The sequence below is a fragment of the Silurus meridionalis genome, chromosome 2 (assembly GCF_014805685.1).
Source record: "Silurus meridionalis isolate SWU-2019-XX chromosome 2, ASM1480568v1, whole genome shotgun sequence".
Taxonomy (NCBI): domain Eukaryota; kingdom Metazoa; phylum Chordata; class Actinopteri; order Siluriformes; family Siluridae; genus Silurus; species Silurus meridionalis.
In genome coordinates this window covers 11,835,115-11,896,062 of record NC_060885.1, presented here as the reverse complement: position 1 = coordinate 11,896,062, position 60,948 = coordinate 11,835,115, and the positions used below count along the sequence as shown (strand labels likewise).

At 36.4% G+C, this 60,948-nt stretch overlaps 6 protein-coding genes across 9 annotated transcripts; 4 read left to right on the top strand and 2 right to left on the bottom strand.

The window, feature by feature from the left end:
- Positions 1 to 1,962: 1,962 nt before the first annotated feature.
- On the top strand, positions 1,963 to 8,609 carry opn3 (opsin 3). The gene is made up of 4 exons (XM_046837474.1): positions 1,963 to 2,537; positions 5,438 to 5,757; positions 6,942 to 7,193; positions 7,351 to 8,609. The coding sequence occupies exons 1-4, from the start codon at positions 2,237 to 2,239 to the stop codon at positions 7,612 to 7,614; spliced, it is 1,137 nt and encodes a 378-aa protein (XP_046693430.1). The 5' UTR covers positions 1,963 to 2,236; the 3' UTR covers positions 7,615 to 8,609.
- Positions 8,610 to 9,139: 530 nt separating this feature from the next.
- On the bottom strand, positions 9,140 to 19,860 carry LOC124378013 (kynurenine 3-monooxygenase). Its single transcript, XM_046837462.1, has 15 exons — positions 19,644 to 19,860; positions 19,120 to 19,189; positions 18,778 to 18,875; positions 17,840 to 17,929; positions 17,052 to 17,100; positions 16,765 to 16,852; positions 16,389 to 16,554; positions 15,185 to 15,256; positions 14,345 to 14,466; positions 13,376 to 13,523; positions 13,065 to 13,122; positions 12,756 to 12,838; positions 11,928 to 12,029; positions 10,451 to 10,510; positions 9,140 to 9,899 (listed from the first exon to the last, which is right to left on the bottom strand). The coding sequence occupies exons 1-15, from the start codon at positions 19,710 to 19,712 to the stop codon at positions 9,753 to 9,755; spliced, it is 1,422 nt and encodes a 473-aa protein (XP_046693418.1). The 5' UTR covers positions 19,713 to 19,860; the 3' UTR covers positions 9,140 to 9,752.
- A 1,915-nt stretch (positions 19,861 to 21,775) lies between these two features.
- pbld (phenazine biosynthesis like protein domain containing) lies at positions 21,776 to 24,730 on the top strand. The gene is made up of 9 exons (XM_046868271.1): positions 21,776 to 21,937; positions 22,033 to 22,132; positions 22,619 to 22,717; positions 22,807 to 22,916; positions 23,194 to 23,223; positions 23,327 to 23,415; positions 23,527 to 23,702; positions 23,897 to 23,959; positions 24,170 to 24,730. Exons 1-9 carry the CDS (start codon positions 21,854 to 21,856, stop codon positions 24,280 to 24,282), a joined length of 864 nt encoding a protein of 287 aa, XP_046724227.1. The 5' UTR covers positions 21,776 to 21,853; the 3' UTR covers positions 24,283 to 24,730.
- On the bottom strand, positions 24,489 to 48,245 carry dna2 (DNA replication helicase/nuclease 2). Of its 2 annotated transcripts, none has more exons than XM_046868218.1 (23): positions 47,595 to 48,245; positions 40,731 to 40,775; positions 39,115 to 40,075; positions 38,416 to 38,589; positions 38,137 to 38,320; positions 37,814 to 37,962; positions 37,573 to 37,704; positions 37,136 to 37,364; positions 36,657 to 36,774; positions 36,203 to 36,359; positions 35,324 to 35,515; positions 31,879 to 32,109; positions 31,537 to 31,653; positions 30,695 to 30,804; positions 30,407 to 30,516; positions 29,778 to 29,999; positions 29,230 to 29,423; positions 28,708 to 28,797; positions 28,294 to 28,495; positions 28,032 to 28,121; positions 27,019 to 27,201; positions 25,221 to 25,367; positions 24,489 to 24,824 (listed from the first exon to the last, which is right to left on the bottom strand). In XM_046868218.1, the coding sequence occupies exons 3-23, from the start codon at positions 40,011 to 40,013 to the stop codon at positions 24,771 to 24,773; spliced, it is 3,984 nt and encodes a 1,327-aa protein (XP_046724174.1). In that variant the 5' UTR covers positions 40,014 to 40,075; positions 40,731 to 40,775; positions 47,595 to 48,245; the 3' UTR covers positions 24,489 to 24,770. The 2 variants fall into 2 exon arrangements, with proteins under 2 accessions (XP_046724174.1, XP_046724164.1); XM_046868208.1 differs by lacking the exon at positions 47,595 to 48,245 and adding an exon at positions 40,898 to 41,254.
- LOC124398180 (E3 ubiquitin/ISG15 ligase TRIM25-like) lies at positions 41,546 to 44,968 on the top strand. Its single transcript, XM_046868258.1, has 3 exons — positions 41,546 to 43,680; positions 44,012 to 44,107; positions 44,290 to 44,968. The coding sequence occupies exons 1-3, from the start codon at positions 43,108 to 43,110 to the stop codon at positions 44,530 to 44,532; spliced, it is 912 nt and encodes a 303-aa protein (XP_046724214.1). The 5' UTR covers positions 41,546 to 43,107; the 3' UTR covers positions 44,533 to 44,968.
- Positions 48,246 to 51,653: 3,408 nt separating the features above from the next.
- Positions 51,654 to 56,461, top strand: mtg1 (mitochondrial ribosome-associated GTPase 1). 3 transcript variants are annotated; one of them, XM_046868231.1, is made up of 11 exons: positions 51,654 to 51,990; positions 52,902 to 52,966; positions 53,112 to 53,216; positions 53,298 to 53,384; positions 53,455 to 53,511; positions 54,084 to 54,174; positions 54,271 to 54,332; positions 54,573 to 54,669; positions 55,384 to 55,465; positions 55,650 to 55,762; positions 55,884 to 56,461. In XM_046868231.1, exons 1-11 carry the CDS (start codon positions 51,888 to 51,890, stop codon positions 55,982 to 55,984), a joined length of 963 nt encoding a protein of 320 aa, XP_046724187.1. In that variant the 5' UTR covers positions 51,654 to 51,887; the 3' UTR covers positions 55,985 to 56,461. The 3 variants fall into 3 exon arrangements, with proteins under 3 accessions (XP_046724187.1, XP_046724195.1, XP_046724201.1); XM_046868239.1 differs by lacking the exon at positions 51,654 to 51,990 and adding an exon at positions 52,517 to 52,537; XM_046868245.1 differs by lacking the exon at positions 51,654 to 51,990 and having other exon boundaries at positions 52,928 to 52,966; positions 53,116 to 53,216.
- The last annotated feature ends 4,487 nt before the right edge of the window (positions 56,462 to 60,948 follow it).

Sequence of the window (60,948 nt, the reverse complement as noted above, 5' to 3'; positions counted from 1 at the left end):
TGGTGGGGAGGTGGAGGGTGACAAAGAAATACACCAAGAGAGGGCACCCAGCTAGTCTAGTCAGAATATGAAGAGTGGACACAGAACCCTGAAAGTTTACACTGCTGGTATTACGGGAATCATTAAAGTAGAAATTCATTTACTTTAATTGCTTGTAGATGTAAAATATTTTTGCCCAATTTAGATATGGCAAAGCATTACTGTATTTGTGATTATTTAGGATAATTTATTTTATTTGTGTAAATAGAAAAATGTGAAATAGTGAGTGAATGTGTGGCTGGTGCCCTGTCATGGAAAGATTTCTCACTCATGGTGTAGCTGCACCTTAATTAGTCTTTAAGGACGCTGACAAATTGCAGTAGTCAAAATTTATTTTTGCATATTTCCATCTTAAGGCAAAGAAATACATGTGTATATTCATTGTGGAATTGTGTGAATTGTGGAAATGCTCTTTAAATACTGTCTCTTGTGCCCCTGACATCCTGAATGCTAAGTGTATTAATTGCATTATAGATAGAAAATGTCAGAATTAGCTATATTTAGGCATGATATGTTTTGCTGCTATGGTAAATCTGCTTAGTTTTATTTTCAAAGCAACAAGAAATAAATGCAATTGGAGGCAATTAACAAAGACAGCAAAGTTGCCTGACAGGTCGAAAGTGAGTGATTACAGTTAACCTAAACCAATATATCCACATGACACCATACAGTGAATTTACACGTTTCAGTTTGTTTCCACATTCTGTGACTTCACTGACTATATTGGTCTTAGTAAATTACATAAACATTCATTTTAATATGTTAATGCCCAAATATTATTAAAAACAAACAACCATGTACAATAGAACCTCCAACAAAATTGAACTAAGGAACATCTGAGCAGCATGTAGAAGCTGTATTAAAACTTTAAAATGCTAATTACACCGTTCTTTTTTTCCACGCAATATATTTTTTAGCTCTGTGATCTAAAAATCAGATGCATGCATAGACTTTTGTTATATATATATTATTTAGAATAAATAATTGAATATGCTAGGGAGTTAGGGTCAACTGCAATAATTATGCCATTTAAAATATTTTACAAAGAATCAGTTATAAACACCTAAATCCATCATAAATCTTATTCCTATCACCATTTTATGACTCTCCAATCTATTTTAAACGAAGAGTAAAAATTTCCTATAGAGAAAATAGAAAGCTATTTTGCAGCCACAGAAAGTGTCAGTGTTTCAATAAAGCATTCTAAAATGCATTTCTATATTTTATCACAGCCATCAAATGGCCTCAGAAACATTTTAACAAGATGTTACTTGGGTGCCAGAACATTACTTATTCAGGTGGTAAATTGACATTGTAGTGGTATGATGGTGATGTTGGGATCTTTAAACAGCTTACTGACACTTCTAGGTTAAACATAATTTGAGAATCAAAATGTTCATGCTTAAAACGATAAATAATACATTTTTGAGAAATATTAACACAAATTGTATAGAATGTATAGCACCCAATGAGATGCAATTAAGTGGCACAGCTAAGATTTATCCACACATCATATAATTTTAAATGTTCCTCCACGTTAATGGGTTAGGTGGTCGATCTTAAAAAAAAGGATGACTGTAGGAGGGATGGAGGTCAGCGTGCCATAAAAAGTAATTTAATTCCACTGCTGTTCTCTCACACCTGACTCAAATAATCAACTAGTTATTGATCCCTGAGCTGGGTGTGTTAGAGCACGTAGCTGAAACACTACAATAAATAATCATTACTTTTTTAACTATATAACTTAGTGGTTTAGACAGTTGAGGGGCCAGCCACTTTAAAGTTCAGAACCTGTTCAATGGAGTGATAATAATAATAATAATAATAATAATAATAATAATAATAATAATAATAATAATAATGCATTAATTTATATTTGTATTTCATTAGATCATGTGTGAAGCTAAATATAAATATAAACTGCATCATTGTACAATAGTGGTGTAAATAGTGATATTGTGGTCAGTGCCATTCATTATGGAGACCCTGTAACTGGAGAGCGCGCGCGCGTCCGCACATCAGCTCGTGCACATGCTGAGTAGAGTGAGTTCTCCAGCCAGAGGATGTCGATGATGAAGGACACCCGAGCTAGGACTTTGACGCTTAGTCTATGCTACAGTAGGTTTCTCCGAGCGACCACCAATCCAGCCATCAGTGGCGCATCAGACGTTATGGCAGACTCCAGATTGCTCCTGCGATGACTCCTGTGAACGGCACTGGGACTCGGATGTTCCACGTCGGAACGTACAAACTTCTCGCGTTTACTATCGGAACCATCGGCGTGCTGGGTTTCTGCAACAATCTGCTCGTCCTCGCACTTTACTTCAAGTTTAAGAGGCTACGGACGCCCACCAACTTACTGCTAGTGAACATCAGTGTGAGCGACCTGCTGGTGTCGATGTTCGGGACTAATTTCACCTTGGTCTCGTGTTTGGAGCGAGGATGGGTGTGGGACACCAGGACGTGTGTGTGGGACGGATTCAGCAACAATCTGTTCGGTTAGTTCTTCTTTTTGGCGGATACAGAAAGATCTGTTTAGAATATACGCTGTTTCCAATATGCCAGTATGCTAAAATATATTATATATCTTTAATCTGAGCTTTAAATGAGATATACAACAAAGGTACACAAAGTATACGTTTGATGTTATCACCTACAATTAATGACTTTAGTATATGGTCAGCTTTAGTATTTCAGTCTAGTATGTGTCAGCTTTTTTGACTCATCATCAATCCAAGAGAGCATGCATGCAATGTTCAGTATTATATCACCCAGACATGGCAGTGTATCTTTATATCTTTGTGAGTATTTGATTTGATCCAGTGCTTGAGTTACTGTCTGTTCCATTGTCTTGTACTGTCGTATCACTGTTCACATCACTTCACTGTTCATATAAAACACCAGAACCAGAATCCAACCAGATCAGTTCCCACTCCTGACTCACCAAATAAGTTGGACAGTTGAAGATTGCAAAAATGCAAACATTTTACAGAATCGACTTTTTTAATGAGTCTGTGCTCACTTGTGCCTCAAATTCCTGTTCTTGACACGACAAAAGTGAAACCCAATGACTGTTGTAGACCATCCTCCAAGGTTTAATATGTTTTGTCTACTGACACGCTTTTTACTTTTATTACTGAAATTACACATACAAAAGTTATACACTGCCTGTCCAAATAAAAGTCACCACCTGGATTTAACTAAGCAAATAAGTAAGAGCCTCCCATTGAATAATTACTACATGGATGATTATGTTTCAGCTGGCAACAAGTTATTTAACCCCAACTACTGCAGTGAGTAGCTTCTCATTTCTTAAACAACCATGTTGGAAGAAAGATCCTGCGGTTGTGGAAAATATGTGAATCTGCTTCAGAACATTCAAATTATTGGCATGCATCAAGCAAAGAAAACATCTAAGGAGATTGCTGAAACTACTAAAATTGGGTTAAGAACTGTCCAACGCATTATAAAAAACTGGAAGGATGGTGGGGAGCCATCATCTTCGAGGAAGAAATGTGGTCGTAAATAAATCTTGAATGATCATATTCGGTGATCTCTTAAATGTTTGGTGGAATCAAATTGTAAAAAAACAACAGTAGAACTCACGGCTATGTTTAATAGTGAAAATTAAGAGCATTTTCACACGTACAATGCGTAGGAAACTCAAGGGATTGTGTAGGAAAGCCACTTATGAGTGAGGCTAATCGGAAAAAAGGCTTCAATTTGCTAGGGAGTATAAAGATTGGACTCTGGAGCAATGGAAGGCAGTCATGTGGTCTAATGAGTACAGATTTACCCTGTTCCAGATTGATGGGTGCTTCAGGGTAAGAAGAGAGGCAGATGAACTGATGCACCCATCATGCCTAGTGCCTACAGTACAAGCCTGTGGGGGCAGTGCTATGATCTGGGGTTGCTGCAGTTGGTCAGGTCTAGGTTCAGCAACATTATGTGCCCAAAGAATGAGGTCAGCTGACTACCTGAATATACTGAATGACCAGATCATTCAATCAATGTATTTTTTCTTCCCTGATGGAACGAGCATATTCCAACATGACAAAGCCAGGATTCTTCAGGCTTAAATTGTGAAAGAGTGGGTTAGGGAGCATGAGACATAATTTTCACACACGGATTGGTCACCACAGAGTCCATTGAGAATCCTTGTGATGTGCTGGAGAAGACTGCAACTCTCCCATCATCAAGACAAGACCCCCCCAATTAAAAGACTTATATCATTATAAGACTTATATAAAATAGAGATCACTCATGTACAACATGGACTGCACAACACACGTTTCATCATAGTCGCTTCATTTATACATATCTGGGTGGTTAGGTCAATGTAACTATGATGTGTTTAGTAAAACATCCTACAATTTTAACTGCACTGCCTCTCAGATGAGTTCGACAAAGAGCAGCTGCGTAGGTGACAGACAGACACCAGCATTTCATTCTAATAACTGTGGAAGGAGGTAGGGAGAAAATGTGTGTGTATGACCTAGATTTTGGTCACCACTATGTTAAAGGAAAACAGGGATTTGCACTTAGTCTACTAGCAGCAGCACTTGTAAACATTGCACTGCCAGATCTCTAGAAGCTTTCAAGGTTACATAAAGGAGTTTGGCTTTGAACTGTATCAGCTTTGCACATGCCCTTACACCAATCGCTTAGAGAATGTTAATAATAGAAATCTCACAGATCAACCGGTAGCTTTCCACAAAAAAAATCCATTCAATGCACTGGTTTAAACAGAAAAGCAAACTTAACCCAGTGTCAACCATAAGCTTTTTGTAGAAAGCTTAGTTTATTTGAGCTCAGTTTCATTTGTATATAGGTTTTAACAATTCATGTTGTTACAAAGCAGGTACGTATTTGGATGTACATTTAGATCGTAATTATGAAGTCAGAGGCAATGAGAGGGTATGTGTCTACATTAGAATACAGTGGTTTAAAATTATACATATTTTATTTTATTTTTTATAAAAAGGCAAGATTAGTCTAGCTTTGATTAAAAGGGAAAGTCAGAAACTAGGCTTTTGTACCAGAATGTCCTCATCCTAGTACATAAATCATCTATCAAATTTAACATGAATCTGAGAGATTTTTGGGCTGGTTGTTTTCCATATCTCTCAATGCAAAAATATATGCCTTTACCTTTTATTGAACTTTTAAAATGCTTCCTTCCAAAAACCCTACAATAATAGGAATAGTTTGCAATGGTTTTCCAAAATACATTATATCAAGCGGTCATAATCAAATGAATCCTGAAGCTATAAACCATGAATCCTAAAAACAACAGCTTTAACATAACAGGTAGCAAAAAACTGTAAATCCACTTAAGTGTCTGATATCCATCAGATTTTGTGCTAAATAAATTGTTTCTTCTCTCTGCCACACTCAGGTATTGTGTCCATCATGACTCTATGTTCCCTTGCATATGAACGGTACATTCGAGTGGTACATGCCAAGGTCATTGACTTTCCCTGGGCCTGGCGAGCCATCACCCACATCTGGCTCTACTCACTTGCATGGACCGGAGCGCCTCTTCTCGGCTGGAACAGGTACACCCTGGAGATCCACCAGCTGGGCTGTTCTTTGGACTGGGCCTCTAAAGACCCCAATGATGCCTCTTTCATACTTCTCTTCCTCCTTGCCTGTTTCTTCGTTCCTGTGGGGATCATGGCCTACTGCTATGGAAATATTTTGTACGCTGTCCACATGGTAAGGATAAAAAGCTCTTGAATGATTATATATCTAATTATATTCTTTGACACATAATGGGCACATACTGTTAAATGCATGTCAATTATGTTTGTTCTGAAAAACAACTCAAAAATGTCAAATGTCTTTATGTCTCTACTGTCTCTACCAAACAGGAAGAGATAGACCATTTAGAAAATATAATCTGTGTCTGCTATTCTAATGAAAATGAAAAAAAAAAAATTCTGCCTATTGAAAGAATGCCCCTTTTTGCATTCTATGTATTTTAGAGGCAGAATATTTTGTTCAGATCTGAATCTACTCACTCGGACATATCTTAAAGCTTAGAGACTGGGAAATTTTTCATTTAGTCTAAGCCCTTTTGCAGTTGTATTTAGGTCACTGCAGACATTGCACCAGCACAGAGGAATATTTTATACACATGCTGTTATGTACACATGAAAATGCAATAGCACTCAGCAGGGTTTGTTCTTCACGCCATTCATTGTTTCAGTAACTCTGATGCACTTTCCAGAGAATTAAATATATATTCAAAATTATTCCAACTGTGCTGAAGAGTTTATCTGCCATGATGTCTTCATGGCATATTGAAAAGGTCAGGAGGCAAATCTCTGTCTCTGTAATTAAATCAGGCCCAAGGAAAGAAGGACGTTTGTGAATAGAAATTACCATTAAACTTGAATGAACAGAAGCAGCCTCCACCAGTTAATGACACCTGTGCACAGAAAAAAAGCCTCTTGCTGTACACTAACAAACACACATTTACTCTGCAGAAAGAAATAAAAAAGAAAAGTATCAAAGCATTAACTTGCCACACTTTGACCGAATCTTCTTAATAGTGCTACTATGCCACCTAGGGGTGACCTAGTTTTTATCCGTTTTGGTTTTTGCCAGTGAATGAAATTTCACTGGTCATTGGCAAATGTAGTTATAGCAAATATGTGAAGAAATATGTTATTAGTAATTCACGTGGAGACACCATTTTCTTGTCATTTTACTTAATTCACATCTAATTCACCATTTCTGTCATGTGCTGTTACTATGAGTTGTGTTGGGAACATAGTTTGTATTATCCAAGTGATCAAGTGGTATGTGAGGGAAAAATAGTATAAAAAAAAGTAACTTTTTTAATTTTAATTTTAACATTGAATCTTTTTTACACTCCTCTCCATTTCTTATTGTAGTTGCGCTCCATTGAGGATCTGCAGACCGTGCAAATCATTAAGGTTCTACGTTATGAGAAGAAGTTGGCTGCCATGTTCCTGCTGATGATTTTCTGTTATCTGCTGTGCTGGACACCCTATGCTGTGGTCTCCATGCTGGTAGCTTTTGGCAAGCAGAATGTCATCTCTCCCACTGTTGCCATCATTCCCTCATTCTTCGCCAAATCCAGCACAGTTTATAACCCAATTATATATGGCTTTATGAGCAGGAAGGTAAAGAAAGTACACTCTAAAATTGTAGCAAGTAATCATGGCATAGGATATGCAGGAAAACACAATACATATTGTATATCAAGTACGACACAAGGCATGCTTTCCATGAGTCATATCTCTTTATCTCTTTCCGTGTGTGTGTATTCTATTTCACTAGTTCCGGCGTTGCATGCTGCAATTGTGCTCCCGTCTGGGATGCCTGCAGTGCTGTATTAAGGACCACCCCCTGACCTGCTCCAGACAACCAGTACGACCCATTGTGATGTCTCAGAGCCGTAAAGACAAACCTAAAAAAAGGGTGACTTTCAACCCCTCTTCCATTGTTTTCATTATTGCCAGCAATGATACAGACCCACTGGATGTCAGCTACAAATGTAAAGAGTCATCAGAGATCAACATGATTCAAGTCCGACCCCTTTGACCTTACTGTAAGGACTTTTGAAGCATTGGAACTACAAGCTAATTCTTTTGTTTTTGCTAAACACTGAGGAGATTTGGGTTTGGGATTGAAAAAAAAAAGACATTTCGAGATTGTTACATCTAGATGTGTTAAACAACACAGAATTTGGCACCTTTGGAAGTAGACCAACCGATGTTTAGGTTGGAAAAATTATTGGAACAGATATCTTTCTTTAGAATCAATAACTGGTTGGATATAAGCAGTTTTTTTGCTTTTGAATAACTGCATTGAGCTACCCAGTGACCATGAAATTGTTGCATTGTATTTTTTGGTATAGATTTACAAGCTTGTACAGCAGTTACCACAATCTCAGGTTTGGTTAGTTTGGGGTGGTTCTGCCTCTTGTCTCCTCTTCAGGAGTTGAAATGCTGCTCAAGTTCTGGTCATTCACAGTCACTGGTCTTTATAGTGATGTTTGTTTTTTGTTTTTTTTTAACATTTATAGATGAGAATATTAGTAAATCAGTGCTGAAATTCTGATTTATTTATGATCTCAAAATGAAATGTCTTTAGTGTATGGCACAAACAAAAATAATAAAATATTGCTGCTCTTAAGAAGTAAATTCAGATTTCTACTGTACCATATTGTTTTCTTATTTTGCTTAATGTTCACAGTAAAGACTTTTGCCACTGGTACAAAGGGCCACTTTCATGTAAGCAATATGGTCAAAAGAGTTTACATTTAACATAATTACAGCATCACTATTTATGCAACTTTTGAGTATTGTATTAAGAAGGTTGTTCTTATATGTCTATATCTGGCTATATCGACCATGGATCAGGTTCTTCACTGTGAACTGTAAAAAAGATTCTGAAAGAGGGAGTATCTTTGACAGACTCTGTACAAGTTATTAAAAAAAAAGAAAAATGATTCAATGAGGTCAAAGGCTTCTTCACCAGCACAATACATCAGCAGAATATATTTGATGTAAAAATGGTAAGAATGACTTTCCAAAGGAAAAATTCTATTCACAAAATAATAAAAAGCTTATAAACAATTTTTCACTTCCAGTCTTGGTTTACTGAGCTCTTGTGATGTACAAGCACCATAAAATGACCTTCCAGTTGCCTATCCCTAGATATTTTCTACATTCAGATGCAAGTACATTTTATATCAAATAGGCCAATCTCACCTATGGCCATGCTCACCAGTGCAGCTTTACATTGAAAAGGAATGATAGTTTTATAGGGCAGCATCTTAAATAGCAGACTGCATACACACCGTTGACACAAAGGCTCACATTCATGGTGCAATTAACCAAGATGATTATGGAAAACTATATTAAAAATTAGTCTAATGACTTAACTGTTAACAAATATTAAGCTCAGTTTGCTGGGGATTTTTTTTATATAAACCTGAACAACCATGAAGAATCAACTCGAATAGTATGTGGTAAGGAATAAGCAAGCTGAGGAGTATTGCTGAATTTTAGACAATATAAAAGAACAGACCTACTCCTGCAAGTTTAGGGAAATGCCGGAATTTATTGTTTAGATAAAAATTAATGCTATAAACATTAAAAATTTTGAATAAAAATTATACATATTTACTCTGCTAACAGCTTTTATGTAAAGGTGTCTATACATATAGCTGAGCAGGTGTATACAATATTGAAGGTTTTGCTCAAGTTTTGATCAAAGCCCTATGTGTCTCTCAGCTCTGTATTTGACCTCAACAGCTTTCACAAGGAAAAAACTTTAAGTCTGACCACCATATCTAATTCTATTCCCACATTATTTTCATTGCATTTCAATTTAAAATACAACAAAAACCAGGACCTGGTCTAAACTATATACTAACATCAATTTTCAAATGATGTTTTGATTTATAATTAATGATATAATAAATGATTATAATTATGATCTTTGATTTATAATTAATTGATCTAATAAGAATTACTTTAATTCAGTAAGATTAACCCCAGTCAGCCCTCCTTTATAAGCTTTATTTAACTTTAAAAGGCTTTATTTAATTAAATTGTAAAGAGATTAAGAATATCACAGGATATTAAAGTATATGCTGAAACAAGGGTGGCCAAAAAAAGTATGAAGAATGACCAGGGTGTCCTGAAATATCTTCTATGTTCTTTTGGGGAATCTTACTTTTGGAACCACTTTAGAGTAAGAAGTTTGTTCCATAGCTGCTCCACACTACCAGTGGACTTTTGGGGAATGTATTTGACTAAAAGATAAGTCGCTCCTGCTGCGGACATTGTTCCCAAAAGCAGTAGTCCTTGAGTAATCACCTGCAAAGTACAAGAACAATATTAACATTAAAAATAATGTCATAGATTTATTTGTATTTAGTATTGTGTAATGGATTTAGTATATATTATTGCACTATACGATTACAATAAAATCAAAATTAAGACAAAAACATTGTTCAGCTGGCAGATATTTTTATGCCAGTGGTATTTTTTATTTTTTTTGTTAGTTTTGGATAATCAACCTTAAAAAAAAAAAAATCATACTTGGGCTTAGTAAAGGGAACTGATACATCTGGCATTTAATGCAAATGGTATCTGCCAGACACTGGCAGTTTGTTCTGCATGTTAAAAAGGATGTCTCCAGCTTTCAGTCTTTCTGGTTGCTTGGACACTGCTTCCAACTTCCACTAACCCTTAGTCTACATGTCAAAGGGTTTTCAGGAATGCACAAAAGTGCATTATAATGAGGCTTGGCAGCATTGCAGTAAACAGTATGTTCGGCAAAACACCCCAGCCCACCCAACACAACCCTAACAAATACACACACATGTACTCAGACACTCACACACTCTAAGTGCTTTGAAGATTACCTTGTTTTGCCATTTCCAACGAATCACTGCTTCATGATAGCGTGTACGAGTAAAAGTGACCTGAAAGCAAAAAAACTCAGGTTATTTCTGTTTTATTTATTTGAGATATATACAATACATACACACCTGTGCTAAAGTTTTAGGCAGTTGTGATGTGACTTCTATTTGGCTTTTAATACTTACTTTAAACTTGCACAAAGTCAGGGAATTTGTAGGAACAGAGTCAGGTGTGTGATTAACCAATTATACAGAGCGGGTGCTAATTGCAAGCTGAAACAACATCATAGGTCCTACATCATGCCAAGAGCACAGCAATAAGACACAACATATCATATACCCTATAATTCCAGGGTTTCAAGATGTGTTCAAGCTCTTTTGAAAAAGCACAAAGAACCCGTCATGATGATAACTGTAGATCCAGTGGTCAGCAAAAAAAACTTAATTTTCTCTATGAAAACCACATCATGTTTACTGTCCTTCGACATCAGAAAATGTCCAGAAGTGCCATCAGCAAAGAAGTAATGGATACCAGTGGGACCCAGATACACTCCAAAATGTGATCTTCATCTAAGAATAGTGACCAAAAGGCCACACATCTGACATGAACAAGTCAAAGGGATTCAACTATGCATGAAAACATAGAAACTGGGGAGCAAAAAAATGGAAAATCTGAAATATTTGGCTGTAGCAGGAGGCAAGTTGTTTTCCAAAGGGCTAGAAAGTGGTACACTGTACAATAATGAGTGTCTGCAGGTAACAATTAAGCATGGTGGACGTTACTTATCCATCATGCCATACCACCAGGGAGGTGTCTGTTTGGCCACAAATCTATTGTGCAGCACAACAATAACAAACATACAGCCAGTGTCATTCAGGGGTCCCACAGAGTCCTGATCATCATCAAGTCTGTCTGGGATTACATGAAGATTTGATGTGGCCTATAGCCAAAGAAGATTTGTGATTATTTTTCCAAGATATTTGGAAAAACCTACATGCTTTGAAAAACTGTTCCTAGAAATGCAAGTATATCTAAAAGAATTTATGCAGTTCTTCTGGCAAAAGATGGTCACACCAAATTTTAATTTAGATTTCTCTTCTGTTCATTTACTTTGCATTTTGGTAATTAATAATAAAAAAAACTATTAACACTTCAAATGTAACATTTTTTTACGAGCATTCTTACTGTAGAGCATTTTGTTATACAGGTGCCTAAATGTTTTCACAGTACTCTCTCTCTCTCGCTCTCTCTCTCGCTCTCTTTTTAATCAATTGATAGCCCTAATGTACACACACACACACACACACACATATACATACATATATATACATACATACATACATACACATATATATATATATATATATATATATATATATATATATATATATATATATATATATATATATATATATATATATAATATATGATTTTTTTCTTTGTTTTTATTTTTGTTACATGCGCCATAAAATGTCTTACCATTGTGTACAATGGGATTATTGTTCTTGGCATGAAAAAATGGAGTACATTGTCCAGATATTTACGGAACAGAAAGTACCTGGAATTCACATGCGCCCGCATCTAGGACATAAGAAAACAAATTGTTAATTCAATACACAAAAACGTCAGATGTTTTAGACAACGCATAACTAAGAGGGCAAAGTCACACAGATATTACAAATTGCACACTTTTTGTAAAGCAAAAATAACACCCAGATAATCGTGTCACATTTTTTTCCACTACTTGTTACAAACTAAAATCATTTGAAAAACAAAGGGATTGATCCCTTGATTATGATAATGAGATTCTGTTCTTGCTTGGCCATTTCTTTGTGGGCCATGGCTTTAACAGTATAATGAAACCATGAAGATGTCAAGAAAATCAAATTGATTGAATCGAAATGAATTCTAAACATGTGTTTGTGGTTAAATCTAAGCACAGTCAGGTTTCTGTTTTTTTACATTAGATATATTGGGCAGCTATATCTAGTCGGAATATAATCTGACTTGATTGAACTTTTAATGTTTTAAGGTTTAATGTTTTGTTTTGGGGTTGTTTTTTTTACATAAAAATTTGCTGAAACTTTGTATTGTAAAGGCTTTCTGGACTGCTTATTTGTTCACTTTCCTAAATCTTTTTTTTTTTTTTTTTTTAAGAAAATCCACTAAACAAAGCATCACTAGTCAAAAAGGACCAAGCTGTTGTACTATTTACCATAAAGCCATTACCAGTGTGTTTAGCTTATACTTCAATTGCTAAGATTCTATGATTTTATATATTCTACAGTTTATAAGAAAATCAGTCACCTCTATGTAATTGTACATAGCCAAATCACATATGGCATGATCATCAGGTACACGAACACGTGAGTACTCCGGGAGAACAGCCGCTGCCAAACAAAACAAAACAAAAAAATATGAATACATTCATGATAGCTTACTGCTTCTCCGTCAAACAGAATTACTGACCACTCTTCTTGGCAACAACTTGTGTCCTATAATAGAAACCTACCTTTTTAATAATGATTAATGTATAAATAATCAAAGTCGTTTTAATAAATAAAGATTTTTTTACACGAACGGCAGGTGACAAAATACATAGTGAAATAGACTTACACAAGTCTTCATTAAACTGGTCCAGGATCTCATCAAAAACAAGACAGTCCTCAAAGCCCTAAAAAACAGGTAAATAAAGGGTAAATATTCAAAAATAACTCACTTATTACCCTTAACTAACTTTTATACTGTTTCTGACTCTAGATATGGGTGCTTGCCATTTGACCATGTAAAATAAAAAAAAAATATTAGACAGTACATAATATATAACCACATATGTTTAAACAATTGAATAACATATTTAATAACTTTAGGTAAAGATATAGGATGAAAAAAACTTAATACTGGTTCATAACATCTTATATACTTACTGCATTCATTCCCTGACCATAAAATGGTACCACTGCATGAGCAGCATCCCCCATTAAAATACATTTCTCATTTAAATGATGAGGAGAGCACTTCACTGACACCATGGCCTGGGCAGGTAGTTGGAAAAAGTCCCTCTTTAGAACATCACTGAAAAATACAAAACATGGTAAGGATTGTAAACCTACATTCCTAGATCTAGCTGATTTTAATACACAGCTTTTCATAAACACTGTCAAAGCCACTACACACACTATAGCCACACAATGTTAGAAAATTGTTGACTGTTATAAAAAAAAAAAAGGTCTTATATGATTTTGATTATTGAAGCCCAACTCCAAATTAGCAATTGATTCAAAACCACAAAATATATTCTTTTTACTCGTAATTGTCCTAAAATCTAATTTTCAATAACAGGAAAAAAACATTTATAATAAATGTATTTATAAATAAACATTATTTAATCATAGTGTAATAAATTATCTGATTATTTCCTATTTGAAAAATAGTGTATCTGTGTAATAGTTTTACAAAATTATGGTTATATTTTAACAACAGGCTTAACCTAAACACAGCACTGCAGAGAAAATTGAAAATCAAAGAGCACAGCACCGCACTTTGCAGGGCTGAAAGTGTGATTGTTGTTTACAAAAGTGTTGCACAGCTCGGCAGCTTCCATTTCTTCAAAGTCATCTGAGCTCCTATTCTTCTCAAATTAATACCTCATAACTGTGGGCAGTGCATCAACTGACCTACAATTTTACAGTTGTGCTTTTACATAGTACCTATGTGATGCACACTACAGGATCACTAGTCAGACAGAAATAAATAAGAGAAAGAGAGAGAGAGAGAGAGAGAGAGAGAGAGAGAGAGAGAGAGAGAGAGAGAAAGAAAGAAAGAAAGAAAGAAAGAAAGAAAGAAAGAAAGAAAGAAAGAAAGAAAGAAAGAAAGAAAGAGTTAACATTTCTTACACTCCAAAGAGTGGGATGGAATCTTGAAAATATTTCTGAAAGTGTGCCATCAGCTCATCGCCTGTGGTAATCTTCTCAAATTCCTCAAACGGCATGAAGAGCGTGCAGGTGAAGGTCTTGTCCTTTGAAACACATGATTGAATGTCTTTTATCCAAATACAACATGTTCTATTCCAAATGTATACCACATCATGGTATTATTCTCAAACTGTATTATGATATAAATGCCAGGATTGTATTTTTTCGTACAACAGCACAGGGGGTTCTGGCTGTAACAAATAAAAGGGTCATTATAAATGCAAAAGAACATACTTACTGTATGCATTATACATTACATATCATTGGGATTCTGGTATCATCTATACTCAAATTTAAAAGCAACTTTCTAGTGACTGTTGTTTTTAAATAACTGGAAAAAAAGAGGCCTTCCAAAAAAATAAACTAGATCATATAGAGTTAAGAAGATGAAACAAGATTTTATTCTGTACCTTCTTGCAGGCTTTAGAAATTAAGTGCAGCATCAGCTAAAACCAAGAAAACCCTATCCCTACATGTTAGTTTGAAGCATTATCTAGCTGACATCTTTGATACAATACTTACTGAATTAATTTGAAATATAGAAATATTTAGGAAGCAGATTTTTGGTATTTGCATCAATCATGAGATCTTCAATTCAGGGGCAAAGTGTAGCCCTCTACATTTGGCTACCCATTTACAAATACAGTATGCGTTAATTAAGTATATTTGATCAAAAGAGATGAGGTAGGAGTTATTAAAAATTGTAAAATCAAAAGTGTATATACTTCTCAAATGCATGTCATGCATCTAATTAAAACCTACCATGTTTGGGAGAGCAATCATCATAAATGTGTTCCTGGGCCAGATATGAAGAAAATTGGGCTTCATGGCAAACTGAACATAAGAAACAAGCAGAATAAACTGTATATAAAAAGTAGAAATTGCACAATACTGTGTACTTAAAGGTTCTTTTATTTGTAATTAAAAATGGAGATATGTAAACCTAATCAACAGATTATAGCAGTTAATTTGAATAAATAACTTAATTACTGTATAAAATTACACAGTATCCTTTATGCCTACTATATTAATTAAATAAACTATTAAGGTGAAGTCATAAGATATTAAATTGGAATAAAATTATATCATGTCATCACTAATATTTAGGTAAAAAAAAAGAATGAAATAAAATAAAATAAAATAAAATAAAATAAAATAAAATAAAATAAAATAAGAGAATATTTGATATTCTTAAATATCTTCCTGAAAAACTGAGAAGCTCGGGATATTTATTAAAAAAGGGTCAGACCATTTAATAATGAGATAAAAAAAAAAACCTAATAGCTATATTAAGTGATCTACAGGCCTCTGTACTCACATTAATCTGCTAAGCTCATGCTCACACAAGGAGTAAACAGGCATGGCGTTTATGTACTGGTGGCAAGCTTTTCTTTAAAAAGAGAATAGCATCACTTCTGGAATAATATATTGTACTTATAAGAATATGTTTGATCATTATGTACAATAAGCACTAATAAATAAAATTAGGAAAATTGGGTTATGTAACAGGACAATGATATCAGGCACATCAGAAAAAACAATAATATCTAAAGAAAAAAAAAAGAAGGAAAACAAACCAAGGTTTTGGAATGGACAAGTCCAGACCTCACACTCATTGAGATGCTGTGGGCGGATCATAGGAGAGCTGTGCCTGAACAAACACCCTCAAACTTCCATAAAGTGAAGCAACATTCCAAAGAAAATCATTGTTCCTTAAGCTGGTTTTACATATTACGGAATTATATGATGTACTATTTTTCCCCACCTGGTCTTTGAATGTTGGTTTACATATTAAAGCCTGTTGTGTTTTTTGTTGCTACCCGAGGTAGTTTGGTTAGAAAAGTTGTTGAGAATCACAAAAAATTAATTTAGGCCTTGATAAGTAAAATAGAAATAAAAAAAGGATGTACTTTCTTTTTCCTATAACTGTAAATATTGCAGGTCTGAGATGGCTGCCATAACTTACATCACCATTTCTTGGTGGCATAGTGAGCTCAAGGTATCCATGGGGGATGTAGGTCTGGCTATAATCAAAGCGACTGCGACGCAAAAACTGCTTCCTTGTGGCAGAAAAGGCACCATCGCAGCCGACTATGAGATCTGCTTGGAAATCTTTTTCAGTCCCATCAGGCCTACAAAAAACAGACAACATATCAACATCAGCATCGTTTCAGAAGATACACTAATGTATATAAACTTACAGATTTATTTAGTTATTTACTTTATTTATTTTATTACATCAACATTACTGGATGAATGCTTTTGGGGAACTATTCTTCTCTTTTCTTAAACAACATTATGTGAAATTAGCAAATCATAAAACAGGTAAATACACTGTTTACCCAAGAAAGGTCATAGTCCCTGTTTCTGGGTTCCAGTCAAGCAGTTTATGATTAAAGTTCAGTTGTGTGTTTGGATATGCCTCAGCCGCTGGAGTGGGAAGATATGTCAAAGCACATTTCACACGTTTTACATGATAGTAGAATTTAATAAAAAGCTCAGTAGTACACACTTGCATCATTGTGTACATGTCTAAAAGATTTTCACAAGACCACTGAATGTCCGTCACCTGAGTGGATTATTAATAGTTATGATAAGTACTGGTATCCATAAAAATACATATGCATACCTGTTAGCAGCTCCTTATTGAGGTTGGCTCTGCCTACAGACAGAATGTACTGAAAGAAAACATGACATTGAAGAAAATTATTAAGTGGAGATGGTATGGCAATTAATTAATTAGCAATGGAGATGGTAGAATGCTAATGGCAAAAAATATCGTAATCAATGCAGTAAATACTAAATCAGTTTAAATTCTATTTTCATGTTCCAGCTGTTGCTTGTCACTTTCCTGTAATACAATTAACTTATCAAATGTAAATATTGAATTAAAACATACTGGACAATAATGACATAACTTTATACATATTAGTATCCACTGCACATTTTTTACATTAAAAACATTATTTAACAAAAAAATGACCAGATTTCCACCTAAACATATCATGTGTTTATGATATTCCCAATTGAAAGAGGTCTGTTATATATGTCAGAGTTCCTCTTATTCCTGTGCTTTTACATAGAGTGCACTTTATCCAAAATATATTTTACGACTATTATGTGCTTCTTATTAATACAAAAAAGTATTTGAACCAGAGGCAGCTATGATTTGTCTTCTCAAAAACACCTGATTCACCTGAACTAACGCAGCAGTTAATTTCCACGGGTTAAAAGTACAGTATGTCAAAGCGGGAAAATCACTAAACTTTAATGGACTCTGGCCTTGAAAAAAGAGATGTGCACACTTTAACCATTCACAGTCTAGGCTGAAATAATTTCTATTACAGTCAACCATACCATAATCAAAACAGTCCCAAACTTCTGTTTTGAAACAAAATAATACTGATCCTGGCATACCTGACCTTTTCTTCCATATGGTATAGGAGAACATTTTCCATTCACACTGTGGATCATACGAGCATGCATTGGGATGCCATTGGACACAATCTGCATTTGACAGACAGCAAAACATTAAACATGATATATATTTAAAACATCACAAGGTTTTAAATTCAAACATGGGTTTAAACTATTTCATCTTACCTCATGTAAACTAAATTAAATTTTTTATCTAAAGTTTAATCAGAGAATGGTACCTAAACAATGACTAACAAATGCTAAAATTTGATAAAACATGGTGGGTGTCTAATTTTACTCCAATGGACACGGACACACACACCCACACACACCCACACACACACACACACACACACACACACACACACACACACACACACACACACACACACACACATTATATGGACAAAAGTATTGGGACACCTGATTTTTTTTCAGCTATATGTGGTTCTTCCCCAAATTGTTGCCAAAAATTGAAGGCACACAAGTCTATAAAATGTATTAGGATGCAGTAGCATTATATTTTCCCTTCATGTGAACCATAAGACTCAAACCTGTTCCAGCATTATAATGCTAGATAAGATGATTTTGACCCACTGAATGCAACCCAGGCCTCCTCACCCTACATCAGTAATGCCTACGCCCTTGTGGCTGATTGAGCACAAATCTCCACAAACACACTACAATATCTAGTGGAGCATGTTAAGTCTATGAGAAGAGTAAATGGGAACTAAATGTGGAATGGGATGTTCAAAAAGCACATATGAATCTTATCGGCAGGTTTCCACAAACTTTTGTCCATGTAGTGTATATGTAGCATTTCACTGCATCTCATACTGTCTATGATTATGCATGTGGCAAATACATTTTTTTTAATAATTAAATTAGAATTTCAATATAACATATATAAGTAAAAAAAAGGCATTAATAAAAAATACTTTGTCCTCCATTCCAACATGTTTTAAAGCTTGGCGCCCTCTATGGGAGAGGGCTAGATTTATACTCTTGCCCTTTATTGTTTTGGCACAACGGATATCTGTTGAGGAATTAAAGTCAGTCAAACACTAACATTCAACACACTAATAATAATAATAATAATAATAATAATAATAATAATAATAATAATAATAATCATCTTTATTATAATCATCATAGTAGTAGAAATCTCTGTTCCATATTTCACCTCTATAATATTGTATTTAAGAAGTAGATCCCAGCTGTTTATAAAGGTATATATAATAAATGCACTTAAACACTCCCAGCCATTAATACCAACATACCTTCTCGACTTTCAAAGACTGTGACCTCAAATCCTCTTTTTGCAAGAAAGCATGCATTTAAGCCACCGACCTAAATAAAGACAAAAGGCATTCTGTCATATGTTTAAAAAGAAATACATTAATACATGATAGTAAACAAATATACACTATACAATGTACATAAAATATATTTTCTGTAAAAGAAAATCTGTATTAATACAATTTAAAGAACTTTGTTTTGTACATTTCTACATTGTTCATGATTTCCCACAGTTTAAGTACACGTTAGTTATTTTGTCGTTTTTGGTCAATAATTACAGCAATATGACATTTATTATTATTATTATTTATTACATTTTTATTTTAGAATATTTTAAAATATCTAACCTATTTTACTTATGCTTATGTACCTCTTAAAATAATCTATACTCTTATTACATTTGAAAATTAAAATCTAGTAAAGTCAATCAGGAAACAATATCGGTTTTAGGTTAAACAGAAAATCATTGAACTGTATAATGAAGGAGGTCTTAAAGATAGCTTACCAAGCCTCCTCCTACAACAGCAACTTTTTTCTTGTTGGTTAATTTAATCTTCTTACTGGAGAAGTCCATGTTGGTGCAGACTAGCTTTAGCTCAGAAAAGAACTAAGTAGAAATACAAAACCTATTGGAGAAAACAAATAATAGCAAGTAAAAAAATAAACATAAGAAAAATGCTAGCTCCCTGCAAGCTGTGTGTGTTCAGGTAGATGAAAATATGTGTACAAACATGAAGGACTACAAATAGAGACATGGGTTCAAAGCTCGCATGAGGAACACGTGACTGTTAACCAGTGGCGGGACGTGCATTTGGTACCTGGGCCTTCAGTAGGGATTTACCCGACTTTAATCCACCTCTTAATACCTCCACTATCACGTCATGATTATACAAGCCATCAATACTATACAAAAATGCAATATAATAACACGTGGCATTACAGAGAGAGAGAGAGGCATTTCACAAATGGACTGTAAATATAATTAAGAAACCCAGTTAAGACAACTCCAAACCTCTACACTACAACCACAACTGTGCACCTACATCATCTGGAGCAGTTCAGAATCAATATTTGTCTAATAACATGACAAAAACATAAACATGTAAATAAATTACAACAGACTTATAATTTCCACCGCTCCTCAAAAGGCTGTAGTCCAGTGGTATTGCTTGTATTCACTGGTGTGGACGTAAAGAACAAACCCTTTCCCGGGCTGAGGCAAGCTAGCTAGCTTCGGGGTTGGCCGACCTCTTTTCACAATGTCTAGCTTTTCTTGAAAAGTGATTTTAAAGTATATCCGAGACCAAATCAATTTCTCTTCCTCCGTAGGCATAAAAAAATCTAACTCAGATGTACTAATGTGTGCAGAGCGACATAGTGCAGAACACCAGTGGGAGTGAAGAAAGCAGAGCACACATGAGCCGCATTTTGCCAGTCGAACATGTTTTGCCAGTGGAACTTGGCTGTAACAGTTTCCCTCTGACCAACCAATCAGAGGATGGAAAAATGTTGATGTTAGCTGTTCATGCGTTTTGTATGTAAAGTGTGTCTTTAAAAAAAAAAAAAAAAGGTTAAACCAACCAGTAAATTAGCACATTCAAAATGAGTTATGTTGCTTCTTCTTCTTTCTGCTGCTCCCATTAGGGGTCGCCACAGCGGATCATCTGTCTCCATACCACCCTGTCCTCTACATCTGCCTCTTTCATACCAACTTCCTGCATGTCCTCCCTCACCACATCTATATACCTCCTCCTTGGCCGTCCTCTTTTCCTCCTTCCTGGTGGCTCCATCCTCAGCATTCTCCTACCAATATAACTCATGTCCCTCCTCTGCACATGTCCAAACCACCTCAATCTCGCCTCCCTCACCTTGTCACCAAAACGTCCTACATGCGCTGTCCCTCTAATAACGACAACCTTAACAACTTCAGCTCTGCTACCTCCAGCTCCGCCTCCTGTCTTTTACTCAATGCCAAAATGAGTTATGCTGCTGACCACTGGAAATCACAAACAAAATCCGAAAAAACAAAATTACTTTTCTAACTTCAGTAAACACTTTTTTTATTCATTGATTAATGGAGACTTTGGAGCCAATCTAGAGAACTGGCACTGCCTTTACACATGCAGCGATTTTAATAACTGTCATTACTGGATGTTCTTACTACTTTTTGCCATTAAGTGGTCAGATAACAGTCTACCTTTTACAATAAAACAGGATTTTATATGGAGTTCATGAGGAGTTCAAAAGTTCAAGTTCACTTGTCTCATGTGTGATCTACTGTCTTTACTCCCATTGGTGTGCTGCACTAAGTTGCTACATATTTGTTGAGAGTTGAACTTTTGCTGCATGGTTGGCCAATGGCCACTAGTTATTGCTAATAGTCACCAGTCTTCGTTGAAAGAAGAACCGGTCTCTGGTCACTTTGTTGGTTGCAGTCGCTCGATGTGCAAGCAGAATGAGGATGGAAGGATGGAAGTTTGGTTTCCTCAGTGTGTGAACTTTGAAATGTACACAAAAAAGTACACAATAAAAGCTTATTCAAGACTAGCCATATAGAAACATGAAGCTGTCTCTTTAAAATGATGCAACATACCAAGTTCAAAGTCCAAGCTAAATAAATGTTCTGCTAGTACAAAATCCAAGTTCTACTTGTTTATTTAAACAATCTTTCTACAATCCTAATACAGGACTATCAGAGACATCTCAGGATTACTAATGGAGATTCCAATATATACTGTTGATGCATTTACTAATTTACCATTTAAAGGAAATCCTGCTGCTGTTTGTTTGTTAGAAAATGTAAGTCATCCATCATTTTGTATTAAATAAAACACAAACTAGACTATCGTGCATAGCCAGTTGGATTTACCATGCATTGTTTATAATGTATCCAGGAACTGAGCGAGGAGCTTTATCAGAAAATAGCAGCTGAAATGAACTTGTCCGAGACTGCATTCCTCACAAATCTCAAACCAACAGAAGATTTTACTTCAGGTACTCAACAAGACTGAACATAATAATTTGTATTAAAGCTGTTTTACATCCTTTTAGGATTAGGTATGGGTTGTTTTATTTCGAGTTGATTTACCTTATACATAAACTATATATGAGGTGCGTGTGTGTGTATCAAGTCAAAATACACAAAAAATTTTCCCGGTTAATTAAGGAGACTGCGTAAATTAGAAAAATGATTACCTTTGGCATTTCTGTCAGCATTATCCAAGATCCTGTGCCTTCATTGCTATGTCATAGTGAGTGACATGAAAAAAGAAGAAAATTTGTGTTCTTGGACACGAATTATACATACATGCTTTTATAATTTTGTCTCCTTTGTGCATGATCTGAGAAATAATCTAATTCTATTGAAATAAAATGTGATGTACAATGGTTGTCAATATTAATGTGCAAAGTCTATAATACATTACATTTATATAGTGTAGGCAGGTCTAATAATATGCATCAATAAATGATTTTCCACAGGAGCAAGGTTTGGCTTACGCTGGTTCACCCCTACACACGAGATCAACCTTTGTGGCCATGCTACACTAGCTTCAGCAGCAGTTCTCTTTTACAAGAAAGGTACAAAATATTTTATTTGTAACATTTTGCAAACACCACTCAGCAATACTAAATGCAACTAAAGCAAAGCTACATTACATATTTCTAAGGAAACATCAACTCTGTTGTGGCCTTCGAGACCCTGAGTGGAGAGCTGCTAGTGCAACAGCGAGGTGAATCATTAGTGATGGACTTCCCGCTCAATAAACCAGAACTCCAGGTACAGAGATTTGTAAATAGAGCCCCCCAAAAATATACTTAAATGATTTAAACGGGGTAATAAGCCATTTAGGTCTAAACCAGTAAGCTGAAAACTAACCATAAAAGCAAGTGAAAAATACTAGCACATACCGAGCATTGTACAGAGATCAGCCAACTACAAATGTTCATCTATTTACATATATACAAGCGTACATGCATACACTTAACATTATCCAATTAGTTAACAGTCCTAAAATATAATGTTTATTATCCCTGTGTCTATGTTTTACATGTAGGACAGAAGAAAATTTAATGACATTCTTAAGGTAAGTTTACCTGGTAATAACTTTTAATAGAACTATCAAATTCAAAGTATAGTTTTGTTCAAACGCTCTTCTGGAGCCATTCTTATAGCCATTTTCCTTTCAGGCTGCTGTGGGAGATCTGCCTATTCATGAGGTGTGCCACTGTAAAACAACAAAGAAACTGTTAGTACGTTTGGCTGATACATGTGACAGGTACAGAAGAGTCTATTAAATAATGAAAAAATCCAGACTCCACAATTTGGACATTTGTAACTTGTAAAGGCTTCACCTTGAATGAGAATATTATCTGGTTTTTGGTTGAAGGTCTGTGCTTAGTTCCCTGAGTCCAGTCGCTGAATCTCTGCTAAAAAGTGAAGATAGCGGAAGGGTTAAGAGTCTTATTATCACAGTAAAAGGAGCACCAACCTCACAACCAGGATATGACTTCTACTCCCGTAACTTTGCACCATGGGTCGGAGTCCCTGAAGATCCAGTAACTGGTAAATTCAGATCCTTAAACAAACCACTCTTAATAAAGAAATGCTTTATAATATGCTTATGCAACATTTAACATTTTCTGAAACTTATAAATACATAATGAATATATACATATATACATATACATATTGCCTCTGTTCTAGTTTTGACTGACTGTGGTTAACAAGGCTACCTGACATTCCTTTTATTTCTAAAGGCTCTGCACATACAGTTCTTGCTGCTTACTGGTCTGAGCAACTGGGAAAGAAGAAAATGTTAGGTAATGATGTCTAATGAAGTATTATCTGCTTATCTGCCCTGGGCAACGACAAATAAAAGGGGAAGAATAAACCATTTGAGAAAATTTCAGATTACACTGTTGCCATGTTATGTCCAGAAATCCATGATACAGAATTAATTTATAGCTCATTTCAGAGATCCAATGTTAAATATTTACATATCTACATGAATGGGTTTTGATGTGTGGCAGCCTACCAGTGCTCTAATCGTGGTGGTGAGCTTGAGTTGGAATTGAGAGGAGACAAAAGACTCGACATCGCTGGCCGAGCAGTGGTCCTCCTTCAGGGAATCCTTAAACTCTAAAGTGAGTGGTGATGCGGTGCTCACTATACAATCAGTGGACTGATGATCATTAGGAATGAAGAACAAATTTTGCTTAGTGTGGATTTTTTCGATAATTTTTTGAAGCAACCTAATATGGTGTTTTGATCATAATGTCTGTGGTGCTATAACATTTTTTTTTTTTTAAGTGGTGTAATTCTTTAGTAATGACAAAGCTAGAAAAGAAATACTTAAATATCTTTATTACTAGAAAATGTCAAAACTCTCAAGACTATTTACATACAAAATGATTTGTTCAGGATATCTGTAAAATCAGTTAATAAAAATGAAAACACATTGTAAAATTAGTTAAAAATTAAATACAGCACAAACACACAAAAAACAGTCATTAATGATGAGGTATTACAATTTACTTGTACCATCTTCTTATTGTGAGAACTGTTATTCAGATTCAATAAAAACGGCAGTTTATAAAACTCAGTGTGAGGTAGAATTTGTTCTGCTAATGGTCAGATCTTGAAACGAGGTAGTGCCTCATGAGCAGCAGGTGGCAGCTGGTAGACGTAGTCCAAGTTAAGGAGAACAAGGTTATTAATACGTTTCTGAACTGTTTTACTGTGCTTCTTGACCTACAATAATAATAATGCAATTTCAAAGAAACCTTAAAAAAGATTGACATTAATACGCAACCAACTGCTAACCAGTTACAACAGCCAGGCAATATAAAACAGCCAATATAAAACAGTAACTAGCACTTTTCAATTATAACTTTAATATATACAGTACTGTCTTGCAAATGCTAAAGACCCTGATTTACTCAATCTGTTGTATGGTATTTGAACTTTTGTAAAGTTTAAATGAAAATGATCAAATCGTTTAATTAAATTAAAATAAGCAGAAGTTACTTAAGTTGGAATAACTGTTAACTATTACTAAAGCAGAGTTTGTGTAAAGGATATCATGTTCTCCTGCTGCATGTGAGTGAGAAGTTTCTCCAGTGGAGCGTAAAGACGTAGTGTAGGAGCTGAGCCCAGCATCAGCAGCTTATGTTTGGCTCTGGTGATGGCCACATTCAGCCTTCGCCAGTCTTTCAGCAGCTCTCCCAGCTAACACACACACACACACACATTGTGTGTGTGAGAGAGAGAGAGAGAGAGAGAGAGAGAGAGAGAGAGAGAGAGATACAGAATACAGACTACAGCATCCAGAAAGCATCAATATCTGTACCGTATTGTCCCTGATATAAGACATTGTGTTTCTGGGTTTTTTTTTTTTTTTTTTATGGAAAAGTGTCTCAATAAATGATGTCTTAGGTTCAAGCTCTTGACTATTGTCAATAATACCGTACACCCCTGAAAATATGTGCTGCCAAATATGGTTAAACGAGTTCCTTGACCTGAAGCAAACTTATAAATTACGGTCGAAATAACATATCGGTTCAAAATTCGGCCAAGTAAACTAGCATCTGAGGCGAGCTTATGATGCAAATTTTCAACTCATGGTGATAAATGCTTATTTATCTGTTAGGGTTATCTAAGATTATTATATTAAGATTATTAAGATTGTTATTATCTAAGAAATACAGCATGTCAGAATGCAATGTCAGGAGATGGCGAGTCCGAAAGTCTTAGAAATGCTTAGAAAGAAAAGCTTACTGCGGCCCTAAAAGCGGCCGCTTGAAGAAATTGACCAGCAAGTGTGTCAGTACATAGCCTGCGGTATGTCTGCTCTGCGATTGGATACTCCAGGCATGGGTATGTTTTTTCACAATGAGATAGACAGCCTAGGTTAATTATCTAATTAATCCAGATGTGCTGCAGGTAATATAGGATGAGCCATATGAAAAGTATTTTTAAATTAAAGCATTTTCTTATACAGTGTCTGTGGCATATGGGAGACGACCGCATACAAAGACTCAATTTTCTCTCTAATAAATAGTTTTATTTATACTCTAGTTTTATTTTAACTTTACAAAAATGAAGCAACAGTTAAATGTAATTCCAGTTATTTAGCATACAAAAAAAAAACGGTTCATGAACTTTACTTCGTATGTGTTTTGCTTCTTGGACTTTTTTTCTCCTGTCTTGCTATAGGGAAATGCTTTGAAATTCTGGACCAGAGCCTAAAATAAACGTGAAGAACTTGGGTATACCTATAACCTAGTAACTCTATCCTCTTTATCTCGCTGGTAAGTCACACTTGCCTCACACCAGGCTCTAAAAACAAGTTGTTCTAAGTGTATTATGTGTATTGTGCTGGAGTGGTAAAATTAGAAACTAATACCAGTGCCCTTACTGTGTGTAAATGCAGAGCCAAGTTTACATAGTACAAATTTTCATTTCACATAATAACTCGGAGTACTGATTTCCATTTTCCCAAATTCCAGTTTTCAGGAGTCCACCTTGGACTGTCTATCCTAGGAGACCATCTGCCTGTAACCAGTGCATCTGAATTCCATCTCTTATCTTGCAGGTGGTCACTATTTATTTCAGCTCCAAGTCACCATTTTGTGGAAATTTTATTTTACCTTATTTTAGGGTCACTAAATAACATTTAAAACTATATAAACTCAAGTGCAGACTGTGCTGGAACTGCCTTCATTAAAAAATCAACTGTAGTGAGATGCAGTGGATGAGATCTAACTGTATTTTTCTTATGATTGTTAGTCTCCAACAAGTCTGTCCAAAAATCAGTAATATTAGTAATAAAAGTAATACTCTGTGCTGTAGGCTCACATAATGTGGAATTGCTACTTACATTGCCCTCTGTGTGGCTCCTAACAAAGGACACAATGATGATGCTCTTGTCCCGGCCCTGATACTTGTCGACCGTGTTCACCTCCACAGCTCTGAATGAGTCTTCTTCTAGCAGACTGGAAATTGCTTTGAGCTGCTGCCGGTATGGAGCGATGACACCAATGTCGCTTGCCCTGCAGCCGGCCTAAAACATAAAAAAAAAAAAAAATCCTCATTTCTGTCAAACTTTCAAACACCCAGCACAAAATCTAAGATTTTCCGTTATGTTTATGTTATGCAGGTTAGGTGTAACGTTTGCTTCAGAAGAACTATAACGTACAAGCCTTTAAACTAAAACAGTTGTCATATAGTCTCCAGAATAAGACTAGTGTTCAAAACGGCATGTTTTGATGTCAAAATCCTTATAAAACTGTTTATAGTCTCAGTAAATGCTGTAGGCAACTGCTAACAAGACTGCTTAACCCGTTTTTTATATTTTTGCATTTTTATTTGTTTTAATGAACACAAAACAAGAGCCTATTGTGCTGAGAAAGAAGAGCTGTTCATAGAGCATGAACATTCACAACTATCACACTGTTGATCAGTTTCTGTATGAAATGTACCCCACATTGACTCTAGTCTCATCGTGGAGACGCCATTTTTCAACTAATGTGTTAGGCAAAATAAAATAAACAAACAAAACAACTTCTTTATGTCCATTTAGCAGCTACACAAAATGTTGTGGTTTAAGCTAAAAGAAAAGCGTTCAAGACCATGTAGATGTTCACCGAATTTACCGCATTACATTAAACAAAGTTCTCGAAGGGTAAAACATTGGTATGCAGCATTACAAGTATGGCATTTTAAACACAGCCAAGCACGTTGGATTCAGCTTATTAGGATTTCATAAGTTACAAAATATATGGATCAGGAAAACCAGATTTGAGCATTTACAAAAAGAAGGCTGATAAATGTTAAATGACATATTCTGGCATATTAAATTCATATTTCTAATACATTTTAATACGAGATTACCTTAAGCAGCAGGCAAATAAGAGTATGCACCAAGATGGCCTCTGTGCCATTACTGACTCCACCTTTCTCTACAGTCTCTAAAGCTGGAACCTGCAGTGACAGAAAGAGGGTGAGGCTTTCAAATGACTTTGGTGTTTATTTATATAAAAATAATAATAATAAATAAAAAAAGGCCAGTTTACTGTAAATGCAGCACAAATGATCTTTACTGTTTAATACATCAGGAGGTTAGCAGTGTAACAACAGAGAAAGTCTAACATACCTGTGAAGTGTCCAGAAAGCAGACAGATTTTTGAGGCTCGAGGGCAGCATGGACCCAGACAGTATACTGAGGCTGACACATGCACAGCTCGTTCTCTGTTATGGCCCTAGAGGGAAGCTGTAGCTGAGCATTGGCAGTCCGCTCTGAGCCACACTCCAGTCTGCCCTCATACATCAGGGCATTGCTAAGGGACATAATCATGCTGCGGCACAAAAATAAATGACATTCATTGTGTTTTTTTTCATTTCACATGCAATTAACATTGTATTTCCACATAATCTTGGTTTGTGTGGAAACTAAAACAGATGTGAATAGCAGTGCATTACACTGTACCTTTTAAAAAGAGTAAATGTCAGTTTGATCTTTACAATAATCAAAAGATTGTCTAATGGCAAAAAACATGACGGGCTTTACCTGTTCATCCTGTACTGGACATTTAGCTGAACTACAGCCTGACTGTGGTGCTCGAGACGTTTGAATAAGCTCTCATCCATCCCTAAAGCCCTTGGAAGAATTAAAAAATATATTGGTTATTAAAAAGGTACATATACAATTTTGTAGGCACTACACAATTGGGCACTAAAACAAAATGTTCTTTCTCTCCCAAACGGATATCTCCCTCATTAACAGGTAATATATACAATAATCATCTTTTAATGCTGTTTTTGATCTATAAGGCAATATATTAGCGCTACTGAGTAACCGAAATTGGATACTGATTCACACATCTGTGACATATTGCTGGTCATTTATTTTTTTATATTTGTTTATTGAATGTATTTTTCTTTTCTCTTTAAGGCCAGAAACATATTACTGATAAGTGACAGCACATTTAGCCAATAAAGCTTTTTTTAATTTTCAACTAGACCATCTAAATGGAACATTGCCTTCATATAAATATCTTTTTTTCAATATGGAAGATTATAAAAACAGTACCTGGCCTCAGCATTTTGGACAATTGGAGGCAGCTGTTGGTGATCTCCAACAAGAACAAAACGATGAGCATAGAAGAGCGGTCCCAAGCACACGGGCTGGCTGATCTGAGACGCCTCATCCACAATACAGAAATCAAATCGCCGTCTGCTGAAGATTGGGTGCTTCACACCCATACAAGTAGTGGCTACAACAAGCTGAAAAGAGAAGGATGCTTTTAGGTCACCAATCAGTTTTTGTATTTTTTTATACTCCTCATTCCCTACACATATTGTGCTTTACATACATCTGTACTATTATATTATAATACACATCCATCTATCTATCTATCTATCTATCTATCTATCTATCTATCTATCTATCTGTGTGTGTGTGTGTGTGTGTGTGTGTGTGTGTGTGTGTGTGTGTGTGTGTGTGTGCTGAATCATTCTTCAAGGAGCATGGGATTTGTTTTTCTAAACAGGCATTAGCGTATACAGGCCTTTCAGATTTTCTTTTGCTGTAATTTTCACACCCTTGGGTAGCCTATTTTTAACCTGAATTACATGTACCTCTTTATTATAGAGATCCTCTAGCTGTTCAAGGGTGTTGATTCCCCTGGACCGATTCTGCTCCTCGGTGAAGGGCATGATGTCACGGTGCACTTTCTGTGCTCTACCCAGGCGAAGGAAGCTGACCTTAAACTTCTTCAGCTTCAGCAAAATGTTGTCTACAGCAGAATGTGTGTAGCTGGTCAATAGTACACTGAAGCCACAGGCGTGCAGAATACGCACCTGAAGAACAAATAGATATGTGAAAGACACTAAATGAGTCTAATCGATAATAGTTGGGCTGCTCAGGTTACGGGTTAGCATGACGGCAAGATAACACAGCCGCTTGAAAATAGCGAAGACATTTCAACAAGTCGACCGGCAGCAGGAAAAGACACTAGCAAAACATCAGCACAGTGAGCAAAAACTGTACATCATGTAAAAAGAGTACAGTTTAATAAAGTGCTATTGTGTAAACAGTTTGTTTGTAACTAAAAACAATACAAATGTTGATTTACACCATTTAGTATGCGCGTTTTTCAATCAAAATAATCGTTAGTTGCAGAGAACTATTTTCATAAGATAAATATAATAACACGTTCACATAAATTTCAGATATGCCTTTAATTTTAAATAGTTCTTATTCTTACCAGTGTACAAATGGTAGTAGTTTTCCCAGTTCCAGGCATTCCAACAATAAGTGTGTAGTCTTTGGAAAGTAGTACCTTTTTCATGGCCTGTTTTTGAGGTTTGTTGAGCCCTACGAAGTAGAATATGATGGATTAAAAAAACTGACATACAGGAACATTAGAATTAAAGCAGCCGGATTTTGCAAAAATTATACAATCTACAGTTAAGAACAGAGATTATTTTACTATTTAAAACAGTAGCAGTTTAAGGAGCAAGGCCAATCATGAAACAAAAAATAAAAGAAACACCTTTCAAGATGTTGGCAACAGCATCTTTGGCCTCTCTGGGCAACACACTGCTGAGGCTGTAAATGAACTGAGGAGGCTTAAACTCCACAATGAGCTGCCTTAGTCTTTCACTGCCAAAAAGATCAAGAGTGAGTCAGAACCACTAATGAGTATAGAAAATATATTAACTCAGGAATTATTGTTATTAACAAAAAACAAAACTAAACAAAAAACAATAGAAATACAGTGGAACCCCGTTGGACAAGCATAATTCGTTCTTGAAAATTGCTCGTGTGTCCATTTGCTCGTACGTTTCGAACTGATTTTCCCCATAAGAATGAATGTAAAAGTGATTTAATCCGTTCCCGAGATCTCATTCGATCGCTTATTTCTGCACTTATAAAGTATTTGTAGCCTATTTTAACAAACAAATACACCGCAAATTCCGTAATGTAAACATAATTTAACACTTACCCATGTGGTAGTGGTTGATTGCGAGTTTGAGACGCACCACGTTCATAACCTCCTCGGTTTCCATGGTAATTCTATTTACTTTCGTTTTCACAGCACTATTACTTCTACTACTTACAGAAATTCTTCAAGATTTCTAGTGAAATAAAAATATAAAAAAAGTTATGTTTTTGCTGCACTGAACAATGAGAGCGACCGAGTGATACGTCATCAACTAAGCGACTGATGCAACCCTCCGCTGAAAACGGGGAACCGGAAGCGTGAGTTTGCTCGTGCCTTCGAAATGTGCTCGTGAAAAGGTAAAATTTTGCGAGCGAGTTTGCTCGTATCTCCATTTGCTCGTACAACGGGGTTTTACTGTAACAGAGTAATCAGCATGCACATATGCAGACCTGTTTGGGGAGTTCTCCATCAGCATACAGAGGTTTCCAAGATGAGTGCTCAAGCCTCCAGCGCCCTCATCATGATCCAGACGGAATATCATATCCGAGGAATTTTTTGAAAGATTTCTAAAACAGTGAGGAAAACAGCATGTTTCTCAAAATCACATCATCAGCAAAGCAATCCTTTATATCAACAAATGCATGTAAGACAATATTTCTAGGTTCAGGATTGAAGAAAGTAAGTTATGAATTAAAGAAAATACTAAACAGATATGACTGGTTTAATAATACAAGTCTCCACCTCCACCCTTGAGGATAAAACCAGACAAGGTAAACTAGAATGTGACTTACTTATCCAAATAGCACGTCACTCCTGTGCTTGTGATCTCATTGACGTATCCACTGGCTATAGCAATGAACCTGGAGTCCTGGTCACTGATCACCACCCTGTCCCCAACAATCAGTGTGATGAGTGCATGTGCTCCTTGCCTCCGCTTAAAGTGGTGCACATACACACTGTCTGACAGAGCAGTCACCCTGCCTTCCAATATCATGTTCCCAACACAGCCACCATTCTTCTCCCTGAGGAACAACATTATCGTTAATGCAGCAGTCCCCAACCTTTTTGCTCTACAAACTGGTTTCACACGAAACCAGTTTTTCATGGACCCGGACATAACGCCCATAACTAAACACGTTAACATGCACATTATAATTTTACTTTACAGATTATAATAAATATAAAATATTAGTATTTTGTTAAATATAGAATGAAAATATTACTCAACTAACAATAATGCATAATCAGTGATGGCTTAATTTATCCAAGCTTAGATATAAACTGGCAGAAGGGGTCACTTTTAAAAATATAAATATAAAAGATATAAAATAAACATTAGTGCCGGTCCAAAGCCTGAATAAATGGGGAGGGTTGTGTTAGGAAAGGCATTCAGCGTAAAACATGTGCCAAATCAAACATGCTGATCATGGATCAGAATTTCATACCAGATTGGTCGAGGACCAGGTTACCAAAGACCACCACAGGTATCATTAGCCAACAGGGTACCGGTGGAAATCGGGCTACTGTTGGCCAAAGGAGGAGAAGGAGAGGAGGAAGACGTCCACAGAGACGGCAGGGAAAGGAAAAGGAGGGTGGAGGTTTGGGTTGGTACTTTAAATGTTGGTAATATGACTGGTAAAGGGAGAGAGGTAGCTGATATGATGGAGAGGTGAAAGGTAGATATGTTGTGTGTTCAGGAGAACAAGTGGAAAGGTATAAGGCCAGAAACATTGGAAGTGGGTTTAAACTGTTCTTTCATGGTGTGGATGGAAAGAGAAATAGTGTAGGTAAATAGTGATTCTGAAGGAAGAGTACAGTAAGAGTGTAGTGGAGGTGAAGAGAGTTTCTGATAGGGTGATGAACATGAAGCTGGAAGTTGAAGGAGTGATGATAAATGTCATCAGTGCTTATGCACCACAAGTGAGTTGTGAGATGGAGGAGAAGGAAAAACTCTGGAGTGAGTTAGATGAAGTGGTAGATGGTGTACATGTAACACTGAAAGAAAGATTGGTGATTGGGGCAGACTTTAATGGGCATGTACGTGAAGGGAACAGGGGAGATGGGTAGGTATGGCCTTAAGGAGAGGAATGTGAAAGGGCAGATGATGGTAGATTTTGCTAAAAGGATGGAAATGCAGTGGTGAATACTTATTTTAGGAAGAAGGAGGAGCATAGGGTGACATAAGAGTGGAGGAAGGTGCATACAGGTGGACTATGTTCTATGTAGGAAATGCAACCTGAAAGAAATTGGAGACTGTAAGGTGTTGGCAGAGGACAGTGTAGCTAGACAGTATCGAATGGTGGTCTGTAAGAGGACATTGGAGGTGAAGAAGAAGCGGAGGAGAGTAAATACTGAAAAAAGAATAAGATGGTGGAAACTGAAGGAGGAAGACTGTAGTGTGAGGTTCAGAAAAGAGGTCAGACGGGGGCTCTGTGGTGGTGAAGGTGTTTTGGATGATTGGGCAACTACTACAGGAATGATAAGGGAGACAGCTAGAAAGGTATTGTCTCTGACATGGGAGGAGAAAGGAAGACAAAGAGACGTGGTGGTGGAATATGGAAGTAAAGGGGAGCATAAGGAAAAAGAGTTTGTGAAAACAGGATTGGGATCAAAAGAGAGATGAGAAAAGTAGGAAGGAGTACAAGGAGATGTAGCAGCAGGTAAAGAGGGATGTGGCGAAAGCCAAGGAAAAGGCATATGAGGAGCTGTATGAGAAGATGGACAGTAAGGAAGGAGAAAAAGATTTGTACCGATTGGCCAGGCAGAGGGACCAAGCTGGGAAGGATGTGCTGCAAGTTAGAGCAATAAAGGATGGAGATGGAAATGTGTTGACTAGTGAGGAGAGTGTGTTGAGAAGATGGAGGGAGTATTTTGAGAAGCTGATGAATAAAGAAAATGAGAGAGAGAGAGAAGGTTGGATGGTGTGGAGATGGTAAAGCAGGAAGTGGATAGGATTAGTAAGGAGGAAGTGAGAGCAGCAATTAAGAGGATGAAGAGTGGAAAGTTGGTAGGAAAAGGTGATATACCAGTAGAAGCATAGATATGTCTAGGATAGATGGCAGTGGAGTTTTTAACAAGATTGTTTAACAAGATTCTGAAAGGTGAGCAGATGCCTAAGAGAAGCAGTGTGCTGGTACCGGTTTTTAACTACAGGGGAATAAAGTTGAAAAAGTTCACTTCATGAAGTTATGGGAAAGAGTTGTGGCTGAGAAGTGGTGGTATTGTGTGAGGAAGTCAGGTGTGTCAGAAGTATGTGAGGGTGGTGCAGGACATGTATGAGGACAGTGTGACAGCAGTGTGCAGTAGAAACAACAGACTGGTTCAAGGTGGAGGTTGGACTGCATCAAGGATCGGCTCTGAGCCCTTTTCTGTTTGCAGAGGTAATGGACAGGTTGAAAGACGAGGTCAGACAGGAGTCTCCATGGACTATGATGTTTGCGGAAGATGTTATTTGTGGTAAAAGTAGGTTGAGAAGAGCCTGGAGAGGTGGAGGTACATGCTGGAGAAATGAAAGTTAATAGGCGTAAGACAGAGTACGTGTGTAAATTTTGTACGTCGCTCTGGATAAGGGCATCTGCTAAATGCAGCAAATGTAAATGTAAATGTAAATGAGAGTGAGGGCAGTGGAGTGGTGAAAGTGGATGAGTTTAGGTACCTGGGGTTAACAGTGCAAATTCAAGTCAAGTTTATTTCTATTGTGCTTTTCACAACAGACATTGTCTCAAAGCAGCTTTACAGAATTTAACAGTTAAGGTGAACAATGTGTATTTATCCCTAATGAGCAGCCATGGTGAAAGTAATGGAGAGTGTGTTAGAGAGGTGAAGAAAAGAGTGCAGGCAGGGTAGAGTGGGTGGAGAAGAGTGGAAGGAGTGATTTGTGATAGAAGAGTATCTGCAAGAGTGAAAGGGAAAGTTTATAGGACTGTGGTAAACCCTGCGATGTTGTATGGTTTAAAAACAGTGACATTGGGGGTATGGAGACGGATGATCCACTGTGGTGACCCCTAATGGGAGAAGCCGAAAGAAGAAGAAGATATATCCCTGAAGATCAGTATTAAAGTACTCTGCAATTAAAGGTCTCAACCCTGGCTGCGAAAGGAGTAGGGTGGGCGTTGAGCCATCAACCTGACCCCGTAACGGAAACTACGAAAACAGCATGTAAGCTATCAGGCCCTTGCTGCCCAATGCAAATAATAATAAAAAAAAAAACAGTATTCCCTTCATCTCTATGCAAACCTCTCCTGAGCAGACTGGAGCCAGATGTTACGACGTCCTCTCTTGCTCTCGATGGTTAGTGCTTCCAAGCTGCAGAGCAACAACCAGTGACTGAAGTACTGTAGGTGAAGCTGATTTAGATGTTCACTCTCATGCTGTAAGAAAGCCTGAGGATCTTCAGAAGGACATGCAACCGAAGCCTTCTCCACAGCTCTAAACACAGAACAAGCACACAGTCCAGAAGATGTGCATATTGTTAATATACATATACATACATTTACAGATAGACATACTTGCTGCATTTCGCAATACACTATGTGCATTTTTATTTTAGTCCACATATTTTCTATGGAGATGCTGCATCTCATTTCAATGCACTTTTATACCTGCTATGAATGTACATTTGAAATAAACTTTGATTTTTAAATCTTTAATTCATTTATTCAACCTAAGTAACTGCTTTATTCTGGGCAGTGTCACAAGGAAACCAGAGCCTAACCCTAAAACATCAAAATAAACCAAGGCTGGGAGAATAGTCCATTACAATTCTGAGTATATTCCAAAAAGTTCATCTGTAATCACTGAAAACTTTAGGAATAGACACTAATGGTTAATGGTTTTATTTTGTATCATAGCAGGTGAGAAAAAGTCTCTTGCTATTCAAATAATAGTTCAAATAAGAAAAGCCCAAGTAAATAAATGTGATATTTGCAAAACAAAGTTTAATTTATATAGTGCCTTTCTCAAACCCAGGGTATTAAAAAAATATTATTAAAAATATTATTAGTCATTGTGTAAAAAAATTTGCAAATGTATGAGAACTGTCCAGCATAACATATGTTGGCAAGTAACTTGCAATACTGCATATTGTACAAACTGCATTATGGAGGTGTGCAGTACCTGCTATAAAGTGCACAATTTCTTCTCTGTGGGCAATACTTGCAGGCTTGCTGGTCAGAGATGACTTCAGGTAAACATGCCATTCGGCTTTTGCCCTCCTTCTTGATGAGACTGTTACTAAGATGTTGAACCAGAGAGTTCCTCAGTTTGATCAGCTCTGTAAAGACCAAGAAAAAAACATCAATATCAGAAATGACATGCAGAAAAACTGACAGAGCCATGACAATCACTGATCTCACCTTTAAACAATTGATTACTCTAACAATTGGTAACTGTCTTGTGTATTGTGTAGAATTTGTAAAATTCTAGGGTTATATTTATATTAAGTTTGTAATCTGGCGTACCAGTGTAGATTTTTTCATTACTAGAGACTCAAAGCACTTTTGTACATCGCTCTGGATAAGGGCGTCTGCTAAATGCCGCAAATGTAAATGTAAACGTAGATGATACAAACCTCTTCTGTCCATGTGGTTGCCCACTATAGGGTGTAGATTGCCAGTCTTTAAATAAACAAGAAAGCCAGCCTCAGCATCTGTCCGTCTCTCAGTGCTCATAAGAGTATATAAGATAACCTGAAATGATAAATATTTTTGGACATATCTGTGCATGTACATATATACAATATAGGTATGTCAGAATTAATGTTCATTTGCTTTTATTTATGAATGTGACCCTGGTTGCTTATTGCTTTCTCTTAGATGTTGTATGAGCTTTTTATTATATGAATGTGTGGGGATCACTATTCACGTGACAAAACAAACACATTCTAAACTGATATTTTAAGTGCTTTAAAAGGTGATACTAATGTGTATACATAGGTATGTAATAATATATAATATTAAAAAAAACAAAAAAAAAAAACACACTGTCTAGTCTGACTTAATAAATGTTTCAAAAGAGGAACATGTTCAGCTTGTTTCTTAAGTCTTTTACCTGGCTACGATGTTCAATGGAGTTAGATTCCTTTCCGGTCTTTAGCTCCAGTGGCACAATTTTGTCTACATGCCTCCTGCCACGCCGGTGGATCCGTACCCCGGCTGTCACATCAACTTTTCCCTTCAGTCCAAACCTTGGAGACCAGATGTTTTCTTCAATGTCCACAAAATCAGTGACCGTGATGCTGCAGGCTGAGTCCTGCCTGCTTAAAGCTCCATCACTGGGGCTGAGGACACAAACATATGTACAAATAATACAAACTATGAGAATAATAATTACTACCTAGGAAGAAACCTTCAAACAAAAAGTATTTGGTCAATTTGCTTTTATTTCATAGACAATTACAACAAGACATTCCCTGATTAAGTTCTATTTACTCTTTATTTTCCATTCTGTTTAAAGTTTATTAAATAAAAATGGAGAGTAATGCTTACAGCCTGAAAGTCAGTTGTTTCTGCCTGGCTTGTGCAGAGGTATGGAGATAGTCTTTGGCCCATTCAGCAATTGCTGGAAGGTATTCATCCACCTCCTGCTTCATATCTGCTTGAGTCAGTTTTAGACTATACCTAGTCGAAGAATATATAGACACAAATGTGCATAAACAAACACCTATATTTACCTGAATACAGCTTATAAGGTGCTTTAAATAATATTATGTCGCTTAATGCCTCTTACATTTGTCCGAGGTAGTTTGGGTTGAGCAGGGCTTCACTGGCAAACTTCTCTAGATTTCCAGCAGAAAAGTCTAAAGACATTGCAGCTTTTTGAAAGATATCATGAACTATAGTCCCATTCAGCATCTGCTTGCTTCCACCGTCCAAACTCTAGAAGTAAAATATTGATTAGCATGCATTTAAGCAATCTGGGATTAGGAAAACTGGATCTGCAACTTTTCAGTAAACCCACTAAAGCAAAGAAGGTTTGGTACAAATGAAACTACATGCAAATTTTTCATGCATCAAATATTCCAGGTTCTTTACAATGCAAAACACTCTCACCTTAAACATCTCTCCAAGTACAGCACGTCTCATACAGCGGACACTGTTAGCTACGCTGGTCCCGGAGATGAGCACATCAGGCAGAAGCACTAGATAACCAGAGTTCCTATCAATCACCCAATAGCCAGAAACACACTCCCCTTCCAGATGAACAATGTCCCCAACAGCAACTGGAGTATTCTCCCTAAAGTAAAAAATAATAATAAAAAAATTAGCCTATTAAACAAAAAAGAACAGGTTTTTAGATAACATCTTCATTTACAGTGAGAATTTTTCTACCAGCCATCCTTTAGAACGCAGGTCTCTGTAGGGTGTGATGATTTGGAACAAGTGATGGTTAAATGCTTTTCAATGTAGCCTTGGGCTCCAGTGGCTTCTTGCACATCAAGAACCCAGTACCGGTTATGGAGTCCAGAAGAAAGAATGACATGCTCAGGAATGCTGTCTTTCTTTCTACAAGGCAGAGAAAGATAGGTCATGCTTCTGTTTGAAAGGCTAAACTGTAATTAACATTACGATTCTCTTATGTGAAACGATTTGCTGAATTAATATTCATGAACATCATCTTCAGTACGTCATTATCGTTACCAAGAGTCAGTGAGCTTTTTTTCTATTATGAACCCAAATCATTTACATCTGCATTAACCAATATACAGAATAAAATCATGTCTAATTTTCAAACCTAAATATTGCCTTAATTAACATTTGTTACTACCAAAAATTGGGCTGTGTAGCGGGTTAGCATTTAAATGAACAAGCATATTAGTATAAGCCAGTAATTTACATTATAAAGAATGAATGTCATGTTCAACAATGTCAATAGTACTATGGTTTATGACTAATCAGTAACCAATTAAGTAAATACCAATAATTAATGCAATTTTCAGGTAATGCATTACCAACCTAACGAGATCTAAGATTCATCATCATTAATCCATAAACACACACATGAAACACACACAAACACACAAAACATACTCAATCTTGGATTTTTTATGCTCTGGCTCTTGGAAACTTTGCTCCATTTGGTCATTAAACCAGCTGTCATCCAGGATATTGAGGTTCTCTTCAGCAGTTGTGATGGCTTTTTCTTTATCATCAAGGTTGTTAACTTGTTTCGATTTCTCCTTTTCACCATCATTGTTGCACACCCATGAAGTGTAAGACACCACAAGATCTGACTGATTATCATTGGATATTTCAGTGTAGTCTGTGCTTGGCTCAGTACTAAGAGGGGTGTTCTCTTTTTCATCTTCACTGGAGCTGATTTTACGATGGCTGATTGGTGGTAAATTTGTGACTGATCCAGGGGCACCATTCTTTTTCTCTGAAGTCATATTTCCCAGAATCTTACCAGGTACAGTTGTTATTAAACAGTTCTTTACAGATAGTGTCTTGACAGCTTTGTCCAACTTTTTCTCAATGTTTTTTGAGAAGCCTTTCATTAATGTCTTATCTTTCAAATTTGCAGATTCATGAATATTCAGAAGAAACTTGCTTATTTCATCTCCCTCAGAGAGCGATTCTTGTTCAACACTTTTCAGTACTTGCCCTGTTCTGGGGCGCTTGGCTTTCGGCTGCGACTCCAAACCATGAATCAGCCGCTTCACTGAACCAAACTGACCAATACAATTCTCTGCTTCAAAAGTATCCCCTGATTTTGGGCTTGTTTCATTCTGTGGCTGCAGTAATCTGCTAGACAAGAGTTTGGTCTTGCAGGAAAGGCCTCGGGAATGTGGACTACGGGACACAGGGGAGCACGGACCCACAGAAAAGGGCTGTTTTGGGCAGTGATGCTTTTTTTCACTTTCAGGGGTCTCAGGGATGGTGAGGGGTGAGAGAGGAAACCTTGTGTCCTGCCTATCACAGGTCTGCATAATATCTGGGACCTTTTTTTCACCCGAATGGTTGTACCAGGATTTGAGGATTTGGGGGGTACCTGTAAAAATATTAAATGGTACAATTTAAAGATATGAAATCACACTCTCTTTAAGTGATTACCTGATTATTTTTTTAATAAATAGAAAAGAGGATTAAAACATTCCTTATCGATATGTTTACAAAAGGCAGTTATAAAAGACATTAAAGTGATTCCACATTGGTTATATACACGTGTTTATTAAGCTCAAGGACAAATTATAAAGTAAATACTCTGCATTGTTCCACACTGCCATGCAGTAGATGTATTCAAATGACACATTCGGTAACCTATGATTTAACACTCCCCAATTTGACTATAACAAAAGTCCTGTGGCCTATAGATTTAAAATGTTTCAACATTCAGACTGACACACACACAACTGAAAATGAGTGTGAAGATAGTTTAGCATCACACCATCATGTTGCTTGTCAGTCAGATGCTGGTCAGAATAAATAAAAGATCATTACAAAAGACACATAATTAATTACCTTTGCAGCTGATATTTATGTAGGAATGTATCTAGAAATAGTTCAATCAATGTGTCTCTTATGTTCTCTGTCTGTGTGGGTTTCCTCAGGAATACAAAAGTAAGTCAAAAGTGATCTGACTCCTCATTTCTAGTGATATAAATTCAAAATAAAGCAATGGACTAGTAAATGATGAAATTATTTACCTTAGAGAAAAATGAGGAAATGTCTGAATGCAGTCCACTGCTCATCTGCAATAGAAAAAGAAAGTTTTCCTAGTTTATCCCCATCTTCGTTTTAGCTTGTTATTCCCAGCGTGTGCAAATTCAAGCACGTGTTTACAATCAAACTGAGCGGGTAAATCTACACTCACCGTGCTTTTCCTGCACTTCATTTTCGACATGGTTGACATGTAGGAGAATGGTTATTCAGGAGGTTTCAATATTAAAGCTTATAAAGGACAAGCGGTCTCAAGTCAGCATGAGGCAGTTTCAGATCAGATCAGCTCCTCTTCATCTTGTTCGGGTTTTAAGCACAAATATCACGAGTGTCACGCAGTAAAAAAATCAATCGTCCAAACCGCGAACAAAAACAAACTTTGATCTTTTATTCCATCCGACAGAAACACTTTTGTATCCACACAGACACGTTTAAAGTATGTTCACATCCATTGCTTTTACAGATTCGCGCCAATAGTATAAACATAAGCTGCATTTCTTCTGTTTTTTGTCTACACCGATTTAAAGGCTGCAAAGCTGTACGGCGCCCCTAGTGTTACATAAAGAGAACTACATTTCTCTACTCAACATCTAAAAAGTAAAACAAATAAAATACAAATAGTATTACAGAGTGAGAAAAGAAATTAAAAAATTCAGGATATTAAATTGCATTCTTCTTTTTCTTCTTACTAGGGGTCACCTATCCGTCTGGTTGTGATGAATCTATATAATATACAAGTTTCACATTTTTTATTGAATTACTTAAATTAATCAACTTTTTAATGATATTCTAATTTATTGAGATGCACCTGTAGTCATACCACTATGTGAAATCAATCATAAGTAAAGCTTTGCCCCTTTTGGAAAAGCAATTACAAGGCCCTGTGGAAAGCACGATATAAACAACAGAAATAGTGTCTAATAAAAATGATGATAAAATGTTGGATCAGTAGATCTTGTTCTTCTGAAACCTTCATGATCTAAGCATTAAATATTGTTCGTTCCCATTGTTCCCATAAACTATACATTAAGAGTAATGCAACAGTTATTTACAACTCCAGTTCCAAAAAAGTTGAGACGCTGAGTAAAATGTTAATAAAAACAGAATGCAACAATTTGCAAATCTCATAAGACCATATTTTATTTACAATAGATCATAGAATATATTTGAAATGTTTAAATTGAGGAAATGTACCATTTTAAGGAGAAAGTAAGTTAATTAGGAATTTAATGGCTGCAACACTTCTCAAAAAAGTTGGCACAGGACCATGTTTACCATGTAGAATCCCCTATACGTCTGGAAACAACCTGTATACATCCGAGAACTGAGGAGACCAGTTAGTGGAATTTTTTGCATCATTTGCATCATTTGCATCCATACCATCAGAGATGCAAGATTTTGAACTGAGTGTTCAACAAGCTCTATAAAGTTCCAGTCGAGAAGATGCAGCATCCAAAAATAATTTCAATCCATCTGACAATTTTTCTATTCAGCCTCAGTCCATTTTAAACAGACTTTGGAAGTGTTTATGGATCATGTTCACAAATGGTTTATTTGCATGATAGAACTTTAACCTGCATTTGTGGATGGAAGGTAAACTGTGTACACAAACAATTATTTCTAAATATTATGTTGAGGACCAGTATTCTGAAAATGTCCCACAGTTTCATCTGTTCCAAAATACTTTTTCCATTATTTATATTAAATACTCTTTTCATACCCAATCATATTATCTACCTGTTGCCAATTAATCTAATTAGTTGGAAAATGTTCCTGTTTCTTTTCAGCAACATTTACTTTTCCAGCCTTTTGTTGCCCCATTCCAACATTTTTTGGGACATATTTTTGCCATCAAATGTTTTTTTTTCTTTCCGAAAGGTTGTGAGTTAAAATTCAACCACCAGCAAGCTGCCACTGCTGGGCCCTTGAGCAAGGCCCTTAACCCTTAACTCCTCAGTTATATAAATGAGATAAGTGTAAGTCACTCTGGATAAGGGCATCTGTCAGATGCAGTAAATGTGATATGAGCCTATTTTTTCTTTAAAATTGTAAATTTCTTGACTTTAAACACGTGATGTGTTTTCTATGGTCTACTGTGAATAAGATATGGGTTTATAAGATTTGCAAATCATTGCATTCTCTTTTAAATTCATGTTACACTGCGTGATTTTAGATTTAAGATTTAGCTTTTTAGTTTCTGTTCAGAGTTTTGAAAAATGGCATAAACTGATGAAAAAAATGCAGGTGGGAAACTGATCCATGCATCACACAATAGCACTGAAACCTGAGCATCAGCTCTAAAACATTTATGGAAATTCAGCACAGTTCATTCAGTAGAGGGTCTTCAGCACTCCAAGAGTGGACATGGAGGTTACAGAACGAGCACTAAAATGTCCAATCTGTGTGGATGTTTTTACAAAACCCATACGTCTTCCCTGTGGACACAACTTCTGTCGATCCTGCATCTTAATCGTTTGGGACTTAGACGATGACACAGAGGCAGGACCACGATTCTGTCCTGAATGCCAGATCTTCCTTCCATCTGATCTGAAACTCAATTTTAACACAAAAGTGGAGCAACAAGTACAGCCCACTAGCACTTATGGACATGTGGAAGAACATACCGCATCTGCATCAAACATCATGTGTGATCAGTGCATTGAGAGATCTTCAGTGGCTGTGAAAAACTGTCTGAACTGTGATGCTTTGCTGTGTTCAGCTCATACTCTCTGTCATCAGAACAGGGAGCCACTGAGAGGACACACACTAATTGATCTGACCGAAGATCTGCTTACTTATAAGTGTCAGGAGCATAAAGAGGAGAAGAGGCTGTTTTGCCAGGATGACCAGACTGCTCTATGCTCTCTCTGTGTGTTGTTCGGGACACATAAGGGCCACAGGATCATACAGCTGAAAGATGCATGCTTGGATTTCAAGGTAGAAGACAATGTGTTACTATGGATATACTGTATTATAACTATAAACTACAATATTACAACATTAAATTGTCGGTTTCTATTAGGTTTCATCTTTAAAACAGTTTTATTTATTCATTCAATTTTAAAAGTTCCAGAAAAAATATTTATTTTTCGTAAAGGTATTTTTTTTTGTATGGAGGACACACATTGAACTGTATTTGTACACACTGATTTGTATCAGCACTTCCTCTTTTACCCTAAAATTATAAAATAAGAAAAGATTTACAGATCATAATCAGGAGCCTAATTATGTGTTCTTATCTTCTCTGGCTCTCTGAGAGTCTCTTTAGAAAGCGCTGGAGGAAAGAGATGCAGAGCTGCTGCATAACAGACACCTGACTGAGTGTGCTTTAGAGGACCTGCAGCATCTAGTTTCAGAGACATCTGTAAATGTTTATCTAACATATAAAGATGCTATAGAATTTCTTTCTATTTGTTTTAAGTCACTATTTTTATATCAATGTAACTTTGAGTCTTGTGTCTCCATGCTGTTTAATTCAACCACAATAAGCTTTCAACCATACCTTTCTTTTTCCTGATACATAAGATTTTTTTCTGTGTTTTCCAGTCATCTGCTAATGAATGCAGAGTCAAGATAGCAGAAACATACACCCAAATGAAAGCCTTGATTGTAAAGGATCAACAGCTGATGATTGATATTATAGAAATGGAAGAAGATTACACTCAGAAGTGGTTGTTGTCTAAAAGAGAGTTTTTAGAGCAGCAAATAAAAGACCTGAATTCATTATTAAGTGAAAGCAAAGCTCTTCTGCAAGAAAATGATCAGCTAAAATTCCTGAAGGTACTATGACAAACTTTGTACTGAATATGCATTTTATATGAATAATTTTATTTTTTGTATTATTATTTGAAGATTGTGCAAATATTTTCCTTTTTCAGCATTTTAAAAGGCACACATTCAGGTGAGTAAAATATATTGGCAAAACCTTATTTTGTTATATAAAGTAAAATCTTTGCATATTGTTAAAAAAATCATAAATACAAAAACAATTCTTTTTTTTTTTAATTCATGTAGCAGTGCAAATTGTAAACCAACAGCACTGCCATTAGTGAATATACACACATGCAAGATGGAAACAGTACAACAGTTGGTTAAAACCTTTTATGAAACTGTGTTCCAAATAACTAAGCGACTATGGGCAAGTATGTGCTTTTACATATTAAAATACATTCCTAACCTCTTTTAGGATGATATATGAGCATACTATGATTTCTTTTTTCCAGACATGAGGGCCATACATTTAGATGTAGATACAGCACACCCTAATTTGAAAGTTTCCTCAGACCTGCTGGAGGTTCAATGGAGCAAACTAAACACACAGGAAAGCAAAGACAAAGAACATTTCAGCACTGACTATAGTATTCTTGCCAAGGAATCATTTCTCACTGGCTCTCATTACTGGGAGACTGCAGTCTGGGAGAAACCGTACTGGCTAATTGGTCTATCATATGGGTCAGGTACAAAGACAGGAAAAAATAATGCAACTCCTGAGAGAAATATTTTAAACAAGATCTGCTACATCTATAATGGTAATGGAAGATATCTTGTATGTAATGGCAATAAGGACATTATGTTAGAAGTGGAAAAGAAGATTCAGAAAGTTGGAGTCAACGTGGACATTGAGAAAGGAACAGTATCTTTTTATGATGCAGACACAATGAAATTGCTCCATTTGTTTGCAATAGAATATCTGTCTCCAGTAAGACCTTTATTTAACCCTTGCCTTTGTTTGAACAAACAAAATGCACAAGCTCTCATCTTATTAAACCGAAAAGGCATGAAGGAGGTCATAAAAGTCATATAAGTATAACAGCTTGCAGACATCAATACATGTAAGATGTGTTTGTAGTATTAATTTAATTTGTATAAATTTAACATAATTTAATTCTAACATGCGTTATTAAACAGAGGTAGATAAGGAATGAGATCTATACAATTAAACTGTTAATGGCATATTCTTGCATTTTGAGTGGACACCAGCCAGAAGTAGAAGCAGTGCTGGCAGGAATTATCATTTTCATTATTAAATCATCCAACCAATCATTTAATATTAATAATGTTGCCAAAAAATACTGCTATGACATTTACACAATTCTTATTCTCCATCCTGCATTTAACATTGTAATAAGAAATTGCATGTTCTTTTGGCAAAATATGTAAGCCATAAAGACATTATACAAACTAAAGGATGTGTTAATTTGATGTATGGGCTGGTTAAATATAGAATTGCAATTGTATTTTATTTTATTTTATTTATTTATTTGTTTATTTATTAATTTATTTGTACACCACTTTTTATTTATTTGTTAAAAAATAGATGTGATATGGTTGTAAGTATGATTTTAATTTTTGTTGCTGTTGTTATTGTTGTTATTAATTATTATTATTGTTGTTATATTATTATTATTATTATTATTATTATTATTATTATTATTATTATTAATAGTTATCTTTTTATTGTACTAGAACATCATATTTAAGTAGATTAAACTGGGATATAACTTGCAAATTACAGTGCGCCTGCTGCAGCTTTGAGTTGCTACAACTCATAGTGTAGTAAAATGATGATAGATAGATAGATAGATAGATAGATAGATAGATAGATAGATAGATAGATAGATAGATAGATAGATAGATAGATAGATAGATAGATAGATAGATTATTATTCTAAGTCATTTACTCATCATTTATTCTAAGTAATGCATTCCTAAAAATACTGTTAATTAAAAGAAAAAATAAGAGAACAAAATAGTGCCTTTTGTACAATAGTAATATGTTGTCACGAAACAATAGATTACTGTTTCATTACGCTGGTTCTCTAAAACATCGAGTGAAAAAAATCCTACTATGGGAAGAGCATCCGTACCTGACCTCTGCAGAAGCATCCAATGGCACTCACTACCTTTCCTCGGTGAGCATATTCACTTCTCGTGCAGCAAGCAGGGCAAACTTAGTGGATCTCTCCACTCGATTTTTCAGAGAACCAGGGTTACAAACAGTAGCGTATCGTTCTCTTTCATCATCTTGTGTTCGAGATCCACCTATGGGAGATATGGACAGCTATCTGGTTGACCAATACACTCACAGCGAGGCCATGCAAGACAGAGGACCCAAAAAGGTGATGCTTGCACATCACACAGTGGCAGACCCCATACAAATTAAGAAAGAAAATCCAGCCATGAAAGCATGACATGTGGTAACATGCTTGCTAGAACCCTGATAACCCACAACATGCGGGCAGCATGTAGAAGTATACATACTTGCAGGAGCTCATAATTATGAGATATTAAGTCATAATTATGAGATCCTCCTTTCTAGAATAATCTTTTTGTATGTTTCTGTTGACCATATCCTGAACTATCCTTTTTTGTGGCATGTGTTACTTTGCTCGTACACACACAGTGGTTCCTGTATTTCTGTTTTAGGCTTATCTTTTGCAGGCTCAACATAACCTTGTGGAGTTGTTTCTCCTAACTTTCTCTTCTGTTTATACACACACACACACACACACACACACACACACACACACACACACACACACACCTGGCAGCCCTCCCTTATTCTCTCCATCTCTTTGGAAGTATATATTCATATGTGAGACAATAAACTTTGGAACTTCTCTCTGAAAGCTGACTCGTGTGTTTCATTGAGACTTCTCCGTATACGTAGGAGAGCAGTTATCAAGAGGAAAGGCTGAATTCAGGGGTAGAAAAAGGCAGAAGGCAATCCTGCCCAAGCGGCAGAGGATAAAACATTCCTTACAGTTTCTTGGGGGCTCGTCCGGGATGTCAGTGTTCGGGTAAGTGCTGATTCGGTATCTTGTCATACCGTTCAATGTGTAGGCACTTACCTCGTATGCTGATATCCGTGTTGTGCTGATTTGGTATCTTGTCATACCGTTCAATGTGTAGGCATGCACCTTGTATTTGTAAGAAAACTTGTTGTCAACGTTGTACCGTCGTGTAGCGCGCGCTGAACCGTCTCTGCAGTCACAGTAACTTGAGACATCGTAAATTTTATTAAACCGTCTTATCTGTCTCGATCTCTGGCCTCCAACCTTTGTATCTAACCTTGGTATCTAACATTGTCAGACAGTTGTACCTATAATGGATCATGGGTAATTCTGGAACAAAATATCCTAAACCAGATTATGAGGAAGCCCCTCGGGACTGGATAAATCGTTGTCGTCTCACCTTTTATACTACCCCCTGGCTAGACAATTTAGCAGGGTGGACTGAATCACAACTTTAATTTCTGACTTATCCTTGTGGTGGTACCTTTAAGTCTGAATACCTGAAATCTGCACATTCCCAAATTTATGAAGGTTTGGGCGATCCTAACTGGGGTTATTTTTACATGGGTGGAAATGAAACCAATCTGGCATGAATATCACTCTATATCAAACTTAAAAAGGGAACTTAAGTCTCTGGCCAGAATCAAAGCCAAGCCAAAACCAACTTTCCTGCCAAATGCTCCACCCCCATCCTATCGGGATGGTGGGGTATTGTCTGGGGGTATTGTCTGGGGGTATTGTCTGGGCACAGCGTTACCTCGTCGTAACTGTCCCCTAGTACAGTTACGACGAGGTAACGCTTATTGCCGCGGTGCCCAGTTTACACCCTAGGAATGATGAGATTAAAATAGAAACAAAAACGGAGGTGGAAGACGAGGGGGAAGGGTCGAAAAAAAAATAAGAGCAAAACCACCTACTATTATTATCACTGGGCTAGCAAGATGCTCTCCCGGTGTTAAAAAAGGAGTTGACCAAATTCCTACTCCAGCAGCAGCAGGCCAATAGAGATCTCTCTCAAGTAACTAACTGTAAACAGGAGAAGGGTGAAACTACTTCCAAATATTTGATCCGATTTAGGGAGACTTGGACTTTATTGGGAGCGATTAGTTAGAAGACGCAGACAGTAACCCTCTGTTCCTCACGACTTTTATGCATAACTGTCGTCCAGAGATACAAAAAGTCCTCACCGATTGTAGTAACATGACGATTAGACATTTAGGGGAGAGGGTGCGTACGATGGAAGGTGATGGCATATTAGAGAGTAAGCAAGTGGCTTGCCTCACCGTGGCGGAAGACGGGGGTTTTCGGGGAAGAGGCCGAGGCAGGGGAAGGGGAAATATGCCTGGTGCTAACTCCAACCCAAAACGGCCCGGTGTATGTTACTACTGCGGTAAGAAGGGACATTGAGCTATAGGATGTAGGAAGAGACAATGGGATGAGGGTAAGAACCCCACCGGCTCCCCTCCTCCACCGCCTCCTCCTACAGAACCTAGCCCATTTGCAGGAATGCAAATTAGCCCCTGTGATGCATAGGGGTGCCCACAGAGCGTAACCCCTACCATGCTGCATTGTACTTATGAATTATGACTATGCTCCTCTGTCATATTTTTCTAACATGAACATTAATGACTGTTTTCTCTCTACCACACAGAAATTACCACTCCCTTATTCACTGGAAGAATTGCCATCTCTCCTCTGGGCGGAGCATAAGGACGATGTGGGCTTGGTTCATTGTCCTCCTTATGAAGCTAAACTAAAACATTTGCATCCTGCATTTTTCAAACAGTATCCTCTCTCTGAATCAAAGTTGCAGGGAATAGACAGAATCTTGACCTCTCTGTTACAACAGGTTGTGATCAAGCCATGTGTGAGTTCATACAACACACCCTTTAATCCGGTTCCTCAGCCGGACGGCACTTGGCGCTTCACTCAGGATTTAAGAAAAATAAATGATGTTGTGGTTCCTGTTGCACCTGTTGTGCCCGATGTGGCCTCTATTATCGCTTCAATTCCATGCAATCATACACACTTCTCGGTGATTGACTTGTGTTCTGCCTTTTTTAGCGTTCCTGTAGAAGAGCAGACGCAGCCTCTTTTGAGCCTTCACGCACAGGGAGCGCCAATATACTTGGACATGTCTGCCACAAGGATTCATTGACTCCCCGGCAGTCTTTTCCACTGTGGTAAGGGATGCACTCTGTGATCTTGCCCTCCCCTCTGACTCTGTTGTCTTACAGTATGCAGATGATCTCCTGATCGCCGCAGTCTCCGAGGACCTCTGTGAACAAGTAGAACCACTGTGAGATACCTAGGGTTCGAACTCCCTCAAGGCAGCAAACGGCTCTCTAAAGATCGTATACAGGTCGTTCTTAACACAAGGCGTCCCTTCACAAAGCATGCTCTCATGGCTTTCCTGGGACTGATTAATTACTGCCGTCCATGGATGCCTGACTGCTCTTTCCATGACAAACGTCTTCGCTCTGCGGCCACAGGACAGCACCAGTCTCTCACACTGCTCTGGTGTGATTTTGGTCCACTCTTCTTCCAGTCTCCTCCACAGTTCGGTGACTGTAGTGGGTTTTTTGGCCAAAACTTTGTCACCGAGAATTTTCCAGAGGTTCTCTATTGGGTTGAGATCAGGACTCTGGACAGGCCATGTCATTATTTCAATGTTTTCAGTTTCAAGGAACTGCTTTACCCGTTTTGCTGTGTGACATGGAGCGTTGTCCTGCATGAACACTGCAGGCTGATTGGGTGATGAACGCATGGAAGGAACCATATGTTGTTGAAGAAGGTTCTGATAAACATTTGCATTCACTCTGCCATGTAGCTGTATAAGAGGCCCAACTCCTGCTGCAGAAAACATGACCCAAACCATGACACTTCCTCCTCCACTTTTCATTGACTTCTTTACACACTTTGGGTTCAGTCTTTCTCCAGTTTGTCGAACATAATGTTTCCCATCGGACCCAAATAATTTAAACTTGCTTTCATCACTGAAGTGAACTTTGGACCAGTTCTACTCTGTCCACACAATATGCTTAGTCTAGCCTTTTGATTCTTTCTGCTAATGAGAGGTTTGGTCACTGCAGAGTGGGCTTTCAGTCCAAATGCTCTTAAATGTCGAGACACTGTATGACGAGACAGATCCTTACCCTGTTCAGCGCTGAACTGGTGAGCAATTCCAGCTGCAGTGTGGAAACGATTGCCCATTGAGATCCTCCGCAGTATCCTGTCCTCTCTTGTATTTGTCTTCCGTGGACGACCAGCCTTCTTGGCGGACTTGAATGAGTTTGTGATGTTGTAAAGATTCAATATTCTTGAAATCACAGATTTGGAACGACCAACTTGTCTTGCTATGGCTGATAGGGTCATCCTTTGGCCTTCATCTGGACAACCTGCTGCCAGAGGCTTTCAGTCACTTTAGAACGGCCCACCATCTTGCAGAGTCAGTGAAACTGGAAGTTAGGCTGCCAGTTAAATAGGGGTTGACAGATAATCAAGGAAATTAGCACCAGGTACCAGATTAACACCAATAACTGGGAGGTATCTGAAAGTGTTCTCTAATTTTGATCAGTGTGTTTTCTGCAAAATAATGTTTTTTTTAAATGCCTTAGTTATTTTGTGGAAAAGGTGTTCTGGTAGCATGGTATAGACAGGACAAAAACTCCTTCGACTGTTGAGCAGTGAAGATGACATTATTTCAGAATTGTTTATAAATTGTTCTCTAATTTTGATCGCCAGTGTATATATATCTTATTTACATTTATGCCATTTTGAGACCTCCAATAAGTAGTTACGCTTTCAAACATATTGCACAGAGGTAATATTGTACATACATGGGTTATATTGCATGCCTTTAAATTAGAGTATTGTACATTTATTGCATTAAAACCGTATGTAAATGTTATAGAGCGGACTTTTCTAGCACTTATTGTCTGTTTGTTTTATTAATTTATGTTTTGGACGTCACTCTGGATTAGGGCGTCCACTAAATACCGTAAATGTTCATGTAAAATGTAAATACAGTCCAACGTAGTGGTTCATTGTCTAATTTCTTGTCATTAAAGTACTCCGGTTTTTTCTATAAACTGTAGGTGGCGGTAGCGCACATTACAGTCAGATAACCTGAGAGAACAACAGAAGAACAAATATCACCCGAGCGCATGTTTATGTTCAGTTCGTCAGTCTGTTTAAATGTCAGAGTATCAGTTTACTGTGCAGTATTTTAGCACATATTATAACGAATAAATGTTAAGTTTTATGACTGGATTATTTATTCAGTGCATGTAAGATTTATTAACCCAGGATAACTAACTGAGGTATGAGCAGTTTTTTTGACTTTTGAAAATGAGGATCTCTTCTACTGTACTCAATGCTGCCAAGTTCAGGACTGTGTTTGATTTCGGAGAGAGACAGGTCGCACACTGGTTTCCTGGACATATGGCTAAAGGTTTGTGTTGAAAGTTTAGGTATAAGTATATTATCCTTTTCAAGGACTGATTTTCCTCGCCTGTTACTATACACAGGTCATCATCATACCCTCCGTGGCTACTTGACTAAAGACCACCCTCATCCATCACTGGGTGGGGGACATTATAGACATTGTTGTATCTATAGACATTATTGTATCTTTTGTATCTGTATCTAATCTCATGGCCTTGGCAAAATGTTAATATGTAATAGCAATATGTTGTCAAAAGTTTTTAATTGAAGATTAAGTTGGCAATCATGATTATTCTATATTCTATGATTATTCTATATATTATAATATAATAATATTATATATATCACTTGTTGTTATTGTTGTGCTTTAACTGCAGACTGTCAGCTTTAATGTGAGGGCAGTTACATCCAAATCAGGTGAACGCTGTAGGAATTACAACAGTTTGCATATGTGCCTCCCACTTGTTAAGGGACCAAAAGTAATGGGCCAATTGGCTTCTCAGCTGTTCCATGGCCAGGTGTGTGTTATTCCCTCAAAAACATCCTATACAAATGTGAGCCTTCAGCTTTGCGATAACAGTTTGGGAAAGAAACACATATGGCTTGGAAAGTCAGGTGTCCTGATACTTTTGTTCATATAGTGTGCATATAATCCAATATTAATATTATAGAATACAATAGTATAATATGTAATATTATATTATATATTGTATAATTATTGTATATGTATATAATACATATGTCATGATGCACATTATGTATTATAGAAATGCAGGAAAGTATTGTAATATGGCATTTTTCTCATTGCACACCCTTCAGTCCCCCTGTATTATTTCTACAACTACTGTAACTTTTGATACATTTTAATTCTTGGAGTTTTGTCTTTTTTTTCTAATCAGTTTCTGTTCCCTCTGTTAGGACTCAAGCAGATGAGAGCTAGCCTAAGGAACATTGACTGCATCATTGAAATCCATGATGCTAGAATATCCTTTTCAAGGGTTCAAATCTTCCAGCCAGTAACTCGTCCATGCCCTTGATGTTTTTTTTCTCACTAAAAATAGTTTTCAGTTAATTGTTCTGATTGAAATAATATATATTTTTTTTTAAATGTTTCCTTAACTGGCAAACATACCATTTTCTGGAAGAAATCCTTTGTTTCAAGAGAGCCTCGATGTCCGTCCACATTTACTTATATTAAATAAGATGGACCTGGCAGACACATCAAACAAATTGGTATTGCAACCTGCATAAAACAAATTACCTTATTCTTATATCATTTAGACCAGATAAATACATTCATCTTTATTTCTTCAGAGTATCCTCAAACAGCTTGAGAGAGATGGAGTTAAGAATGTCTTGTTTACTAACTGTCTAAAGCAAAGTGATGTGAGCATTACAAAGGTGAGCAGAACAGCAGGTATCTGTAGAATTTGGTATATTTTACTTTATTAACTTTGCTTGTTTTTTGTAGATAGCTCCAATTCTAACAGAGACAATAGAGAATGCACCACGTTTCCATAGGGAGGAGGTGAGCAGTACAATTTTTTTTCTCCTCATCATTTTTTTTTTTTGTAGATTAATTACAATTATTTATTCCACAGCACTGTTTTTAATAGTGATTTGTCAGAAGGTGTTGAATAATGTTATTGAATAGTTCCAACGGCAACGTTTATATTAATGTGTGTGTCCCAGACATTCTCTTACACAGGGACAGATTTAGATGTGCAGTTACTTATATTCTTTAATATTTTTTCTATATTTGATATTTAGTCAGTTACCAAAAAATTTACTTTAATAACTTAATCATTCATAGCAAGTTGCTGTGGTATATGAGGAATAAAACATTGCTGGATGTTTTGAAATAGCTTGCCAAATTACTTTCAGGTACAATTTGCCTGGAGCTGCATCACATCACACAACCCCATTACTGATTATTTTTTCCATTAGTATATTCCATCAGTTTATATTACTCACTAGAAGCATTGATTTTCCAGTTTAATCACTTACAATTATTTGCCTATATTTGGTTATTTCCAGTTATCCAAGGGGAACTTATATGGAGGTTGTTAATTCATTAACTACATTTCCTTCATTGCACAGAATAGAAGTTATTGCATAATGGTGATTGGAGTGCCAAATGTTGGTAAATCCTCACTGATTAATGCTTTAAGAAGAACAAACATGAAAAAAGGTAACATACTTCTAAGACATTTGCAATTGTCTTTTTGGTCTGTGAAAATTATCTCTTTAAAATAATATTAAATGGACATACTCTTTTTGAATTTAGGAAAAGCCTCAAGAGTTGGAGGTGAACCTGGAATTACTAAAGCTGTCCTGACCAAAATACAGGTATTTTGATTGACAGTTGTCAGAGGGGCCTAGCAGACCAGTGCTTAAATGAGACCAGATTTTTCCAGATTTTTTACATGAGTTCAGTTTAAAAAATTGCCTGTTTGTTTATCTTCTATGATTTACAAGAAGATTCCTAGAATGTGTTGCGCTATCACACGCTTTCTTGTTTGTGTGTGTGTGGGATTGCCTGGAAATCTCTGCCTTTCTCAGAAAATGAAAAACTGTTTGTTTTATCAGGTGTGTGAAAGACCCATCATACATTTGCTTGACACACCGGGCGTGCTGCCTCCTAAGATCGACAATGTAGAGACTGGGATGAAACTCGCTTTATGTGGTAAGATTATGCGGTGCAGTGATTCTTTGTCCAATCCTTTGGAACAATCTACACTTTTTTTTTCTCTTAGCTGGCAAAGCATCGTCTCTATATTCAGTGTGTATATTCAATGTGATTCATTTAAAAAAAATAAACTTAGGGGAATGCCTAAGGAAAGCTTTTGAAGGTAGATATCAGTGTGCTTTAGGGCTGGTTTCATCTTCAGACTAGACATGAGTCAGAATTCTTGATTTTTTGTTACAGTCAATCTCCAATAATTTGCGGCTCGGAAAATTCTCGTTTGGAACCGAACTAACAGCAAGTTGCGGATTATCTGATCCGCAGCGGGACCAAATGTTCAGGAACGTTAGAAATAACATTTTAAACTATGTTTTCGCTAACAAATTTCATAAGAATTTTGAAAACACATTATTGTATTATTAATTTTAAGTGATAAATAAAGCATTTATGTCCATTACTTCACATTTTTGTTGTTTGTGTATGCATCAAAAAAGAACCAACTTACTGGCGTAATGTCTAGATGAATTCACTACTGTGGGGGTGCATCCAAAATTCGCGGATTTTCGAAACTCGCGGGGGGTCTTAGAATGGAAACTCCCCCAAAAAAAGTTTCGGGGGACCACTGTATACACCAGTTGTGACTGGCTTGTAAGCATAACATTGCTATTCATTGGATGTAAGCTTTAAGGACATTATTGTTTTGTTTTCCAAAAGGTACTATACTGGACCACTTGGTTGGTGAAGATATCATAGCTGATTATCTGCTTTTCTCACTTAACCGACTCCAAAGATTTGGGTAGGTACAATATACATGCTTGACAGATGGCTTCTTGGCAACACACCTCTGAAAATGTATTTTACATGGACCATACAAATACAGTTAAAAATGTTATTTTATCACAGAGGAGACATCAGACATTTAGTTTCATAACTACTTGTTATTTATTAAAAAACAATTGTTTTTAACATTGTCTTTTCAGCTATGTAGAGAGGTATGACCTAGAAGCACCATCAGATGATATTCAACATGTGCTGAAGTGTATCGCTGTAAAGTTAGGCAAGACTCAGCGAGTGAAAGCCATCACAGGAGTCGGTGAGTGACTGATATCACTGCATGACTCAGCATACTATATAATTTGAAAATACTTTTCAACACAAAAATGAGAATACAAGTCATAGTCTGCAAGAAATTTATTTTCCTTTCAATTCCATAGGTGACATTACTGTCAGAGTGCCTAACTACACCGCTGCAGCCTATGACTTCATCAGAGCTTTCCGTAAAGGAGAGCTGGGCAAAGTCACGCTTGACTATTAAAACTAAATCCTTTTGCTTATGCTGATGAGCAATTCATGATATTCCTGGTAATGGCAACTGTAATAATCTTTTTTAATATTGTGACTAAGTTCTTTGATGCAATACAAATGGAAAACTGTGCAAACAATAAATTATATACTGATATAAAAAACAGATTTTCCTATATAATATTAAAACAGCACCTATAAATAAGTTATACAGTGGATACTTTCATTTAAAGATCATTTACAAAAAAGCTAATTTCCCCAGTCCAGTCTACATGTATAAACACACAATGATATTTTCAACTCTGGGAATATAATCATTTCACAGTCTTAGTGACAGGTGATGGCAGATAAACCGTAACACTGCTTGGACAATATAGAACACAACTATTTATATGTAATTCTAACATTTTAATCTAACAGTTGAGGACAAGTTCGACTTGTCACATTGTTTAATCTATAATTGCATGACTATTAAAGTTACATAAAATGATACAGAATTTTAGTATGTTTTTTGTATCATCAGCCCCTAAAAAATCTTACATATAAATACAATAACAATAAACTTTTACCGATGTAAACAATTGCAAACTAGTATAAATTGCCTGTTTAGAGAGTGTATAAACTAAACCTGTTTTGTTAATTGGTTATACAATACACTACATGATTTGCAATAATTTGCCTGGCAAACAAGGGAGACAAAATCTGTTACAGCAAATATTTAATAAAATAAAAAAACAGTAGCTTGTTTGTTATTATATGCGCTAAATTAGTCTTGCTATTATATTGTACCTTGACAGGTAGTGTATGTAATATGCTAGCTAGAGTTTCTTATTCATCTTGCTCTATTTAAACTTCAGGAGCAACCCAAAAACAAGACTTAGTTGTGTATTTGGCTGAGAATTGAGTGAATGTTTGCAAGTTAATACAGTAATATTTTATATTGGTACATGTCTCTTAAAAAAAAAAAGGTAAAGCCTAGAGTATGGAAACAAAATAGAGACATTGATTTGAATGTTAAAAGCCATTACAAATTTTGTATCACGAATTACTTTAATTCACTTAAAAGCTGCACATCTGTATCAGTTCATCTATAGGTGTTCAAAAATTCTGATTAAAAAATAAATAAATCATGGAATGAGAGGCCAAAATTCTGATTGAGAGAATATCCTGTTGTTTCAAGTCATATCAAAAATCTATTGTCTTCTCTCACCGCTGGGTAACCCCAATTTTTAACATGTATTTTTAATAAGTGAACTTTAATTTGTTAAATATGCAAAAACTTAATTTTTTAGGGTTCATGTATGTTGCATTATTATTTATTTGGGGGTTTTTTTCAATAAAAAATTAAAAATAAATAAAAAAAACAATACAAATGACAGCAATACCTGCATTCCATTTTTGAATTTTTTTAAATATTGAAAGTGGAAAATAATGAAAACTGCTTTTTATTGTTATGAAGTAAACATAAATCTAAATCTTGCAATACCAGTGGTGGACAGTAATGAAGAAAATATAATTTGTTACTGTACTAAAGAAGCTTTTTCATCTGTACTTCACTGAATTATTTCCATTCGGGGAGACTTTTACTTCAACTTTTCAAAGTCAAATATCTTTTATACTCAACCAAATTTTACGCAGCAATCCACCAATCAGGGTAGAGCGTGTGCTCTGTTCTGAACTTGTTTACCACTTGGTGGTATCTACTTAGCACAAAGACATACAGTTCAGCCTCAGTTCAACAGCAAATATATTTGCAGAGAAATAAATTATGGATTTTTTTGAAGTAGTTGAAAAGATGATTTGGGGGTTAATGATAATTTAAATAGATATAAATCACTTTTTGAATCATTAATATTCTAGAATAAATTGGTGTGCTAGGAGTAACATTAGAGTCTTTTCACATGAATGGAGTTGATTAAGTTAAGAGTCTTGTGACAAAAATGATAATAGGAACATTATAGCCATAATAAATCAGAGTTCTTTAGATTCTTAAGTACATTGGAAGGCAAATACTTTTGCACTTTAGCTCAAGTGAAAGTTTAAAAGGAGCACTTTTACTCGTTTAATATTTTACCTAGTGTATCTCTACTTTTAATCAAGTACATGGTTTGTGTACTTTGCCCACTACGGAACAATGCCAAATATGAACAAGGCCATAATCTGCAAAATTTTTCCAATCCAACCATTCTGACCTAGAAGTGAAAGTAAATTTTGTCTTTTTTAAGTCTGCTCTGGAGAAATTTGCACGACTGATGTGATTTAAACTACAGTTTGCAGACAATATTGTAGAATATGATTCAGGGGTCAGGGCAGTGTAAAGTTCTGCAATTAGTGTTGCAGTGAGCCTTATTATCAATTCAGACTAAAGCCAGAAAGTTTGATGAAGCCACTGATGGATTACGTGGTTCATCAGTTCCTTTTACATTTAACATGGACCAAATTTCATTAGTAATAATTAAATGGCTTTTCAACATTCAAATATGAGCCTCTTTTGGTTGCTTGCAGAAAAAAAGGTATTGTGCATGTTATACTCATAACAATGATGAAGTGAAATTATCCACAGTTTTAATAGCTTTGTATATTATTTGCTCAAATTTTTTTCAGATTCTTATGTTTATTTTCTACTGTTCCTGCTGAAACATATATATAAATATTATAATTTGATATATATATATATATATATATATATATATATATATATATATATATATATATATATATATATATATATACAATTTAAATCATTTTAAATGCTTGTTTAGGTGTTGTGGCTCAATTTCTAAAAGCAATTTTCTTTATGAATTGAAACACTGCTGCATTGTATAAAAAAATTCTAGGAATTTATACAGCACAGTAAACTTCAATTTTTGAATCTATCAATGCCTCTGATTTCACCCTCAAGTAAGCAAAATGTTTACTGGCAGTAGTAATGACAATAGTCCACTATATTTAAAATCATGAGTTACTGCACTAGATGTTTGGGCAAGGTAAAGTTCCCAGTCTGTCCTGTTGCTGTAATAATCATCCCTATGCTCTGAGCTGTCATCTGGTTTGCGTTGAGCTGAAGCATACCATCCTCCAGCTCCCAAGGCCACTGCAGCACCAGCTGCAGCCGCACCTGCTACCCTCACAGCGGATGAGCCACCGATACGGGATGAGCGTCCACCATGTGCAGTGCTTCGGAAAGAACCACGAGCCGAACCTCTGGCAGAACCACGAGCCGAACCCCTGGCACCTCCTCTTCCACCTTTGGACATCACCTGGTCACACAGGAACGCAGAGAGAAGCAGGAATATGCAGCAGGTGGCTATAGTTCGGTTCATTCTGCAACCTGAAATAAAAGGCAGCAGATGTTTTATGATTAAACAGGATTGTTTGTTGCTGTGCAGTTACTGATACAGAGAAGAACTACATTTGCTGTTCTTGAAGAAAATGCATTTGAATTTCATATCTATCTTTCTTTATTTTTATTTTTTACTTCTTTAAAATACTGAATATAACATTGGATATTTTTGTTGTTGCAGGTTTGTTGTTTGAAATTGCAATGGTAAACCTTACAAGCTAACTTTCATTGTCTACTTTATTATGAATAAATAATCGAATATTCAGCAGCACAGCGTACAATTTAGTTTCATATCACACATCTAAATGAGACAAAAGTGATTTCAGTATTGTTAACTGTGAATTGTTGGTTTCTGGTAGTGCATTAGTTAGTTTGAGTGTTTCATAAAATGATCTTCTAAACACAACAATGTGGTGACTGTGGTTGTGGAAAACAAAAAACATGGACAGAGAAATAGTTCTGTCGAAAGGTCAGAGAAAAATGGCCAGCATGGTTCAAACTGCCTTATCAACTGAAATGATCACAACTGCGGTGAGCAGAAAAGCATCCTTGCATGCACAAAACATCAAAACTTGAGGTGGATGAGCTACAACTGCAGAAAACCACATTTACTTGGTCAAGGATGGCAATATTTATGAAACATGTATTTCAAATACGTATTTCAAATATTAAATCGGATTTTGTTATTTGTAGTTGATAGGGTTAATGAAATGGATTCGTATTTTGTATCAAAACACTTTTTTGTTTTGTATTTCTGTAGTTTTAAAATACTGTAAAATACTTCGTACTTTGTCTACATGATGACCTCATAAAAATACAGCCTCTGATTGGTGCATACTCAGTAGTTTACCCAGACTGTTTGAGATCAGAACAGAAAACTGATCCATATGGAAGAAGGTAATTGAAGTAGCTGTTTAGCAGGATCATGATTTTGCATACCATTGCATGAATGGCACATAATTGTCAGAGAATCACCAGTCAACCCTCTCGCTCAGCCTCTCCCTCCTATTAATCACCCGCACCTGTTTCCCCTTAATCCAACCTCTTTAAAAGATCCCTCTCCCCCTTCACTCAGTGTCCGATCTACTGTAAACCTACCTTAGATCATTCGGACTACCTACTGCGCCTGCGTTCTCCTGAGTTTCCTGTGCTCCTCGCTATGCTTCTCATGAAGCTCACTACACCTATGTTTATTATTTCCTGCACTCCAGTTTTTGATTCTCCTGTGTTTGCTTTGTTCAAGATCAATACAATACTACACCTTTTTTCACTCCCGGTTTCCAACGTCTGGTGTATCCGTGACAATAAAATTGTCTGGCTCATAATATATTATTATATTCATGATTAACAATTAAATTATAAGAAAAGGATTTGTACAGATTGGCCAGGCAGAGGGACCGAGCTGGGAAGGATGTACTGCAAGTTAGAGCAATAAAGGATGGAGATGGAAATGAGTTGATTAGTGAGGAGAGTGTTTCGAGAAGGTGGAGAGAGTATTTTGAGCAGCTAATGAATGAGGAAAATGAGAGAGAGAGAGAGAGAGAGAGAAGGTTGGATGATGTGGAGTTGGTGAAGCAGGAAGTGGATAGGATTAGTAAGGAGGACGTGAGAGCAGCGATTAAGAGGATGCAGAG

What these genes read in the sequence shown, in the direction of transcription:
- dna2 (XM_046868218.1), bottom strand. Translation starts at nt 40,013, where the DNA reads ATGCAGACCTGTGATAGGCAGGACACAAGGTTTCCTCTCTCACCCCTC. An exon ending in TACTTGGAGAGATGTTTAAG is followed by an intron (nt 37,963 to 38,136) that starts GTGAGAGTGTTT and finishes TTTTACTTCTAG; the next exon opens with AGTTTGGACGGTGGAAGCAA. An exon ending in GTGACGTGCTATTTGGATAA is followed by an intron (nt 31,654 to 31,878) that starts GTAAGTCACATT and finishes TCACTGTTTTAG; the next exon opens with AAATCTTTCAAAAAATTCCT.
- pbld (XM_046868271.1), top strand. Translation starts at nt 21,854, where the DNA reads ATGGAGATTCCAATATATACTGTTGATGCATTTACTAATTTACCATTT. An exon ending in AACAGAAGATTTTACTTCAG is followed by an intron (nt 22,133 to 22,618) that starts GTACTCAACAAG and finishes GATTTTCCACAG; the next exon opens with GAGCAAGGTTTGGCTTACGC. An exon ending in TTGGCTGATACATGTGACAG is followed by an intron (nt 23,416 to 23,526) that starts GTACAGAAGAGT and finishes TTTTGGTTGAAG; the next exon opens with GTCTGTGCTTAGTTCCCTGA.
- mtg1 (XM_046868231.1), top strand. Translation starts at nt 51,888, where the DNA reads ATGAGGATCTCTTCTACTGTACTCAATGCTGCCAAGTTCAGGACTGTG. An exon ending in TCCTGGACATATGGCTAAAG is followed by an intron (nt 51,991 to 52,901) that starts GTTTGTGTTGAA and finishes TCCCTCTGTTAG; the next exon opens with GACTCAAGCAGATGAGAGCT. An exon ending in CAGACACATCAAACAAATTG is followed by an intron (nt 53,217 to 53,297) that starts GTATTGCAACCT and finishes TTATTTCTTCAG; the next exon opens with AGTATCCTCAAACAGCTTGA.
- opn3 (XM_046837474.1), top strand. Translation starts at nt 2,237, where the DNA reads ATGACTCCTGTGAACGGCACTGGGACTCGGATGTTCCACGTCGGAACG. An exon ending in ATTCAGCAACAATCTGTTCG is followed by an intron (nt 2,538 to 5,437) that starts GTTAGTTCTTCT and finishes TGCCACACTCAG; the next exon opens with GTATTGTGTCCATCATGACT. An exon ending in TTTTGTACGCTGTCCACATG is followed by an intron (nt 5,758 to 6,941) that starts GTAAGGATAAAA and finishes TTCTTATTGTAG; the next exon opens with TTGCGCTCCATTGAGGATCT.
- LOC124378013 (XM_046837462.1), bottom strand. Translation starts at nt 19,712, where the DNA reads ATGGACTTCTCCAGTAAGAAGATTAAATTAACCAACAAGAAAAAAGTT. An exon ending in CATATGGAAGAAAAGGTCAG is followed by an intron (nt 17,101 to 17,839) that starts GTATGCCAGGAT and finishes GTTTTCTTTCAG; the next exon opens with TACATTCTGTCTGTAGGCAG. An exon ending in TCCATCCCACTCTTTGGAGT is followed by an intron (nt 13,524 to 14,344) that starts GTAAGAAATGTT and finishes TGTATTTTTCAG; the next exon opens with TGATGTTCTAAAGAGGGACT.
- LOC124398180 (XM_046868258.1), top strand. Translation starts at nt 43,108, where the DNA reads ATGGAGGTTACAGAACGAGCACTAAAATGTCCAATCTGTGTGGATGTT. An exon ending in ATGCATGCTTGGATTTCAAG is followed by an intron (nt 43,681 to 44,011) that starts GTAGAAGACAAT and finishes GAGTCTCTTTAG; the next exon opens with AAAGCGCTGGAGGAAAGAGA. An exon ending in ATCTAGTTTCAGAGACATCT is followed by an intron (nt 44,108 to 44,289) that starts GTAAATGTTTAT and finishes TGTGTTTTCCAG; the next exon opens with TCATCTGCTAATGAATGCAG.